At 34.0% G+C, this 72,089-nt stretch overlaps 3 protein-coding genes, 1 non-coding gene and 4 pseudogenes across 7 annotated transcripts; 3 read left to right on the forward strand and 5 right to left on the reverse strand.

Annotated features, from left to right (window-relative positions):
* Nucleotides 1-14,758: 14,758 nt before the first annotated feature.
* LOC120163028 lies at nucleotides 14,759-16,737 on the reverse strand (annotated as a pseudogene).
* Nucleotides 16,738-17,497: 760 nt separating this feature from the next.
* LOC120163183 (putative uncharacterized protein DDB_G0279765) lies at nucleotides 17,498-20,511 on the reverse strand. 4 transcript variants are annotated; one of them, XM_039173183.1, is made up of 3 exons: nucleotides 19,642-20,511; nucleotides 17,951-18,014; nucleotides 17,498-17,825 (listed from the first exon to the last, which is right to left on the reverse strand). In XM_039173183.1, the coding sequence occupies exons 1-3, from the start codon at nucleotides 20,482-20,484 to the stop codon at nucleotides 17,779-17,781; spliced, it is 954 nt and encodes a 317-aa protein (XP_039029114.1). In that variant the 5' UTR covers nucleotides 20,485-20,511; the 3' UTR covers nucleotides 17,498-17,778. The 4 variants fall into 4 exon arrangements, with proteins under 4 accessions (XP_039029114.1, XP_039029113.1, XP_039029112.1 ...); XM_039173182.1 differs by having other exon boundaries at nucleotides 17,500-17,840; XM_039173181.1 differs by having other exon boundaries at nucleotides 17,500-17,825; nucleotides 17,951-18,030.
* Nucleotides 20,512-22,047: 1,536 nt separating this feature from the next.
* Nucleotides 22,048-23,856, forward strand: LOC120163111 (protein IQ-DOMAIN 14-like). The gene is made up of 5 exons (XM_039173122.1): nucleotides 22,048-22,246; nucleotides 22,335-22,640; nucleotides 22,722-22,820; nucleotides 23,023-23,157; nucleotides 23,257-23,856. The coding sequence occupies exons 1-5, from the start codon at nucleotides 22,121-22,123 to the stop codon at nucleotides 23,854-23,856; spliced, it is 1,266 nt and encodes a 421-aa protein (XP_039029053.1). The 5' UTR covers nucleotides 22,048-22,120.
* Nucleotides 23,857-26,030: 2,174 nt separating this feature from the next.
* On the forward strand, nucleotides 26,031-27,319 carry LOC120163112 (annotated as a pseudogene).
* A 672-nt stretch (nucleotides 27,320-27,991) lies between these two features.
* Nucleotides 27,992-48,399, reverse strand: LOC120162953 (annotated as a pseudogene).
* Nucleotides 48,400-48,547: 148 nt separating this feature from the next.
* Nucleotides 48,548-48,620, reverse strand: TRNAA-CGC. The gene has a single exon. It is a non-coding gene; the product is annotated as a tRNA-Ala (tRNA).
* A 1,157-nt stretch (nucleotides 48,621-49,777) lies between these two features.
* LOC120163023 (cytochrome b5-like) lies at nucleotides 49,778-50,844 on the reverse strand. Its single transcript, XM_039173057.1, has 3 exons — nucleotides 50,647-50,844; nucleotides 50,132-50,198; nucleotides 49,778-50,058 (listed from the first exon to the last, which is right to left on the reverse strand). Exons 1-3 carry the CDS (start codon nucleotides 50,731-50,733, stop codon nucleotides 49,805-49,807), a joined length of 408 nt encoding a protein of 135 aa, XP_039028988.1. The 5' UTR covers nucleotides 50,734-50,844; the 3' UTR covers nucleotides 49,778-49,804.
* Nucleotides 50,845-71,660: 20,816 nt separating this feature from the next.
* The window catches only part of LOC120163079, a 1,512-nt pseudogene continuing 1,083 nt past the window's right edge, over nucleotides 71,661-72,089 (forward strand).

A 72,089-nucleotide genomic window follows, 5' to 3' on the forward strand; every position in this document is an offset into this window, starting at 1 on the left:
TTAAAGATACTCCTATTTTAGGACTTTGGTATTCTAGAGACTCTAGCTTTAGCTTGCATGCCTTCTTTGATGCGGATTATGGAAGATGCAAATTAGATAGGAAAAATACCTCCGATACTTGCAAATTCCTTGGAAATATGTTGATTTCTTGGTTTTCAAAGAAATAAAATTGTGTTGCATTATTAACCACTGAGGCAAAATACATTTCAGCCGGTAGTTGTTGTGAACAAGTTTTATGGATGAAACAACAACTTTTTTATTATGGAATTGAAGTAGGTACCATTCCTATCAAGTGTGACAATACTAGTGCTATTTGTCTCACTAAAAATCCCATACAACACTCTAGAACTAAGCACATTGAAATTAGACATCATTTCATTAGAGATCATGTCACTAAAGAAGATATAGTTCTAGAATATGTTGATACTTTGCACCAATTAGCGGATATCGTTACAAAACCTTTAGATAAAGAAAGATTTTGGACACTTAGGGGAGAATTAGGTTTGACCAACCTACCTTGACTTAGTGTTTAAAATAAGTTTAACACTTTTAATTAGTTTTGGAAAATGCTTATAAATATAACACTTTTAATTGCATTCTTTGCTAATAGTTAGGGGGAGTTTATGATTCTTTGTGAAAAAATAATTATATGTTCAAATTATGTTTAAGGATAGAATTGATTGTTTGAACATAGTTAATCTTCTTAATATGAGTTGCCAATACCACTAGAGCAAATTAATTTAGCATTTTGAGTGTTTAAATTACAGATTTTTTATTTTTCTGGCAGGAGGAATCGATTCCCCCTTTAGGGAATCGATACCCTCCACGGGGTCTGGTTTATTACACCCAAATAAACCATTTTCTCTCAAAACCCTTCCTCATCTTCTCTCACGTTGTTCACTCTTTATCATCCCTAAATATTATCTTCACCTAAAAACAACGATTTCTAGTCGAATTTCAATCATTTTTCATCTCCTAAACCTGTTGGAATCATCAAACTAGTGCAAAAATCATCACATTCTCACAAAATCTAAATTTCTCAAGGTAATATCTTTAAAACCCCTATTTTATTAGTTTTGAACTTATGACTAGTTTTGATTAGTTCTAAGATGAACATTACATCGGACATTGGTTATGTGATGATTTTTCAACCAATTTCGTCAAAAACACTTAATTTTTCAAAATTATCTTTAAATTTCAAAATAAAAAAATTTGTTGTTTAAATTGATGTTTTTGATTCAATTATGTTGTTTTCATAAAAACTATACATATTATGATTTTTAAACATTATTTTTCAAATAGTTTTTCAAAATATGGCCCTTTAGGATTCGGTTTAGAGAACCTTGAAATATTGAGGACTCGTTTGCATTTTGGGTTTGATTATAATGCATACATGTGTTTAAATTTGCAGGTTACATATTCTATTCCGATTCTTAAACCATGTCAAATCCTAAACGACCTAGGACATCGTCTAGTCACTCAAGCCAAAACCAACCTATTATTCCTCCACCTAATCCAAATGACCCAAATATGACCATTCTGAACTCTTGTTTCAACGTACCTAGTCATAGACAAGATCTATATGCAAAATCCGGGAAGAGCGTATCCTTTCGATCCAAGCTGTGGAAGATATGGACTTCCAATATCTTCATACTCTTAAATCCTAGAAGTTTGATAAACTCTTTAAACTCAAACCTTTGGTTTATCATCAATTAGTCCGCATTTTCTATTCCAATGTGATATGTGTCCAAAACGAGCGCCGATCCGAAACTATAGTTTTCAATCCTATATTTTAGGATAATTCATTTTTATTAACTACGGCACAATCGCTACCCATTTTGGACTAGATAACTCAGGTTTATATAATGAAAAAGAGACTGTGGATTCACCCTATAAGTCTAAGGATAATGAGAGTACCCTAAGAACTCATCATGATAGATTCCTTCATTATATGATCTCTTGGTGGTATAGACCATTCGGAGGTAGGTACTCCTCCCTTAGGAACATATATATATATGGTGGATATACTGTATCCAACATAATAAGAAGATTAATATGATACAAATCATCTTTAGTGAGTTACAATAAACACTGTTCCTTCCAAAAATATATAAACTTTGGTTTATGGTTGTCTCCTTAGTAATTTTTTTATCAAACTCGGTCTTAGGATCTCTCCTGATATTCTTATCTCTCTCCAAAACCAAATCAATCTTACTTGCTTAAAGAAAGCGGAATGGAAAAAGGATAAGGAAATGGGCCAATGGGTTTATCGTCCCAATAAGCAAACTCCAGAAGCTAGCTCTTTACGAGCTCTACCTCCTCCGGCACCGACAACTAACGACGATCCAGAGCTTCAACAGCTGATACAAGATATTGACGAGGTCGTATCCGACGATGATTCTCCGGTACCGGAACCAGTAAGAGGAACAAATGCCTCCATATTTTTGAACATTTATGGAGCCATTTGATCTAAGGTTTGCTTCCATGGAGTCTCAACTAACTGATTTTCAATAGGAGATGCGTGAACATATGAATGCTCTCACACTTGAAGTACGAGCACATTATCCAACTCCTCTCGATCCTCCTATGGACGACTAGACCTATCTTGCTTTAGTTTGCTTGAACTGAACCCCAAACTCAAAACTTTGAATTGTGAAACATTTTGATGTTCATGGATTGCTTTATTTTGGATGTTTGAATTTATTGGATGATTGGATATTTGAACTTACATGCTTATATATTTGTTTTGGTTTTAACTTTCATTCTGAGCTTAATATTTATTTTTGCATCATTTACATATTAGTTGCATTATGACCAATTTTTGCCATTTCACATTGTTTATGAATATTGGATTATGAAACTAATAGCTAAAATTTCTCTTAATTATGATCTTAGCAGCTTACGCTTTATCTTAATCTATCAATTGGCTTAATTTTTCAAAAAATTTGTTTAAAAAAGTTTTAGAGACTTTTTGATTTAACAAAAAGGGGGAGAAATATTATAGTAAGGGGGAGTAATTTTTCAAAAATGATTTTTCAGTTAAGAAAATCTTAAAATTACTAAAATGTTTTGTTATATCAAAAAGGGGGAGATTGTTGAAAACATTTTGATGTTTTGACATAACAAATTAAGTTAAATGAATTTTAAGATTTTACAAAAGATTTTCTAAGTATATTCGATATAATCATTCGAATATTAAAATATTACTCCAAGTCTTTCAAAGTTCATTTTAATCCTTACTAAAGTGTAAAATTGTGTTTTATACTTAAACTATTTTTTAAACAAATTTTACAAAGTATTTCGAGCCTTAATCGAGCCAAAAATATATATTTTTTAAAAGGGTTTCAAGAAAAATCAAAATGTCCAGAGGGTACTGATCCCTCCCCAAAGGGTACAGATATCCCTATGCATGTTTTGGTTTCGAGAGAAAACAAAATGTCCAGAGGGTACAGATTCCCCCCAGGGGGTACCGATTACCCCCAGTTTAACAGTCGAAATATTTGAATTTTACACTGCATGAACCGATTCCCTATGAGGGGGTACCGATTCCCCAAAGCTCCAAGCTATTTTATTAATTGATTTTCACACTACAACGGCTCTAACATCACCCAAATGGTTCCCAACGGATAGAATCATCTCAAGATGTATTTAAACAAGCTTAGAAGCCATTGATCAACAACAATTAACAAGAATTGAGAGAGAATTAAAGAGAAAGCATCAAACTCATTGTTTGAGCACTTCAAGCCTATTTTTCATTCAATATTCATTGTTCTTTCAAGAACACCATATGTGCTCTATTGTATTTATCCTTGAGTGTTCTTTCTTTGTTCTAGAATTGTGAAAACAATCTACCTTGTGAGGTTTTCCTTGTAAGTTTGCAAATTTGTGTATTTCTCTTTGAAAAAGAGTGTGCTCAAGAATTTGGGGTATAATTCTTGAGGGAGTTGTAAGGTTACTCTTTGTCCTCAAAAGAAATAACAAATTAGTGAATTTGTTGGAAAATCCTTAGTGTGGATAGCTAAGGTAGTAAACGTAGACTTTGGTTGAGAAAGTCTAACCACTCTAAATCGATGTGCAAATATTTTCAATTTTCTGCAAAAGCTTCCACCAAATTTTTATTGCCAATTCACCCCCTTTTGGCCAATTCTATCGATCGATTAACTCAACAAAAATGCATGCATTACTAGTTGCTTTGACTTCTCTCACCTCATTAGAACGCTACAAGTTTTCAACATATTAGTTATGGCAGAAAGTTGAGAGGCTATTGAACTTTTACCCTCAATTTCATATGCTCCCTACACTTTTCTACCAGTTCCCAGCCTTGTAGTTGGGAATTGATAGTCATTATTTCCTATCCTGTCGAGGATATCGAATGCTTCCTCGGGTGATTTATCAAGCAAAGTACCATTTTCTGAGACATCCAACATCATTTTAGTAGGTGTATTAATTCCATTGTAAAACATCATGACTTGAGTCCAGTCATGAAATCAGTGGTTTATACACTTGCGAAGCAGACTTTTATATCTATCCCAACACTCGTACATGGATTCATCATCGCCTTGGTGAAAACTTGCAATGTCATTACGTAGATGTGTGTTCATATTGGGTGGATTGTATCGAAGTAAGAAGCTTTTGTATAAATCCGCCCAAGATTCCATTAACCCCAAAGGAACTCTAGTAAACCAAGCTATCGCTCAGTCACGTAGGGAATATGGATAAAGTTTAAGCATTAGCACATCTTCATGCACTCTTTATTGCCGAAATGAATCACACACTTCGAGAAAAGCACAGATATGATGTCTAGCATCCTCATTAGGCGAGCCATCAAATTGACCAATGGAGTTTAGCATGTTAAACGTCATCTGTTTAAGCTCAAAATGGGTTGCTTGTATTTCAGGTGCCACGATTTCTGGATTGAGATCATCAAGAATATGGTTCAAGTGGTCTCATATTGCTTATGGGTCTTGCAACTTCTCTATGAAAATTATTTGCTGCTACATCAAGATCTGCCTGATCTCTCATATTGTTGTTGCCTTAGAATTGTAGTTGGTTCATATACTCTCTGGCTCGTTGGTTACGTCGCCTTCGTCTGAACGATTGTTTAATTTCAGGGTCAAATGGCTCTAATGGTTTACCAGCAGATCTCAGGGTCATGCAATGATAAAAACCTTCAAAAAAATAATAATTAAACGAATTAAACTATGTAAAAGGTGACAAGGAAAAAATTATTATGGAAAAAATTTAAAAATTTCGTCAGTTGCCAATCCTCGACAATGGCGCTAAAAACTTAATCGCTTGGAAATGTATATGCTAAGGCAAACAAATCTTTGCAAGTATACACAGTCGAATTAAGTAAAAAAGGGTAAGTGAGTTATCGTCTCCTTAGGGATTGGTAGGCAATTTTAAGTTTCACCACAACTAGAACTAGTTGTCACAAGCTAGTTCTTGAAGTCTTGTCAAACTAGAAAACTATTAGTAATAGATTAAACAATATAAAAAAAGGAAATATTATAAAGTATGGTTATAGAAAAGTTTGGTCGAGACAAAGTAAATATGCAAAACTATTAAATAAAATAAGGAAATAAAAAACAAAAGTTGATTCAAATATATTCAAAACAACCTCACATATTCAAACTTTTCACATAGCACTCATGTTAGCTTTTTCTATGACAAGAAATTATTCTAAGTATGGAATGAATAGTTATGATATGCTTAAGCTACCCGACAAGATTACTGAGTATTCTTAGACGGTTGTTATGGCAATACTACTTAGCGTTAACTACAACCCTTGATTTGTCAGACTGTTGTTGTAGCAATACCTCTCAGCATGAACTATAATCGTTGTCTATCCTACTCTAGCGTCTATCCCTTTTAGTCGATTGAAACCTTATCCTTATCTCTAAGGTAGGCAGGTTAGAACATCAGCATCCCGGATTCATTCCATTGTTCACGTAGATCTATATTAATTCTCTCGAATCTAAGAATCAATGTCTAGAAAAATAGCAATCTCTCGAAGCTCTTACAATATCAAGTCATGTTTCACCTAGACCCCAGGTGCTCTTACGTTGTCAAGGCAAAATATTTAAACAATGAACAAAATAGACATGAGCAAAATCATAATGTGTCATTCATAAAACATAAAATAATTATCTTGTTAAAACAAAAACTAACACCAAATAAAGCAGTTCATGGTGTTTCAAAAAGTCATCCAAAGTATCATCGTTTAATACAACCCCAACCAAAGTAAAGAAATCAAGAACAAAAGAAGAGCGACTCCCAAATAGGGGGATCTGTCGTGACATCCCTGACCAGCACCTCGACTGCCCTGGCGGCCAGCCTTTCTCGAGGCATGACCGCCGCTCTTCTATAGCCTGGCTATGGAGGACACCAAGGATAGTTGGGTTAGAGAATGGTGGAAAAGCACTACAGTTACTCACTCCACGCTTCAGTTAAAGCTCTTCTTGCTTTCTTGCCTCCCTCTTTTATTTTGCGACTGTAACTGGTATTTATTAAGGGAAATCTCCTAGGGTTTCGCATAATTAAAGATTCCCTAAATACACGAGTTTTCTTATCCAAGCTAAAAAAGGAAAGGCGGCTGGCTATTGTCAGAATATTTAGGGCTTGATTTCACGTGAGGGTAGTCGTACATCTGGTATGTGACATAAGCAATTCGTCAGATCCGCTTCAGACTTACAAGATAAACCTTGCCTTGGCGAGATAAATCTGCTCCTCAATGTCTTTGTCTTCTATGTTCCACTGTCCCTTGCGAAATACATTGTCACGACTGAAATGTTCCTCCTTAGTTAATTTCCTGCACACACACAATCCACACAAGGCCTTTCTCCTCAGCAGCATCAATCAAACCAAATAAATATTGCCTAGACAAAACTTATCCACCACATACAATTATAACCTAAATGCAACTAAATGCGAGTAATATGCTATGAACACTTTGTTTAGAAGACTAATAACTTAAGTAAAAAGACTAGAAATAATGTCTTTTATGGAGTTATCACTTATCAATTAAGTTGCTAAATTGAAGATAATCACGACAAGCAAAGAAATATAGCAACAAAAAGAATGTAAAGCTAATTATAGACGCCTTATTATACATATATATATATATATATATATATATATATGGGTTGTTGTTTAGTTTGTAATGTATTTGAGTAAGAAAAGTATTGAGTGAAATAAAAAATATGAGATAGTGAAGCTTAGTGAAGCTTTTGTTAGCGGGGTTGTGTTTGTAAACTAATCGAAGCTAGTGTTGTACTCATATTTTAATTCGTATTAATAATAGCGTGCGACTTATAAGTTATCGAGTGCCCATTCACTCTTCCAACAACTGGTATCTAGAGCCTCGTTCGAGTTTAATAAGTGGTAAAGATGGTCAGCATGATTCAACCATAAATCCCGAGATTGACAAAGACAAACTATGGCAATTGGAATATTAAAATGAAGGTGTTACTAGGTTCCGAATATTGTTGGGATATCGTAGAAGAATGTTACACCGAGCTCGAAAATACAACAAAAGAAGCAGTTATGTCAAATGAAGAGAAAATGATACTGAAGGAATTCCGGAAAGAAGATAAAAGAGTGTTGTTCTTTATTTTTCAATGAGTAAACGAATCTACATTTAAAAAAAATTCCAATGCATAAATCGCAAAATAAGCGTGGGAGATTTTACAAAAATTCTTTTCAAGGTACCGAAAAAGCAAAAAGGTACGTTTACAATCTCTTAGAGCTAAGTAAGAAATGTTAAAAATGAAAAACAAAGAAAATATCGATGATTATGTCAAGCGCGTAAAAACGGTCGTGAATAAAATGAAAATAAATGGTGAATCACTTGATGAAGTCAGGGTGATGGAAAAGATTTTGCAATCATTGACATGAAAATTTGACTAAATAGTTGTGGTAATCGAAGAATCAAAAGATTAATCTTAAATATTGATCAATGAACTTGTGGGTTCACACCAAGTCTACGAGCAAAAGATGAAGCAAAATGAAGATACTGAAAATTTAGAGGAAGCCTTGCGAACCAAGATGAATATCAATGAAGGCAAAGCCAACAACAGCTACACACGAGGCTGAGGAAGTCGTGGTGGTTATCGTGGAAGAAATAGAGGTAGACGAGGAGCACGAGGATGTTGCGGTCAAACATCAAGTTATGGACGAGGATTTAGAGGCCGAGGTAAAGGCAGATATCAATATGGAAATAAAACACAAGTACAATGTTATAATTGCAAAAAGTATGGTCACTATAGTTATAAGTGTAGATCAGCTCATAAACAAGAAAAAAGAAATAACGTAACAACATGTGAAGAAGAAATTTTTTAAAAATCTCATGTATTCCTCACTTACAAAGGAAATGAAGAATTCAAGAAAAATATTTGGTATCTCGATAATTATGCTAGCAACCATATGTGTGGTCGAAAAGAACTGTTCGTGAAGTTAGATGAAACAGTCCATGGTCGAGTAACATTTGATGAAAACTAGCACGCAAAAGTCAAAGGCGAAGATGAAATTATGATTACTCAGAGAAATGGTAAAAAGAAATGCATCTTCGATGTGTATTATGTACCGACTTTGAAAAGTAATATAATTAGCCTTGAACAACTTCTTGAAAAATTATACGAAGTGGAGATGAAGAATCGCTCTCTTTCCATAAACAATAAAGATGGAGGATTAACTGTCAAAGTTGATACGACTCGAAATCGTCTGTTTACAAATGATATCGAGTTGGGAGAAGTAAGGTGTATGAAGATTGCGATAAAAAATGATTCATGGTTGTGGAATTTACGATATGGACATCTTGGTTTTTTCCGGTTTAAAGTTATTATTGAAGGCAAATATGGTGAAAGGACTGTCAGATATCAACCCTCCAAATCAATTATGTGAGGCTTGCATTAAAGGAAAGCAACATAGACAAAACTTCGAAGTTGGCAGATCGTGGCGAGCCAAGAGGTCTTTGGAGATAGTACATACAAATATAGACGGTATTTTTGATATACCATCACTTGGCGGTAATAGGTACCACTTAACTTTTATTGATGATTTTAATAGAAAAATGTTGAATTTATATCTTGAAAGAAAACTCAGAAGCATTAGAAAAATTGAAAGAGTTTAAAGCAATGAAAAAAAAGCAAAACGACCAATATTTAAAGATACTTAGATCAGATAAAGGAGGCGAATAAAAATAAAATTTATTTGAAGACTTCTGTAGAGAGCATGGCGTCATCCATCAACTGATAGTCAGATACACGCTTCAACAAAATGGTGTAGCTGAAAGAAAGAATCGCATAATCCTTGACATGGTAAGAAGCATGATAAAAGGTAAGCATCTACCGAGAAATTTCTGAGCCGAAGCAGTACGATGTGCAGTTTACTTGTTGAATCGATGTCCAAAACATGTTAAGAACATATCGCCACATGAAGCATGGAATGTTTAAAAATCGGGAGTTGGACACCTCAAGATTTTCAGGTGCATTGCATGCGCCCACGTTCCTGAACAGACAAGAAGGATGCTTGATGATAGATGCGAGAAATGCATTTTCATTGGCAATTATGTAAGGAGTAAAGTGTACATACTATATAATCCTCTTACCAAGAAGGTAATAATTTCAAGGGATGTTGAGTTTGATGAATTATAATATTGGAGATGAAGTAAAGAAGAAAAGAAAGTTGAAGGATTATTTTTAATGAAGATATAGATGATGATGATCTTTCCAATCAAGATGAACAAAATGATGATAAGGTCCTCAACAAATTGGACCATCGGTATCAAGCAACAACAGTAGTGGTAGCAACATAATATAAAGTTCTAAAGTACCTCAAGAAGTTCGAAGATCTACAAGGAAGAGAAAAATAACAGAAAGGTACAATGATTATGAATTACAAAATATTTCACTTTTCTACTTACTTGTGAATGGTGATCAAATAACATACAAAGAAGCGGTTGAAGATGACAAGTGAAAGAATGCTATGGATGAAGAAATTGCATCAATAGAAAGAAATGATACATGGGAGCTAATAAGTCGACCAAAATGTCACAACCTAATTGGAGTTAAATGGGTTTACAAGACTAAAACCAACAAAGAAGGAAAGGTTGAGAAACACAAAGTGAGACTAGTTTCCAAAGGTTACAAACAAAGACAAGGAATAGACTATGATGAAATATTTGCTTTAGTGGCAAGGATTGAGACCATTCGATTTCTCACAGCAGTTGCAACCCAAAATAAATGGAAAATTTATTAGATGGATGTGAAGTCAGCATTTCTTAATGACTACCTAGAAGTAGAAGTTCATATTGAACAACCACCTGGGTATATTGAAAAATGGTATGAAGATAAAGTTTATCGATTAAAGAAGGCTTTGTACGGATTAAAGCAAGCTCCAAGAGCATGGAACACGAGAATAGATGAATATTTCTAGAAAAATGGGTTTATGAAGAATCCATACGAGCATGCCTTATATACGAAGAAAAATGAAGATGGTGATATCATGATCGTGTGATTATATGTGGACGACATGATTTTCACGAGAAACAATTCAATTATGTTTAATGATTTGAAGAAAGCTATTTGAAATGACCGTTATTGGTGAAATGTCATACTTTCTTAGAGTTGAGGTGAAGCAAAAACAAGATGGAATATTTATATCATAAAAAAATATACAGAGGAAATTTTAAGAAAATTTAGAATGGAAGATTGCAAGCCGGTAACCACTCCACCAGAACTAGGCATGAAATTAAGTGTGAATTCAACAAGAGATCCAGTGAATCTGACATTGTTTAAAAGCATCATTGGAAGTTTAAGGTATCTGACTATCACACGACCAGATATTACATATGTTGTTGGATTGGTAAGCAAATTCATGGATAAATCTGAAGCAAGATCATTGGATTATAGCAAAGAGAAATACGAGATATGCCAAAGGTACGACAAATCATGATTTATTCTACACGCATTCAAAAAATTCGAAATTAGTTGGTTATTCTGTTAGAGATTATGGGGGAGACTTAGATGATCGAAAAAGTACTTATGGGTATCTATTTCATATCGGCTTTGCAGTATTTTCATTGTCATCAAAGAAACAACAAACAATAGTTCTTTAAACATGTGAAGCTGAATACATAGTCGTTGCAGCGTGCACTTTCTAAGCAATGTGGTTAAATAATATTTTGAACAATCTAAACTTGACACAAAAAGAACCGACTACAATTTATGTCGAAAATAAGTCTACAAATTCTCTTGCAAAGAATCCAGTCTCTCATAGCCGAAACAAGTATATCGATACAAAGTATCACTTTATACGAGTGGAGGTAAAGAACAAAAACGTGGAGTTAATCTACTACAAAACTGAATATTAACTAGCAAACATTTTTACAAAGCCCTTGAAAGCAGACGAACTCTGCATACTCATAGAAAAGTTTGGTATGAAAAATTAAGTTTAAGTGGAGTGTTTGAATCAAACTAAGATTATTACATGTCGGCAAAGGATTTCTAGAAAAGGTTAAGATGGTAAAGGGCCATAACAATCACATGGCTAATTTCATGAAATAAGCAATGTGGCAGCAGCATATGAAATTCTTAATTGTTAAGAATTAAGAATGGATAATGGCACTAGCTAGGATATTCTAGCATGACGGTAAAACTTGATTTGGTGGCTGTATCTTAAACCAAAAACAAAGGCAACAACAAAAGTTAAAATAAAGGAGCTCAAAGTGGCAAATGGAAAATGAATTGAAGGCAACAAATTGAGTCGACAACAAAAAACCAATTGACTTGGTAGCACCTCATGTAAAGCTTATCAATTAAGTTGCTAAATTGAAGATAATCACGGCAAGCAAAGGAATAGCGGCAAGAAGAATGTAGAGCTAATTATAAACAACTTATTATACCTATATATATATATGGGTTGTTGTTTAGTTTGTAATGTATGTGAGTGAAAAAGGTATTGAGTGAAAGAAAAAATATGAGATAGTGAAGTTTAGCAAAACTTTTGTTAGCGGGGTTGTGTTTGTAAATTAGTCGAAGTTAGTGTTGTACTTATATTTTAGTTCTTATTAATAATAGCGTGTGAGTTATAATTTACCGAGTATCCATTCATGCTTCCGATAAACATATAATTTGATTGATATCATTTAAATAATTAAATAATTTGATTAATAAAATTAAAATTCCATGAATCAAATTAAGTTTCTCCATAATTAATGATAGATTTTTTTAAAATAAAATTTTGTTTGAATACAATAAAAGTGTAACAATTTTGCAAGTAAAGAAAATTTAGACCATCAATATTAGTTTTTTTTATCACAGCTTATAACTTATAAAATAAGCTACAAACAATTTTGTATTATTGACTTTTAAAATGATTTGTGAATAATTAATTTATTCTATTTATTAAATAAAGATGTGTAATTAAGATAATAAGCTTCAATTTATAAAATCCATATGTTATAAAAACATGGTTTAATGTAAAATAAGTGTTCAAAGTATACCAAAAGTTAATTTTTGATATTTAAAGAATTTTTCGTTAAAAATATATGCATGGTGTTTCCAACGTTACACTTTTAGATTCCTAGACTGTAATACCGTTAAATTCGACCGTTAAGTAGCATGTGTTACCCCTATATCTTTTTTAATTCCCTTCCTCTCTTCTCCCTCCCACCCACCCACCCCATGCCTCCCTCTCAATCCCCCCCCCCCCACCCCCAACACCCGCCCTCTCTCCCTCTTCCTCAAATTCCCTCCCTTCCCGTGACCATCACCCTCCATCCCAATATTTAAGATTATTAGGATTAGATTCCAACTGAGTCTTCAACACATTAAATTTAGAGATAGAGATTTAGGGGTTTGAGGCAAAGGCAAGGACAGTGACCAATCAATGGGTGAGCGATGACGGGGTGACTTTTCGACAACAGAGATGGTGGCAGAAGATGACCGACGACGACTGCATATGGATTTGAAATTAAGAATTTTAAAGTTTTAGGAATTTTTTTATAATACTAAAGAAATTTGAGTTTTTAAATAAATTATAATTTTTTTTATTTTAAAAATAATTTTTTAAAAATTTTACAAGTTTGACACTTATCAAATAACGGTATTGACGATTACAGTCCAGACCCTAAAAATATAATACCAAAAAAGTATAATATAAAAAATATTAAACACTTATTTTTAACAAAAAAAAATTTAAATGTTAAAAATTAACTTTAGATAGAGTTTGAATACTTATTTTTACATTAACTGTGAAAACATTATAGTGGTACTTAATGAGGCGGATATTACTCGAATGATCATGAGTAAGCCTATGAGGATCACTTTTCATTAAAGAAAATGGTACTTGTAATAGCAAATCACATGTTCCGATATAAGTGAAAGTTCATAATATTTCTATGTCTAGACTAAAAAGTGAAGGAAAAAGAACGGACAAGAGTTGCCATACACACAATTGAGAGCCCTTGAATCAGGATAAATGCAAAATTCTATGTTGAAGATAAAGTTATACAATTTTAGGGGTAAAGTTATAAAATTTTATAAGTGTAAAATTAAATTATTAATAAAAAATACATAAAAAATATTTAAACTATATGAGAGATTAAAATTTTCAAGAGTATGATTATCCTGCAGCTGTCAGCCTCCATTGATCCATCCCTTCTTTGAGCTTGATCCTTTGTCATCTTTGCGAGGCGAGAGAAACCATATTTATAGCTGTATACCAAAGAATCTTTGGGTGTTTCTTGGCTGCCATAGTTGACAAAATTAAGCTTGTAGTTTCCAAAATCTATGAATCTGTACTTTAATTTCAAGAAAATATACTTGACACAATATTAGTTCATCATAAGTAGTTGTTTTCGTTTTGAACCTTCCAAGAGCAGTTGCAAGCATGTCGTGATGGGTTCTTGTCAGAAGCTCAACATCATGGTGCTGACCTTTTCCCATGAAAACCTGCCCAGTTTTACACAAAATTTACCTCCTTGATTGAATATAATCAGCTTAAAAATTCAAAAACAAATGGATGATCATTCATGGTACTCCTAGAATCTGCAATAGCTGGCAACACATAATAATGCATGTGTAGAATCAGCAGTAAGGCAACTAAAACAAACGACATAATCATAGTGTTCATGAAGAAGAATGGTCTTTTCTTTGGGGTGGGGTGGGGGTGGGGGTGGGGGAGGGGGCGGCGGCAGCAGCAGAGGGGGGTGAGAGAAACTAAACCCTTGTTAATTTCTTTCTTCGGGTGACACATGCGATAGAAATTGGGGTAATATACAAAACATCTAGTTTCCAATATGATCATTTTTAGTTGGTTCAGGAGCAAAATACAGCAGCTTATGGAGAATTGGTTTGTAAAGTACATGTTAGCTTAACTAAATGGTCAATAAGAAGTTGACCTGAGGGTGCTGTCTTTGAACCTTCTAATGTCTATGGCCTGGTACTCTTTCTGGGTTTTGAATTGAGGATCAACAACGGGGATAGTTCAGTTGGGTGAGTCTCAGTTGGGGAACCTGCAACTCTGTATCACACACCAGAAAGGAAGCTCATATCTCCACTTTCAACCACAAGAAATGCATGAAAACTGAAAAGAACACGTATAGCAAACACATGGTTCCCACCAACAAAAGCTATTCTTATGTTAGGCAGAGCAGCAAGAAAAAGAACATGACATTAGCCAAATGAGTTGGTAATCTACTAGGTACATACATGATACGCAACTTTGTAATGCTTAATGGAATGAAAGCTCTTGAATCAAAAGGAAATGTGTTCTTTGCCATATGATATAATTGTTCAAGGAGAAATAAAATCAGTTCACTAGGTTTGCCTCTTTTAAAAAAAATTCTGAAGTAGAAGCTCTAACTTTCCAGCAATGAGTTCTGTGATTGGCCTAGTTGGTGTGATGCGAGATCACTTTTCCTCTACTTGCCATGTTGTAGTTCTGATCATCAAGGTGCAATCACAGTGGCTAATTAAACAATTATTGACATTCCGGAGAATCAAGAAAGCTCGGAGGAAGTTTCTGATTGGGTACTGTGAACAATTTACAGAAATCACCCTAAAGCTTCGTTTTTCGTTCCAGTTGTCAATCAGTAACCAGACTTTCTTCTTTCTTTCTGGTTGAGAACCCGTTAGCTGACTGTTATAAGAGCTTGTTGAGGGACATTCCGGTCTCAGGGGTTTTCTTCTTTTCTTCATACCAGTGCTTAATCCTGTCATCAAGCTTGTAACCAAGAAATGCAGGGAAAGTCAATAGCTCGGTAACATCTCGGGCCATGTCCTCTGTCAAATACTCCATCTTCCCCTCTAAAGAACTAGGATTATACAGCAATATTTGAGGGTGTTTCTTGCTCATGTAAAAGATATCTTCGTAAGAAAGACTGTAACTCAAGAAGAGGCCGATTACCTTTTGCATATTTTCGCAACTAGTTCTGGTGACAGCACCCAAAGCGGCTGCAAACTCTTTTTTCCTATATTCATAACCAATCTTCACCAAAAACCCAAATTTATGAGCCAGGTTATCTTCAAAGGAAAGGGCCACAAACAAGGGGCCCTTGTCAAGAACTTGAAAATGTCATTAGAATTAAGTCCACATTGCTCGAGAAACTCGATTCTAGGACGCAACTTCCTCTCTTTGCTGGCACTAATCACATTTGGAAACAAGAGAATAATCTTGAATATTTCCTGGTCACTGAGACCAACATATAATCTCTTGAAATCCACATGACCCTCCATATGCTCCAAACTATAACTCAAAATGGCGGGCAGTTTGCGCAACACTGTCCCAGTGGCATTTGTATCGCCTCCACTAAGCTTTTCAAGAAACTGAATTTTTGGAATCAACTGAGAATCCAAATCATAGTTGAGAACTGAAGGACGCCTAACTATTATTTCAATGCCATGATAAGGTTTCAAGAAATTTATGGTTCTTTCAAATTCTTCAACAGACTTGCAACAAATGGCTTTGTTCAAGTTGACATTGTTGAGAACATGAACTATCTTCTCCAGGGGAACTTCATGATGAATGAGTAGTTTAACCTTAGGATCGAAACCAAGCAAGAATCTCGCATCCATTGTAATAAAGAGACGTTCGAGTTGTGCTGGCTCGACCTTTCCTTCTAAATCATCACGCACAAAACTATTCACTGAATCAATTTCCTCAGCAATTAGTACAGTTGGACATTTAATGACCAACCGATAAAGACCAAACCCATTGATACCAACAGACTGTAAAGCAAGAACCCGAGCACGTATTCTGTCCAAAGACGTCGATCTCAAAGTCGGGTTCTTGTCCCAAAGTAATTTGGTTTCCTTTTCGTTTAGTCCAGTTTCTCTGAAGACCGAAAACAGCATACCTCACACAACTAACACAGTCAAATCTCGAGAGCAATAAGAGTTTTATCAGAATCTATTAAAAATACTCAGAAGAGTTGCGAGTACGAAAAGTGTTTGACAAATTGCCTCAAAGAGAGCGAACTACAAACCCTTTTCCCAGTGAAGAGAGATGGCCGTGTCTACGCAGTTACATTGGATGAGAAAACGATTAGCCGGTCGGGGACACTTGAATGGCCTGAGTTCAGTACCTGAGGTCTTATTAACACTTACCAGAGAGAACCACTGGCGGGAGCGAGCAGTTGGATTAGCGCACAAAGAAACAGGTAGAAAACAGAAAAGAGGAAAGACAAAAGGAATCTGTAGACATGGTAATCGCGGTCACCATATTTGGGATTGGATGAGCTCAATCTCACCAAACGTTGGGGCTTCTACCATAGAGAGTGCTTGAAAATAGATGGCAGGCCTTGGTCGTGACAGTGGTCCTGGTCCCCTGAAGATGGCTCTTGCCACCTGAAAGGATGGTCAGCGTGGTTCATGGCGAAATGTATATCAGAAGTAAGCCCTCGGCCGTGTTGAAAATAGAGTACCCATTTTATATCAATTTGGGGAAGGGATCACGGTTCTAACTCTAAGCATTCCTCGTTGGACGATTCGACATAAAAAAAATAACAATTTAACTTGTAATTTTATGAATCGTAAAAAAAATTTACATCAAATTTGAAGTATCAAACATGACTCAAATAACTCGAATTCTTTAATAATTAATAGATTAATTTTTAATTTCTAGTTAAGTGTTTTTAACTCTACAGAATATATATCATAAAATCAATTAGTATGACAACATTATAAACATTTATAATTAATTTTAAACAAACTCAGACAACTCAACACAACACAAATTCCATAAATTCGACTTGAAAAATTTAAAACAAAATTAAAGTTAACAAATAAGACACATTAACTAACTCAAAATTTTTTTAACTCGACTTAATCGAATCCTCACTTCAAACAAATGACATCTCCCATTCATATCAAGTTTGAAATTTAGTATTACTTTTTATATTTATATTAATATTTTAAATTAAACATAAATCGGTCTATCCCAAATTAAAAAAAAATACCATAATTGATCAAATTTTGCCCACAATCAGAACTTTTACAGAATGGTTCCGATCTCTCATGTTGTGCATCAGGTAATTCCATAGGTGATTCTGTTTACAGGGGGGGAAATGAGCTTCTGATTGAAACATCTAGCATGTCCATATTCTCAAATCTAAATATAAATTTTCATATTACTTTTTATCAAGTAAATTAATAAATAGGCTTAGCTATTTTGCCAGACAGGCTTGATGGATTTACAACGTCTTATATTTCCTCTGAGAGTCCTTCAGGCCATTCTTATCAAGCTTTGCTCCATTTTTCTTGTCTGTAGGAATAGCCTTCATAAGGATAACAGAAGAACCTCCCTTTGCTGATTTCCGAGGTAATCTGGAGAAAGGAAACCTGGATGAATTAAATTTACAGCACAGACAAGTCGAGTAAATTAAAATGATTGAGTAATGGAAGAAAATAAGAAAGGAAAAGAAACTGTGGTAATTTGATGGTCTGCTTGCCTCTTTCTAAGAACTTGGGTAAGATCATCAGCTGCCTCGTTGCGAACTTCTTCCCTTTTATCATCTGGAGGAATCCGTCCCTTGCATAGAAGATGAATATATAAACAAGTTAGAATCACTTGTTATTAACCTGTTGATGGTTAACACACTTTCTGAAAATGGGGGCATTCTCTCCACTACGTGAACATACACATATAAATGACCGACTCATATAAACCATATTCAACTCATATTTCAACTGAAGAACACATACATACATATATAAACAAAATTTCTAGTGAATAACTACAAGGATTAACTTTTTTATAAGAAAACAAAATTTACTTCCATCAAGGGAAAATTTGAAGATCAAACCAAATGTTTCCAAGGAACTCAAAACAATAACTCCACAAGGAACAAAAATTCAGGATAGTTAAAATTCATATAATATATGATTATCATTGCAGACTGAAAAAACTGATTACCGTTAGCCTCTAAATATCGGGATGCAAAATTGTAACTAGATTTACGTGTCAAAGCTACACATTTATCACGACTGGCATAAATAGCACAAGTTTTATACAAAACTGAAAGCATGGTAGAAATTCAAAGGACGCATCTCCATATGAAAGAAGCTTTTATAAGAAGCTCAATAACGAAATTGCTATTAGTGATTTCCAGAGTACAGAAAGCAATAAAAACAGGTATTATCTCTGTTGTCATTTCTCAAAACCAAAATTAAATCATTTGCACCTTAGAAAATCTTAACCTTGCAGTCACTTTGCACCATAAGTTTTATTAGTACCTACCTATATATTGAGCTATTTTTTTATTTAATCACCAATCATCAAGTTAGAACATCCCCATAAAATTAAATAAACAAAAGCTTGAAGATCACTATACAAATAATATTATCAGTTTCAAGAACATCTGCTGAAACATAAAACTGAATACTACTATGTTAGTCAAACTCTTCATTTGCAAAGTACTCATGTCTAATTCCTATCTTGACATAGCTTCGTTCTATGACTTTCCAAAAATCCTCCAAATATAAGTTAAATCTCAGAAAAAGTAAATATACCCGTATCAAACACATACATGTATCCAACACTGGCACACCAGTCTAAGTTACATGGGAATTCTATCCCCTCTTCAGCAGAAAAGAAAAAAAATGCATCAAGAATAGCTGAAGTTAACAGCATGAAGAATAGCCTACCACTGTGGAAAGAATTAGAAAACAAGTATCTATTATATCGAGCCCATATTTTTCAATGTTATAAGGTAACATGTTAAGATAAATAGAAAGTCAAAACTAATATCTTCAGTGTTTTGAACAGCTTAAAACAACACCATACTTAGACAGCTTCAATCAAACCCAGAAAGTGTAGCAGAATTGTATTCACTTGTGTGCAACATTATCATCATTCCCATCTAAGTAAAGTCAATAATTTACATAAACAACAACCTTTCACACTTCCAAAGCCATCAAAAAGTGCAAAAACAACATAGAACATTGAGCCACACATGCAATACTGAACTCTTCAATGAAAAACTGAAAACAAAATGGTAATTCACTACGAATGACTGAACTTCTAAAAGCTCTCAGCATGCATATCAATACACAAAACTGAATCCCAGTTAACAAAATAACAGTGATTGATTTAAAAGAATTATTAGAAAGAGCATTGAGGACATGTAACCTTAAATCTTACATGATTTGTAGGCGACCCACATTGTGTTCCACTGGTTTCTTTCAATGCCCCCAGCTCCAAACTCAAAATCTTCCGTTTCTTGTTACAAACACCATTGTCGTCAGATGGAGGAGATGGTTTCCTCTTCTTTCTACCAATGGTGCGTGATTTTCCTTTCTTGTCTTTAACTTTCCAGATATTTTTCCTCCTGAAGATAAGCTTGTCAACTTTCCACAACTCGCAGCTCGTGTCTATTACCGTCACTTCACTTCTCGAGTACCCTACCAGCTCCCCTTCTCCTTTGTCTTCAGCTTCTTCTTCTTCTTCCAAGTTATTATGTTCGCTCCCTTGTTCCGATTCCCTCTTCGCTTCTTCCCTTGTACTCAACGACCTCGTTGAAACGATGATGTCCTTGTCTTTTCTTACGTTATCGGAACTGTTTTTCTGTTCCTCGGTAGAATCAACGTCGGGAGTGTTGGAAATGCAAATTCTAGGGTTTGTTTGTTTCCTGGAAGATTTTTTCTTGGAAAATCTGGTGGTTGGGGCTTGTTCGCCCATGTTAAAGAGCTCCGACAGGACATTGGTCATTATACCAAACCATTGTCTATCTCCGGAGGGCTCGGCGGATGTCACCTCCGGAGGAGGTGGTGGTTTGGGATTATGGAGTTGTTTATCGTTGGAGTGAGTTGACTCGGCATTTGAATCCGGAGAATCGGAGGCATTGACGAGCGGAGAACCGGGAGGGTTGGGATTTGCGAGGAAATGGTCGAGGTCAAGGTTGTCGGCGGCGGGGAACCCCTTGCTAGAACGAAGCCGGTCCAGCCAGTTCGAACCGGACTTAGCGGTCGGGAGAGAACAGAGCATTAGGTAACGCAAGATTGAGCTGGTTTGGTTTCACCAAACAAACCATCTGTACTATATCCTTCACAACACGAGCATAAGAAAGGCCTGGGCTGATTATGTACTGGATTATTAGGTCCATTTTATAGCCCAATTTAAAGGGTCTTCTTTTTTCAAATATCACCAGCATAAATCTTTATACTCAAACGACCTTCATGTGAACCGATTCTAGAGTGCGGATTACACTTCTTTGTATTAGACAATCTTCAACAGGATCGTCGTCGTCATCTATAATTTACTCGGTATCAATGTGTATTGATGAGATAAATTGATTCATTGACACGTTAAAGTCGCATGGTAATAGATGATGACTTGTGAAAAATAGATGATGACTTGTGAAAAATAATGATTGCAAAGATGTCGGGTAAACAATAGACTATTGAATGGAATTAACAAAAATTCGATGAATGATGTCAGTGAATAGGAGATCGGTAACTGAAATTGTTGTGATAAAGGAACAGTTTCATTCAATATCGAAACGCATACAGCATACATCGGGTCAGTGGTACTGGTATATAAAACCCTTGCATTGAACTCGACGAGACCGGAACATGCTGCACCAACGGGCTTATGACAACGGTTGCGTAGACTATGGTAGTCCGGACAGTGCTGATGAGAACGAATCATTCCTCTTCTCTGATTCTCTCTTATCCGATTAATTAGAAGTTTAGAACATTGGGTCATAGGAAAGTATAGGGAGGGATCTTCAAGTGTTGTGTACATTTCTTTTCTTCACAGATAAGCCATTGCTTTGAGTTAGATTCTCTGGGAAGTAGTACAACCAAAGTGCTCAACTCTGCCACATTTTTCTTTTTCTTTTTCTTTTTCTTCCGTTTAACAATCTAGTCCTATCCCTTTACTTAAAAGACTCGGAAAAATAACAAAATGGTATGAAAAAGAAAAGTAAAACTATGATGCACATATTTTGCTTTACCATGTTGAAGCTGGTCAGCTAAGATCTTACAGTTTCCCTGTACCGACAAGTGCCTGGCAGTGGCAGCTATCGTGAAATTAGTGTGACTGTATCTGTATGGCAGGCAGGACCACCAATCTGCGAATCCAAGGAAAAGCAAATGTTCCACACATTGCCACAGCCCTATATTTTCTGCACTCACCAAAATTGAATCCCAATGCAGTCCTAATTAATAACATTCAACTCAGTGTTTTGACTAGTCTATCCAATCACATCTCCAAGCTCCTTTATCTCCGTCTATCTAAAAAGTTACACAATTAGTAGTAATTTCGATTACAACAGAGAATCTTGCATGAGTTTATTGACGATAACCTTTTAGATTGCAACTAGAATAGTTATGCAATTTATATGATTTGTTATGAATAACATAATATTTTTGGTTCCAACCTAAAACATTTCATAGTTTACTTTAAAGATACCGGTTAAAACCGATTGCAATCTTTTTTAGCCTTGTACTAACCGGTTGTATTTTAGAATTCCCTGACCTCTTGCATTTAAAGATATCAACTACTACATATGGAGACTGGAGAGGCTCCCATGACGTGTACAAATCACCGTTAGTCTTTTGTTATATATTATATAGCTGCTTTAGCTTAAGCTTTGCTTTTTGTGCCAAATCCATCTTTCATGGGGAAGATTGGAGGAAACTCTTGGTTGGCTGCAGTGAAGAAGGCTTTTAGGTCACCTAACAAGGAAAATAAGAAGAGGAGCTCTAGGAGGAGAGAAGATAACGAACAAGAGGAGGAAGAGAAGGTTCATTTCTCTACATTTTTGCATTGATTCTGTTTTGCGTCAACTTTAAATCTTCTTTTTTCTCCTTTTTCTGGGTTATTTTGAACAGAAAAGAGGAAAACGAAGATGGGCTTTTAAGAAGCCTTCACATAATGAAACAATAATACATCACGGTGAAGCAAAGACTTTGACTACTACTACAAGTAGTGCTAAAGAGGCCACCATTCCCGAAGGTGGTGAAGCTGAGAAAAGGCATGCCATTGCGGTGGCCATTGCCACTACAACTGCTGCTCAAGCAGCAGTAGCCACAGCCCAAGCAGCTGTTCAAGTCGTTCGCCTCACTAGGCCTTCTGTTTTCGTCACACGACGACACCTTTCTGCCATTGTTATACAGACAGCTTTCAGAGGACATCTGGTAACTAAATGTTTGTTTTTCTGGCTGTAACCAAGTAAATATAGTTCATGTTTGGGATAACGTCCCCTAGTGTTTTTGCAGGCAAGGAGAGCTCTCCGGGCACTAAAGGGGCTGGTGAAGCTTCAAGCGTTGGTGCGAGGCCATAATGTTCGAAAGCGAACGAATATTAATTACACTGAGGTGCATGGAAGCTATGGTTAGAGTTCAAGCCCGCATGTGTAATCAACGTAAGAAGCTTTCTGCGCATGAAGCAAGCTCGGAATCTGTATTTAGTGACCCCAACAGCACCATTGTAAATACTACTTTTTCTTAAAGATGACTTAAGTTTCAAATGGAAACTGTGTTTTTTGTTTATTAAATGGCCTGGTAAGTTGATGTGCAGTGTAGGGAAGAGATCTGCAATGTGGATGATTGGATACACCCGAAAACACTGCAGGAGTTTCGAGGAATTCTGCAGAAAACAAAGGAATCTACCTCGAAACGTGAAAAGGATCTTTCTCATGCCTTCTCTCACCAGGTTAAATGATGTTTCCATCTCTGAACTATGTTGTTTGCTAGATTTGCAAACATAACTGATGAAACCATAATATATATGCATCTGTTTCATGAAAAAAAGATTTGGAGAACTGAAAGTGAGGAAGAAGAGGGAAAAACCAAAGGGAAAGATCGGTGGCCGACTGGTCGGATGTCGTGTGACCACATAGATCACATAAAAACTGTTGAAATCGATACCGGTAGACCTTACTCCGACCAACAACAGAGGCCTAGTTCATTTTGCGTCGCCTCCTCTGTCCACAAAGCCAACAATAGTCTCCCCATTCGCTCAATCATCCCATCAAAACCAAAGCCTCTCCAAAAGTACTCGGGTAGCCCTCACTACCTCAAAGAAGAGAAGAGGCACCCACCACCACCACCTCATGCACCAAACTCTTGCACCCATGGAATTCCAAACTATATGGCAGCTACAGTATCTGCTACGGCTCGGTTTCGGTCTCAAAGTGCACCGAAGCAGAGGCCTCCAGAGAAGGAGAAAGTGAGATGTGTCAAGGAACGCCTGTCGTTTGCAGACCCCGACCAATGTGGTGTTAGAAGGTGCAATGATCATGTTCAGGATTATAACTCAGAGCACAAATCGAGCTTATCTTCTTATCCAGATAGTCTTGGGGAAGAAATCTTTCCACCTTCAACGAATGATATTAAGAAGTGGTTGAGGTAAACCAAACGAAAGCCTCACTGTTTTAAGTTGGAACAGAACTAAGGCAATGCTGCTTGTAAACTTCATTCCAATCATAAAAGCTAGGCCTAGAACTGAATGTATATGATGGGAATCAATTGTGACAGCGTCTTTACAAGTATGTTATTTGACAATTGATAATTAAAGCATCTATTATCACCAAATTTATTTGGTCAGTGTTGTAACATCATAACGATAATTATCGGCAAACAAATAAACACGATCGAAAAGGAAAAACAAAGAATACCAAGATTTACGTGAAAAACCCAAAAGGAAAAAACCACCAGCAGATGAGAAGAATTTTATTAATATGAAGGAATAAAATACAAGAGGATTTTGGTGGAAGAAAAGAATTTGATATCTAATCCTCACCCTTAGTATCTATTTATAGGGATATTTATTTGATTCTAAGGGGGTGTTTGGTTCAAGGATTGTGGGATTCCCATGGGATGAGAATCCAACATTCCCATATTTGGTTGGCCGGGAATCTCATTCCCGGTAATGTTTTATTACCAATAGTAGATTTTTTGGGGTATATTACCGAGAATGTCATTACCTCCCTTCCCTTAGGTATTGTAACATTACCGGCGTTTTGGATTAAAATGGTTTTAAATTTTTATTTTTTTTTCAAAAATATCCTTCTTCTGTCATTGAATAATAAAAATTCTACGAAGGTTAAATTACAAATTTATCCTTAAATTATTTTAGATTTACAAAAAAAAAGTCTATAATTAAAATTTTATATGAAGTTCAGTGGTTAAAAAAAATTTACCCTTTCATTAAACCTTTTTTATATTTTTTATTTTGTAAAACAAATTATATAAATATTATGAATTTAATTTTTTAAAGAAAATATATAAATTTTTTACAATTTGTAATATTATACAAATATATAATGAGGACAATTTGGTCAAATATACATTCCAATAATCTTTTATTCATTTAACCAAACACGGTAATCTTACATTCCGTGAACCAAACGCACCCTAAAGGAAAACTAAATAAATTAGAAATCTACTTTAATAAAGTTTTATACTTTTAATCAAACTAAGTTTCTTACTTTCTTAATATTTATATATTAATTAATTTGTGTCACTTTAAACTCGAGTCAAACTCTAATAAAATACTACATTCGATATGACACACAAACTCAACAAAAAAAAAATCAAACATATAAAACAAACTATCAAAATGTCAAGAGTCATCAAACAGAAACATTTTGGAACAACTAACTGGTAAGATATAACACAGCAACCCATCAACTTAACCACAGACTGAATTCACTTAAACTTCAAAACGCGATTGGCCGACCGCTATTGCATCCATTACAGAAAAACCGAACAAACGAAGGAAACCAAATCATATCAACTGGCTGAGTATTCCATAAAACTTCAGCTACGGATATTTGTTTACCATGAGAGGTCCGAGAGGAGAAACGAAGGAACCGATGTCATCGTTAGGAAACATTATACTGATATACTCTGTTGTTTTAAACTTTCCACTTTCCAGAGCAGAGATTTGCCTATCCAGGGGCTCATGAAGACTTCTCAGCTTGAAACAAAGGGGGGAAATGCAAAATATAAGCTCACAACATAACTGAAGGCACCAAACCAATCCAAAAACTATCCATTTTTTATGAGTATTCTCTACAAAACACTTACTTTTCTTATGGTAGTTCATCTATTTCACATCACAAGAGGAAATTGTAACTCATTGGAATAAGTCTAAACGGGAATATCAAGAATTAGGATCATTTCACATAAATAATGCATTTGGTGTTAACATTCTTTTTCATACCATTGAATCAAGTATTAGCGGCCTCCACAGTTGAACATCACCACTGAGCAGATTCAATATTTTTTATTTTAATCTTTACAGCATTGTCCATTATATATATATTTTTGCATTTTGGTTAACTGGATATTTGATGGGTTTTGCATGCACTGTTTTGTGCATATACCATTTGTATTCAAGTTAAACTCTTTTGGATTCTTGGCGTTCCTGATCATTTTTACCACAGTTTCACAATCATGTCATTCGTTTTCTTACTTTCACAAGTTAAAACAGCTGCGAACTGTTGATTTTCTAAGTATTTTTTGTTTGTTGGGAAAAAATGTACTATCTATTTTCGGTGAATATGGATATGATAATGGATCATGTTTCTTGAGAAAAAAGAGTTGACTATGGCCATAATGGAGAACCAAAACCAGGGCAAGCTGGCTGAAAGTGCCTTGTGAGTGACACTTTCTTTAAACATCCTTCCTCCTATTCTTTACTCACGCATACCAATTGCTATCCAGTTTTTTTCATTGAGCTGAATGTTTAGATCTATGCCATTCACCCATTATTTACAGCATTATACCAATTGTTATATGCCCTCTTTCGTACTTAACAGTTTCTCTTGTGTTTTTCTTGCATTTTACCTGTAACTGGTAGGGAAAGTTTGTGTATTTAATTGGCCTCCTATTGTTGGCTAATCTTTGAGAGTGATTTCTTCACCAAAAACATTTTTCTTTGGTAATTAAGTTTTTAAAGTTGTATGTGCAATTCAGTGCTAGATTTTTTTTCCAGCCAATAATTCAGTACTAGTTTAGTGCTCAACTTGTAGGCTTTTTCATGTTTGCAAAACAACTTATGCATTCCTATTAACACTTGGTCATCTATATTTTAAAGATGAGATGAATGATTGTTTACCATTGGTTTGCCTACAATTTAACAACTGAAGAACAGTGACCACCATGGTGGAAGAACTAGGGTTAGATCTGTTTATTTAAGTCTTTGTGAGTAATACAGTCGGTTAATCAGTACTGTAAATTATTATATCTGTTCACATTTTATAAAAAAAAAATTGATTCAGGTATCAAGCACAGCTGCAGCAGAACATAATGTATCTAGCAAAAATGGCTGACGCACAGGCACATAGATCAACATCTTCCCAGGTTGTCTTGGAGATTTCTTTGGTTTAATAGTTTTTGATAAAGCAATATGCAGTTCATTTATTTGATCTCATTTGTGAAAGATTGCAGATGCGTACGCAATCCACAATGCATCAAGAGCAACATGTCTAGTCCGCACAAGCTGCAATAGCCAAGCAGCATCCAGGTTTCTTATCTCCAAAGTTGCCTTCCCATTTGAATGATGATCAGCAGCAGGAGCAACCAGAGCAGCCAATATATCTCCAACAGCAGCAACTGAACCAGCCACAAGTGGGGTTAAGATCTGCTGCTTATCATGGGGTGCAACCGTGCAAGTTGGGATTGGTAACAATCTCATGAACATACAAGGAAACAAACAAGATAGCTCGGAAGATGGTGCGGGTGAAGGCTTCAGAAACTTTGCATATGGGAAACGCTAGGTAGAGTGAAAGCATGACCAATGCCGATAACCTGGTGTTCATCTAGTGTTGAGCTTTTCTGGTACTTCTCCGCCTCTAATGATCTGTTTTTCTTTTCGGTACCATGAAAAATGTGGAGACAATGGTAGGTGCATACATGTGGAGGCTAACTTGGTTCTTTTGTCATCTCTTTGGTTTAGTTGCTTTTGTGCTCGAATCTCACGGCACTATATTTGCTATCAGTGATTCAAATGATGCTATCTTACATGTAAGACAGAAGGAAATCTTCAGCATAATTAAAGAACAACTCAGAATTGAGGTAAACCAATTCGCTATTTTCTAGAAGATAATGCTGCATGGTACAAGACAACTATGTTCGACAAGCTTAAGTTAAAAAAAACACCCATTGACAGATTATCTTCAGCTACCTGCTGTTTCCCAACAAAACTTGAGTTAGACTTTCAAGGACCGGGAGCTTAGCTTTCAGCACTTGTCACATTTCATTCGTCAAAATTTGCTCCATTAATTTCAGTGGGATCCAAACTCTATTCTTGAAAATGGAAATCCCTTATAATCTTCAAGTTGAATGTCATCCATTTTTCAAATTAGCTTCTTTTGATTCTTTGAAGAGAACAAAAAGAAAAACAAGTAAAAGAGATTATGATAATAATCACTGGAGTGCTGTGTTTGCATGCAAATGCCCCAGAAATCATCGAAACATAACAAAAAAAGACAACATCTTCATATAAAAAATGAACAACTATTGTCAAGGTCAAACAGAAACACCACTCCAGGTTCAAGCTGCATGTAAAGCTAACTTTATGATAGTCAAGATCTGTCTTTAGAACCATACTGTCATTCACCAAGAAATAGAAAATGTCAATCAGGTGCAATACGCCACCTCATCGTTGAACCAAACAGCCGGCAAAACGAAAAAAAACATATTCAGTGAAGAACTGGAGGTGCGGAAAATTGAACCCACCGTGGTCGGGAAAGTTGATTGTTACTCCATTTTTGTATAAAACAAAAACGTATTTTTTAAAGTTTGGAGCTAGTCTTTGCATGGTGGTTATGATTATTGAGGATGTGAGAAATTGAACTCTAAGGAAACTGGTGGATTGGTAAACCTCACATTTTCTGGGCGGATGAAAAGGTTGTTCCTAAGAAATAAGAATCATGATGACAGTAACTACAAGGTAGGGTTTTAAAATCACGGTATCTTACACGTAAGGAAGAAGTGATCTTCAGCATAATTAAAGGATAACTCAGGATTGAGGTGAATTCACTGAGTCACTCGCTATTTCTACAAGATAATGCTGCCATGGTACAAGACAGTTAAGTTCGATAAGCTTAAGGAACAAAAACACCCATTGATAAATTATCTTCATCTGCCTGCTGTTTCCAGCACTTGTCACATTTGATCTGTCAAAATTTGCTCCATTAATTTCAGTGGGATCTTGAGATTTTCCGATCTGCAGTCCCAACAGCTGTGAATGATCAGCAGCATTTTTAGAGATGACAACACTCTGTATGCTCCATCATGTTGTTGGTTAGAAAATTACGTGTTGTTGGTTAGAAAATTACGTGTTGTTGGTTAGAAAATTACATGTTGTTGGTTAGAGAACGAAATGATTCTTAAGGTATTCCATTGTAGCAATAGGCTAAGGGTGTAGTTGTATGCTCCATTCATCTTCTAAGTTAACTCTTAACTTCACAAGAATAAATCATTCAAATTATGACATGGCAAGTTACATGACAATTCAGTGTATGTTTTACTGTGGTTGTCCAATTGACAAACTGTGATAAAATGAATCTCTTTGATTCAAAAAATATATATTTTAAAACACATCTAGCAACCTCAGAGATTAAGAGGAGGGTTATTCTCTTTAAATGTCGTAGCTTCAAGTAAATGCGTCTATAAGGTGTGTGCTAGCATTATCAATAGTTAAGAAATATAATAAATATATAATATTTTGTAACCTGTTTTTATCCGGGTCAAAAAAATATTATTAAATATTATTATTATTATTAAAACAAAATTACAATGTTTGCGGGCCTACAAAATAAAGACCCAATTACATCCAACTCAGTTACAACCCGATCCGGACCCGATTGCAGCAACTCATACTCATGTCATTTCTAGTTCTCACGTGAAGCACCACGCCTAAGCAACTTACACCAACATATTAGTGCAATTACATGCAGCACTCATTATTCCACTACTTATATTTAATAAGTTAGTGGGTATAGCATTAAAAGGAAAATGGGGAGCAAATGAAAGTGGGGTGGGGAATTATTATTTAATAATTGAATTTATATCTATAAAAGGGGAAGGATACGGGGGTGAGCGAGGAGGAAGGAATGGGAAAAAAAGAAAGGAAGGGGTTGTTTCTTGGTTAAAATACCAAGCAAAAATTTAATGCTTCATATAAGGAATATTGGTGAAGCTGACCCTCTTGGTTTGTATTATTTTAATTTGGTCATTAATGAAGTTTTCATTATTTTCATTTCGAGTTTATTAGTTATTGATAATTTCAATTGCGTCCTCACTTGCTTATATGAATAATTATGCTTATATTTGAGATCTAGCTATCTTATTTTAATTTATTCATGTTTTAGTATTGTACAATTTTTATCAATTCATTTTAGTTTTTTTTATTATTTGATTTTGATCATTTTATAATTACGGTGTGTATTTTATTTAAATCTAGAATATTGTTTTGTGAGTTATTTTCATTGTTAATGTATGTATTGTTTGATATTTAATTATTATCCTGGTTTGTTGTTTATTTTGTAGTTTAGAATTAAAAGTTATTATTAATATCCTTTAGCCTTCTTAATCACCATGTATGTGTAATTAATTTTATTTGTAATCTTATTTAAGGTTTCCATACTATCATTGGCGTTTTTTTTACATATATACGCATATTCGAATATATATATGACTTATATTATATAGATATATACATATTAATGTTTTATAGTTTGTATATAGTAATGTATTTTATACATTTTATTGCATATATGTGTTTGTTATATACACTTATTAACATTTATATATTTTTCTACGTATCGAGTAGTTATATACGTATATAATATATTCTCATTTTTATGATTATGTATATATTTATTTACCATATTTTGATCTTCATATACTCAAGTATGTATTATTTATAACTGATATTTTTAACAATCACATAATATTTATTTTACTTAATAATATGTTTAATATCACTTATCCGAATATATTCAAGAAAATGTATTTGCAAAACGGGCGTGGAAAGTATCACTTGATCAAAATGGTACAATTCGATATGACGTTTAATGAAATGGTAATATTCAATAAATGAATCATATTTTAACTTTATATTTAATTCATGATTTCCATCATTACGACAACGTGTAAGCGGCACAGTACCAATTTTGGGCGTTGTGGGGGTGTTAATCCTTCTCCACGCGTAACCGACTCCCGAACCCGTTTTAATTGAATCTTTGTAAATGCATACCCGCTTTTGTCTTAAAATATTTTTCTTAAATTTGTTTTTAAAAGACGTTTTTAGGTGTTCGACCTACCTAACCCAAAGGTTGATGGTGACTCTATCCAATTTAATTCAAAATCACCCATTTTCCAAAATTAAAAGTTGTAACTGTTTTTTTTTTTAAAAACAATTGTTCCACCTAAAAAATGGTTATGATAGCTTGGCGACTCCACTAGGGGATTTTTCTTAGAGAGTCAGGCTGTAAGTCGTTTACACATTGTCGTTGTGGTGGAAATTATGAGTTCAAGTCTTTAGTTAACTTATGATCATTTTATTGAAGTTTTTATTTGCTTCATTATTTTTATTGTCATACTGTCATTTGAATTTTTGTTTTCATGATCTGTTCAAGTTTTTGTCGAGAGGTTTCTTTTTTCTTTTGAGTCAAAGGGTTGAATGTTCCTCTTCACACACATCATGTGCATTTGCATGACATGAGCTCTAGACCCAAGCTTTGATCCAAATTAGTCGGGGTGAATGCTTTACTCTTGTAAGAATTTATTCTTCGTATGAGTTTTAGCAAATAACCCATGGGATACATACTTTATACCTTCGTAGGGATTTATTCCTCGTATGGGTATAAGGTAGTGAATCCCCTCGAATTGAACTTGTTCCGTTCGAAATCTGTAATGGGTGAGGATCGAAGGTTTGGCAACCCAAGGGGGCACTGACATCAAGGACAATTCGAGTACCTTTTTACTCATAGAGTCGAAACCATGCTTATAGTGAACCGTAGAATGGTCACCCTAGGTATAACTATATCGAACCTCTGTCCGTCAGTAGGTACCCATATTAAGTGTACACAAAGGAGGAGCGTTCTGAACCTTTCCTTTTTTGCTTTAAATTCTGTTGAATAACAGTATGTGAACTAGATACCATGGAGTTAGGATTAATTTCTTGAAAAATCATTTTGGGTAGATAGCATGTCCTGTAGGATTGTTATCTAATAAAAGTATGTTCAGGTAGATATCATGACGGGGTAGGTGTTATATTCATCTTTGAATAACATTTTTATCTGTATCGATTATCTTACATGTACTAACTAATTTCTTTTCTTTTGTTTATGTACACTAACTTATTTCTTTTGATTGTATCATTTTTTTGGCATTGCATTGCATCAACATAACATAATGCAAAAGTGTTGATTCGCAAGGGGATACTAAAGTGGAAATTTTGTACAAGAAGAGATAAAAAAATTCAATCAAGTAGTCGCATACACAAACATGAGCCGAGGGTTAAGAGAAGTCCAGAATACCATAATGATACTTGTTCGAATATCGTACAACATGAGATTGGATAGTTGATCCTTTGATCCAAGAAGTAATACAACAGTAGATTCTTATCTACAATCATGTCATAACTAGCCTTCAAGGAGTGACGTACTGACTTCAGTACCGCCGAAGCATTAATGGAGTTAGTTTACAGAGCATTGAGGGGCATCAGTTCCAAATATGAAGATCCAAGACAAAGCAGTGAGCTCGAAGATCGTGCAATATTCGAGGCTGAAATGACGATCTACTGATCCAAAGAGTAATTCAACAATAGATTTTTATCTATGATCATTTCATCGTTAACCATCAAGGAGTAATACACTTCATCACCATCGGGGCATTAACAGAGTAGGTTACAAAGCGCTTGAGGGGCATCATTTTGAAGGAAAAAGATTCAAGATGAAGAGGTGATCCACTTCAAACTCAACATTTAAGCGAAAGCATGTCTGTAAAATGGATTGTGTTCTAATTTGAAAGCTTTTATTTCTGGTGAAAATTATTCTACGATGTCCATCGTTAGGATGAACATTTTTGCATCTTTTCATTTGCATCTTTTCATTTGCATCTTTACATTTTGCATCTGCATTTCATTTTTAAGCATTTTCATAAAAAAACATGGAGCTAATTCATGAAGGATTTTATAAAGTGGTCATAACCACGTGACACCACATAGAAGCAAAAAGCTGAAATCAGTAAAGTGGAAACTTGTTCAGCTGGTTGTAAGATTGATCCTTCCAAGATGATCTGAACAAATAGTCCCCATATCCTGAGGGCTACAATATTGATCTCCTGTACAACGACCACATAGGAGGCTATAGACATTTCGCTGAAAATTATAAGGCACTAAAGCATAAGATCCAGAACCTGATGGATTCAGGGGCATAAACGATTGAAAAATGATGGTGGCATGGCATTTACCACATTGCAATGAGAGCATTGTTTGAACACGTTTTTGTTCTATCTTTTACACTTGCTTAATCTTTTAAGTGACTGAACTTATGCTACCTTCTAGGGTTGAATAATTGAGTAAATTTTAATCTTTAGTTCTTTGAATATCAAATAAATTAAAGATTCTTTTAACTCTTCAAGAATTATAGATTTTTGACATATGACAAAATCAGACATTTCTTATCCTGTCTAAAACCAAAAAATCCCTCGATTCTTTACCCATAATAATTCATGGATATACAAAGAGTCAAACTAATACCTTTGAGTCAATAAAGTCACACCATCGTCTTTTTAGACGTAAAACCAACATTTTTACCAATAAAACCTAAGGCATTGAGTACAATATGTTCACTTGAACATGAACCTTCATACCAAAAGATACAACTTAGGGGGCATCTCGCATCAATTTTCTAAAGTTGAGCCTAAACAATTGAGACATGCTGGGAGCAAGAAGCAGAAAGGAGAATGAATTCGAAATAACTCTATCATGCATTAATTACATTTTTTCACGTGAATAGATTTAATTATGAAAATCTATCCCCCTGGAGATACCACTTCTGCGAGGACTTTTGTGTATGAGATGATGAACAACTTTGTTTCATTTATCCATATATGAGCCTATATTATTTTTTTCTTCTGATTCAACCCTAACCAAGGATCACATTCCACACTGGGGGGCAAGGTGGAAGAAATCTGCTTACATGAGTGAAGAAATCAATCCAGAGGAGATACCAAAAGGTGAATCAAGTGCCAAGTGTGAAGATACAATCAGAACAAAAAGAGAAAACATAAATAATAAATTTGGGAATATAAGAAGACAGAAATGAGGTCAAAATAGGTACTTCGCTCTTACCAAAAACAAGAGGGGATCTCATAAGCCTTCTACGAGAATATAAAGATGTGTTTCCCTGGTCTTATCAGGACATGCCGAGATTGGATACTGACATTGTGGTGCATAAGCTGCCAATAAAACCAGAGTATAAGCCTGTTCAGCAAAAACTTCGAAGGATGAGACCATACATGCTATTAAAAATTAAGGAAGAAGTAAAGAAACAATTTTATGCTGGATTTTTACAGGTATCCAAATACCCTGAATGGGTAGCAAACATAGTGCCAGTCACAAAGAAAGATGGTAAAGTTCGGATGTGTGTAGATTATCGGTATCTCAACCGAACAAGTCCCAAAGATAATTTTCCACTTCCACATATTGAACATTGATTGACAATACATCTGGTCATGCTCTTTTCTCCTTCATGGATGGTTTTTCAGAGTACAATCAAATCAAAATGAACCCTGAAGATATGGAAAAGACAATATTTGTGACGATCTGGGGCATGTTTTATTACAAGGTGATGCCCTTTGGACTCAAGAATGTCGGGGCAACATATCTGTTGGGATTTTCAGAAGCTCGAATCGACAACCAGAATAATTTACAAAGAGGGGTCGGAACGGTTTTTGTGTTTAGGGAGTAAGGAGATTGAAAGATAGAGAATTGCACAGCGATTTATAGTGGTTCGACTTCTCAACCAAGTCTACATCCACTACCTTAGCTCCTCACTAAGGATTTTCCAACAAATTCACTAATTTGTTCTTTCTTTTTCAAGGACAAAGTGATAACCTTTAGAACTCACTAGTTTTTCATGGGCTAAACTAGAACTTTTCCCCTAGCTTTTCACGGGCTAAGCTAGAACCTAAACCCCTTAACAATGAAAGGAAATATAAACAAGAAAACATCTCTAAGGTAGGTGTTTACAAGAATTAAGCTCACAAGAACAAAATATTTACAAGAAAAAAATGAAATAAGATTGAAAAGCTCTTCTCTTGTGTTCGATTGCTTGGATAGTTGTTCTCTTGCTTCTTCAAGTGTCCTTAGCTTGTATTTATAGCTTGAAATGAGTTTGAAGTGTTATATAGACGTTGGGGATATTTTGGAGCCGTTTGGGGATGATTTTTTTGCTCCAAAAGGTTGCCCATAACAGGGTGTATAGGTACACTATCAAGGTGTATCAATACCCCTTCATAAAATTCAAATTTTATAACCGTTGGAATATGTGAACAATGAGTGTATCGGTACACTATAGCAGGGTATCGATACCCCTGTAGCATTCTGGAATTTTTGAGCATCGGTATTGTTCATTACTTTTCACACAGTATCGGTATTGTTCATACATTATCGATACTATTCATAAAAACATTTTTGTGCTCAATTCCAAATTAAATGGACTTTGAATTATTTTTGTAAACTTTGAAAACTTTGAATAAATTCAATTCAAGTCCAAAAATATTTTTCCATAAATTGTTATATCGAAACATAATTCAACGATCTCACCCTTTTTGATATAACAAAACATTTGAATTTTTTTTGGCAAAACCTCCCCTTAATAAAATGTTTAATGAAAAACATACCAATTGTTAACAAAATGATATCAATTGTTAAAAAGATACCAATTGTTACCAATTGTTGGAAAATATATGAAAATGTTAAGCTCCCCTTTTTTATTAAGAAATTTAATTTTTCAAATCAAACTTCTCCCCCTTTTTGTTATATCAAAAATATTTCAATCTTTGAAGTTCTAAAATAACATTGGAGAGTAAGTGATAAATTTGACATTTAAAATTTATTTGAAAAATCAAAAGCTCCCCTTCAATAAATTCATTTTAAACAAAATTTAGCTTTAAGAACTTGACACTTAAACAAAATTGAATTTCAACAAAGAATAACAAACATGTTAGTAGTACATGAAATTCAATGTATCCAAGTCTAAAATACTTTATGCAATACAAATAGTTGAAATTAAGTACATATGCATAAAGTTTTATAAAAATGTTATGCATTTGAAAAAAAATTGATATCAATTGTTAGAGAGATATCATTTTCATTTAAACCATATGCATAAACATTTAAATTTAGGTCAAAAATTTAAAATTAATAAAATCAAAGTATTTGAAAAGTTGATATCATTTGTTAGAGAGATATCATTTGCATTTAAAACCAATTTGACCAAAATGTTTAGACTAAAAATTTTGAAAAATCATTAAAACTTTAAAATGTTCATCATAAACATCTTTTCAACATACATGAGATTAAAACAATAATGCATAATCATTTAAAACCAAAAACTCATGCATGCTTAAAATCAAATGAGCAACCAAATAACCAAAATTAAAAACATTAACCTTAGAGGTTACCTATTCCTTTTCATGTATGGCTAGAGTATCTTGAATATCATTACTTTGATTACCATTGCTCCCACACACCTACAAGAGACATTTAAGTAGATTTTGGTATCCAAATTGCTTTGGATCCTTGAATGTTAGTTTTAATGTCCCTTGTTCCTTTCAGAACCAATACTTGCCTAATTTTAAAATGTTTTCCTTTCTTCAAAGGACAAGTATGTTCCTTATGACCATGATAATGGCAATGTGAGCATTTTACCATTTTTAAACATAATAAGTTGTTTTTAGAAATTAATTCTTTTTCTTTTGTTAAGCTTTCAAGCTGAACTCCTAACTCAAAATTTTTCTTTTCTAAATCATTTATTTTGATTTTTGAAAGCTCTAAATCATTTTTCAAAATTTCATTTTGATTTTCAAGATCAACTATTGCTTTCAAAATCGATTTATTTTCAATTTTGAGTTTTGAAATTAATTTCGTATATTTGGAATTCATGGTCTCAAATCCCAAATACAACCTATTATAAGCATCTTGTATCTCGTCAAAAGTAAATGTATTAAATTTATTTGAGTTAGAAGATACCTCGAAATCTTCATGAGTAGCCATTAGGCATAGGTTGAGTACTTCATCATCATTGGAGTCATCTTCATCACTCCAAGCTGCCACATATGCCTTCTTCTTGGAAGATCCCTTCTTTCTTAGAAGGGGACAATCATACTTGACATGTTCCATTCTTTGACAATTAAAGCACATCGGGGGACTCTTCTTCTTGGTTGATTCATGCTTTACTTCCTTGGAAGTCATGAATCTCTTTAACTCTTTTAAGAGCTTGACCATCTCATCTTCTTATTCATCATTGTCTTCATCCACCTCATCACTTGAATCTTGATAGCTTTCATTGGTGGATTTGAAGGCAATGCCTACCTCCTTCTTCTTCTTGTTTTTATTCTCTTCATATTGTTCTTCTTCCTTCAACATCATCTCATGAGTGAGAAAGGAACCAATTAGCTAGTCGAGAATGAGAGACTTTATGTCTCTAGCTTCGATAATGGCGGTCTTCTTCGATTGCCACAAACTTGGAAGATAGTAGATCATCTTCCTTACAAGCTTATCATTAGGGATTATTTCTCCGAATCCCTTGAGACTGTTGACAATCATGGTAAATCTATCCGTCATAGCTTTGATGTCTTCATCGGGTTTCATCTTGAAGTTCTCATAGCTATGGTTGAGAAGACTTTTCTTTAATTCCCTCACTTCGTCGGTTCCTTCATGAGTGACTTGGAGCTTGTCCCAAATCTCTTTGGCACTAGAACAAGATGAGATTCTACCATATTCATTTGGGCCTAAAGCACACAAGAGAATATGTATAGCCTTAGAATTAAGCTGAAACCTTTTCTGCTCTTCTTTGCTCCAATCGTCGTACTTGCCAGGTGGAGAAGAGTAACAGTTCATGATTGAGTTCCAAGCTCCTAGATCATAGACTTGAATAAAGTACATCATCTTATTCTTCCAATGAATATAATTTGCTCCATAGAAGAAGAGTGAATTGTTGAGTGGTCGCGAATCCATAATAGATATATCTTCAAGGCAATAAGCACCGGAAGTTGAAGCCATTTCTTTATCGGTTGCATCGGGAATTGGTAGAGCTTATTCAAGGATCGTCTCAAGGATGTTAAGCCTTCTAACGAGTTAGGCTCTGATACCAATTGTTGGGATTTTCAAAAGCTCAACTCGACAACAGAACAATTTGCAAAGAGGGGTTAGAACAGTTTTTGTATTTAGGGAGTAAGGAGATTGAAAGATAGAGAATTGCACAGTGATTTATAGTGGTTCAACTTCTCAATCAAGTCTACATGCACTACCTTAGCTCCTCACCAAGGATTTTCCAACAAATTCACTAATTTGTTCTTTCTTTTTCAAGGACAAAGAGATAACCTTTAGAACTCATTAGTTTTTCACGGGCTAAACTAGAACCTTTCCCCTAGCTTTTCACGGGCTAAGCTAGAACCAAAACCCCTTAACAATGAAAGGAAATGTAAACAAGAAAACCTCTCTAAGGTAGGTGTTTACAAGAATTAAGGTAACAAGAACAAAATATTTACAAGAGAAAGATGAAATAAGATTGAAAAGCTCTTCTCTTGTGTTTGATTGCTTGGATAGTTGTTCTCTTGCTTATTCAAGTGTCATTAGCTTGTATTTATAGCTTGAAATGAGTTTGAAGTCTTATATAGCCGTTGGGGATGTTTTGGAGCCGTTTGGAGATGATTTTTCTGCTCCAAAAGGCTGTCCATAACAGGGTGTATCGGTACACTATCAAGGTGTATCGATACTCCTTCGTAAAATTCAAATTTTATAACCGTTGGGCTGTGTGAACAGTGAGTGTATCGGTACACTGTAACATGGTATTGATACCCTTGTAGCATTTTGGAATTTTTTAGCATCGATACTATTCATTACTGTTCACACAGTATTGGTACTATTCATACATTATCGATACTATTCATACATACAATACTATTCATAAAAACATTTTTGTGCTCAATTCTAAATTAAATGGACTTTGAATTATTTTTTTAAACTTTGAATAAATTCAATTCAAGTCCAAAAATATTTTGCCATAAATTGTTATATCGAAACATAATTCAACAATATCAAAGGGTCATGGTTACTTTGTTCTATGACTTGATGCATAAAGAAATAGAAGTATACGTGGATGATATGATTTCCAATTCACAAACCGAAGAAGAACATGTGAAGGTCCTAAGGAAGCTATTTTTAAGATTGAGAAAATACTAGCTCAAACTTAATCCAACCAAGTGCACTTTCGGAGCTACTTCAGGAAAATTATTGGGATTTTTAGTCAGTGAAAATGGGATAGAGATTGATCATGATAAAGTCAAAGCAATCTTGGAATTACCAACCCCTAGAACGTAAAAAGAAGTACGAGGATTTTTTAGGAGGTTAAATTATATTGCCAGATTCATCTCTCAGTTAACTGAGAAGTGTGATCCAGTCTTACGATTATTGAGAAAGAAAAACCCAAGAGAATGGGATGATAATTACCAAGAATATTTTGATAAAATTAAGAGTTACTTGACTAATGCTCCGGTTTTAATGCCACCAATCCCAAACAAACCATTGATCTTATACTTGACTATCTTTGAGAAGTCAATGGGATGTGTACTGGCCCAGCATGGTGAAACAGGAAGAAGAGAACGAGCTATTTTCTATCTCAGTAAGAAATTCACTGATTTTGAGAGTAGGTATTCCTCGATTGAAAAGTTGTGTTGTGCTTTGGTATGAACTACTAAGAGACTAAGACAATATTTGTTGTACTACACAACCTGGTTAATATCAAGATTAGATCAATTAAAATAACTAATGGAATCAACTGCTTTAACCGAAAGAATGGCAAGATGAAAAAATGTTGTTGTCCGAGTTTGACATATTCTATATAAATTAGAAAGCAGTAAAAGGAGGTATTATTGTTGATTTCCTGTCAAGCAGAGCATTAGAAGACTATGAGCCAGTAAAATTTGATTTTCCAAATGAGGACTTAATAAGTATATTTGTAGTAGAAGAAGATGCTCCGAATAATGAAGCCTGAAAAATGAACTTTGATGGTGCCTCGAATGCTATGGGATATGGAATTGGGGAAATACTAGTTTCACTAGAAGGAGGTCATTATCCTTTTACTAGTAGGCTCGCATTTGAATGCACAAACAACATGGCAGAATATGAAGCATGTATCCTGGGTATTCAAGCAGCAACTGAGCGTAAAATTAAAATCTTGGAAGTATTTGGTGATTCTACTTTGGTTATTTATCAACTTCGAGGGGAATGGATGACTCGAGACTCCAAATTGATAGAATACAAGGACTTGGTGATGAATTTGATCAAGGAGTTTGAAGAAATTTCTTTCATTTATCTTTCTCGTGAAGAAAATCAAATGGATGATGCTCTGGCTACGTTAGCAGCCATGTTTAAGGCTGATGATCAGTCTCGAATGATGCCTATTCGAATAAGTATAAGAGAAATGCAAGTTCATTGCTGTAACATTGAGGAAGAAGAGGGAAACAATCTCCCATGATATTACGATATTTTACAGTATGTGAAGTATCAAGCTTATCTAGCTGAGGCAACTGAGAATGACAAACGAACTTTAAGAAGATTGGCAATGAAGTATGTTCTCGATGGAGACATTTTGTACAAAAAAACAAAGATTAGGTTCTTTTGAGATGTGTGGATAAAATTGAGGCCAAGAAAGTACTTGAAGAAGTCCATGAAGGGGTTTGTGGAACACATGCAAACAGATTCACAATGTTTAGACAGATCATGAGGTTTGGTTATTACTGGTCTACTATGGAAGGAGATTGCATCAGATTTGCTCGAAGATGTCATAAATGCCAGATCTATGATAACCAAATACATGTTCCTCCTTCACCACTCCATATAATGAATGCACATTGGCCATTTTCAATGTGGGGTATCGATCTCATTGGAGCAATTTCACCGAAGGCTTCATTAACATCATTTTATCTTAGTGGCCATCGATTACTTCACCAAGTGGGTTAAAGCTGCCTCTTATGCTAATGTCACAAAAAGAGCAATTTGTAGATTCTTAAGAAAGGAAATCATTTACAGATATGGAATACCAGAAAGGATCATTACAGATAATCTGTTGAATCTGAACAATGATTTAATGAATGAAGTCTGCATAAAGTTGAAGATCAAACATCATAATTCGGCTCCTTATCACCCGAAAATGAATAGTACAGTAGAGCCAGCGAATAAAAACATCAAGAAGATCATCACAAAAGCAACTGAAATATATAGAGACTGGTATGAGAAATTACCTTTTATGTTGCTTGCTTATCGCATATCCGTTCGTACATCTACTGGGGCAATACCAATTTCTTTGGTATATGGGATGAAAGCAGTTTTACCTGTTGAAGTAGAAATTCATTCTTTGAGAATATTGATGGAATTGAAACTTGATGAAGCTAATTGGATACAAAGTAGATTTGATCAATTGAATTTGATTGAATAAAAAAAACTGAGAGCTATTTATCATGGCCAAATGTACCAGAGAAGAATGATGTGAGCTCATGACAAGAAGGTCAGACCTCGAGAATTTCATTAAGGTGATTTAGTGCTGAAAAAGATCATCCCTATGCAAAAAGACTTTCAAGAGAAGTGGATGCTAAACTGAAAAGATCCTTATGTTGTAAAAAAAGGCCTTTTCAGGAGGAGCTTTGGTTTTGACTAAAATGGATGGAGAAGATTTGCCTAATCCTGTGAATTCTGACTCAGTCAAGCGATATTACACTTGAAGAAGAACAAAAAGAAGAAGTAAAGAAAAAGGGATGAGAATAAACTCAAATGATACATCAAACTTCAAACCATGAGATTGATCAAGCGCAATCATTCCAGAACCACTTCACTCGAAGATCATGGAGCAGATTCAAGTCGAGCAATACAAGATTGAAAGCATCAGAAGAAATTGATCCTTGGTTCAATACCCTGAAACACTTGTTTGAGCCTATTTATCCCTTTATTTCATAACCATGAACCATGCCTACATTACGTACCTTAAAAAGTCTCTTCTAATCATACATAAAATTCTAGACAGAATAGACTATCTTCAAATTTCATTCCGCCCATCAGGATTAATCTTTATTTGCAAAAGGTTTTCTAAAATCTTTAATGCATGATAGAGAAAAATAATAAAGGAGGGTTCAAGATGTAAATTTTAATGACGTTTTGAAATCAAAGGAAGATTCGAGTTGAACACCTAAAAATGCGACTCGAATATAAAAATGGTGCAACTGAGGCAATCGTACAAATTCCTTGACAATATCCAAGTATAACCATGAGAGTTGGGAGTCAGAGAACACTTCCAGTAGAGGAGCGTACAAGCTACCCCATCAAATCAGTGAGCATCAAAGAAACAAGAATGCCAAACCATTAACCAAAAACAACCTGAGACATTTTACCCTTTCCTTACTTAACCATTTCCCAAAGATAGTTTTGATCTTGACACTTGTCAAAATAACTATAATTTATTAAAGGATTAACAGTGGAATTAATTCTTTGATATTCAATGAACTCATGTTTTATGATTTGTCAATGATGAAACATAGAAAGGGGCAATATTTTCAAAATCTTTGATTAAATATTTTTCAAAACTCTTCTAATTGGTATTTTCAGATCTTGAAAATAAAAGAAGAAGAAAAACACTTCAAACAAGATAGTCTCTCTAGAATGTATCTTGGTATTTGACATGTGGCTCTCAAACAAAAAGCTCATGATAAGAATCAATGATGAAACAATAGATGAGGAACAACGATGGCATCTTTGAAGATTCAACATCAAATGTTGGAGCATCTTTGAAGATTCAACATCAAATGTTGGAGCATCTTTGGAGATTCAACATCAAATATTGGGGCATCTTTGGGGATTCAACATTCTAATACGAATTATCAGATATTCAGAAGGCATTTCTTCCATCAGTAAGAAAAAGCAGACTCTTGATCATCTTTGAGATTGTTTCTTTTGAAATAAACTATTGTCTCGTTAGAGATAATTTTCTTAAAAAACAAAATTTTGTCTATTTTAAGACAATTTCTTTGGAACAAAAATCTTTGAGTTTGTTTCTTTGGAAACAAAATTTTGTCTCTTTTGAGACAACTTATTTTGAAGCATCATCTCTGAGTAGGTTTCTTTTGAAACCAAAATCCTTAGATGGCCAAGATTCATCATAGAATGAACAGTGTCATCCTCGATCAGATCTCTTCATCACGTAGGAACTGTATCAACCCAGATAACCAGCCGTCCTCATCACGTAGGAACCGTGTTATCACCCTAAGATGGCATGTCGTCCTCATCACATAGGAACCATGTCATCACCCGACTAGATCTTTTCATTATGTAGGAGCTATGTCAACCCAGATAACATGTCGTCCTCATCACGTAGGAACCGTGTCATCACCCGACCAGATCTCTTCATTATGTAGGAACTGTGTCAACCCAGATAACTAGAACTCTTCATCACGTATGAGTCGTGTTATCACCCTTCCTAAAGATGGCCAAGAACTCTTCATCACGTATGCGCAGTGTCATTCCCTGACTAGATCTCCTTATTATGTAGAAGTCTTGTCACCCTTAGACGACTCGAACTCTTCATCACGTATGAGTAGTGTCGTCTCCCAAATCAAACAACAAATCTCAAAACCAAAAAAAGAGAACCGAACAAAAACTGGTTGTCTTTTTCATCTTTTCCCTATTCTTGTTAACACAAGAATGTAAAGAGGGGCAACTGCAGACACCGTTTTTGTCCGAGTCAAAAAAATATTATTAAATATAATAATAATAATAATTATTATTATTAAAACAAAATTATAATGTTTGCAGGTCCACAAAATAAAGACCCAGTTACATCCAACTCGGTTACAACCCGACCCAGACCCGGTTGTAGCAACCCATACTCGTGCCATTTCTAGTTTCCACGTGAAGCACCACGCCTGAGCAACTTACACCAACATATTAGTGCAATTACATGCAACACTCATTATTCCACTACCTATATTTAATAAGGTAGTGGGTATAGCATTAAAAGGAAAATGGGGAGCAAATGAAAGTGGGGTGGGGGAATTATTATTTAATAATTGTAATTTATATCTATAAAAGGGGAAGGATATGGGGTGAGCGAGGAGGAAGGAAGGGAAAAAAAAGAAAGGAGGGGGTTCTTATGCAGGTTTCTTGGTTAAAAAAAGCAAAAATTTAATGCTTCATATATGGAATATTGGTGAAGCAGACCCTCTTGGTTTGTATTATTTTAATTTGGTCTTAATGAAGTTTTCATTATTTTCATTTCGAGTCTATTAGTTATTGATAATTTCAATTGCGTCCTCACTTGCTTATATGAATAATTATGCTTATATTTGAGGTCTAGCTATCTTATTTTAATTTATTCATGTTTTAGTATTGTACGTTTTTTTATCAATTCATTTTAGTTTTTTTATTATTTGATTTTGATCATTTTATAATTACGGTGTGTATTTTATTTAAATCTAGAATATTGTTTTGTGAGTTATTTTCATTGTTAATGTATATATTGTTTGATATTTAATTATTATCCTGGTTTTCTGTTTATTTTGTAGTATAGAATTAAAAGTTATTATTAATATCCTTTAGCCTTCTTAATCACCATGTATGTGTAATTAATTTTATTTGTAATCTTGTTTAAGGTTTCCATATTATTTGAATTTTTGTAAATGCAGACCAGCTTTTTTCTTAAAAATAATTTTTCTTAAAATTGTTTTTAAAAGACGTTTTTAGGTATTCGACCTACCTAACCCAAAGGTTGATGGTGACTCTATCCAATTTAATTCAAAATCACCCATTTTCCAAAATTAAAAGTTGTAACTGTTTTTTTTAAAACAATAAACAATTGTTCCACCTAAAAAAATGGTTATGACACAGTGCACACTATTTCAAAAAAAAAAAAGTATTTTGAGTACCCAAAGGCCAAGTCGAGTACTAAGGCAAAAGCCAATCTAAGAGAATTAAAAGCTTGCTATAGTGAAAACACAATCACTCAGGGATTTTGCACTTAAGGTGATATTTTTTACACGGTCTTAGTTAAGTGAGCTTAAGAAACTTGAACAAATTCTCGTATCTTAGAGGATGGGTGACAACTTAGACATGAAGACAATCTCGTAATCCGACAAGGCACTAAGCAATTAAATTTATCATGACAATATTAAAATTTATGTATTCATACATTGTTTGAGGTCAATCAGTGGCTCAAATTTGGAAATGTGTTAACTTTCGAAAAGAGTTATATGTCATACTTTTAGAATTCGAAACCCCTTATGATTGAATTTTGATCTGGTTAGGTTCATGAAACGTATAGATTTTGGGGATGGTGCTTTCACATTTCAAGCAGATTGCTTAGAAAAAAAATTTGAAATGGTCATTTCAGATTATGGAATTGAGATTTCGTCTTACTTCACTGATTTACAGAGGCTTGCTTATTTGGATGCGGCAGTGATTGCTGGATTGAAGCCATTGAAATTGTTGCATCGGGTTCAGTTTATACTGTCTGTGGCTATTGGTCACTGTGACACATAGGTCTGTGTTGCATCATTTGAGTCTGGACAAATGAAAATCATTTCTAATGAGCTTGGGTTTATTCACTTTGCTAGAGAATGATGAGTAAACCAACATAGTCCAGTTTTAGGTTCATCAGACAGTTGACGATAAGATCGGAAGATGAAGAAGTCGAAGTGCACATCATCAATTGGGGGAGACTAAGGCATTTTTCGGTGAAACAGAGGCCGAAATCACATTCAGGGGGTCAAAAAGGTGTAGGTTGTAAAATTTGGGCTTCATCGGCCGACGGTGCGACGACCAACGACTATAAACGCGACGGCTGGCGAGCCCGTCCGTTAAAATTTTAATGGTAAATGTACTAAAATGAAACAAAAACTAAACGTTAGATATGATTTTAAAAAAATTTAAAAATTTAAGTATTAAAACCAACCAAAATTAATAACATAAGTACTAAACATGTAATTTACTCTATTATGTTTTAGGGTAACACTGCATTTCATCATCCAACTACTACCTAATATTTATTTTGATCATTAAATTAGAAAGAGAAGGAGGGAAAATAAGTCTAGAACCAAGATCTAAGAGAATATAAGAAATATAGATGAATAATTTGACCACCCAATCAAATATATTCTCCTTTTATTCTCATAATTTGATTGACCGTGACTAAATAGTTTTTCCTTTTATCCTCAATTCTCATAATTTGATTGACTGTGACAAAGTAATTTTTTTTACTAATATAATATAATATAATACATAATCACTTTTTATATGTACACATATCTAATCAATATTACAATCTAAATACACGTGAACTTTTATAAATTAATATTCGATAAATTAATAATCTGTCTCAATTTGAGTCCCATGTTTAAATAAATAATTTCAGTATATTAATAAGATAATTTTTCAGAAGATCCTTATATAAATTTATGATCCTTGGAGTATTATAAATTAATAATTATATAAAATTAAAAATATAACTGTATTTAAATTAATAATTCTATAAAATTACAAATATAACTATGACAATAAAATATGTTAAGAGGTATTTTTCAACATTATATCAATAAAAAACAAACAAACCTTAATCAAATGAAAAACAGGTAAAAGTGAAAATGATATGATAATAATCACTGGAATGCTTTGTTTGCATGCAAAAGCACCAGCACGCACACAAGACAAAAAAAACACCATAATCTTATAAAAAATGAACAACTATTGTCAAGGTCGAAAAGAAACACAATCACCACTCGAGTTTCAAGCTGCATGTAAAGCTAACTTCAAGATCTTTAGAACCATACCGTCCTAACAAAACATCCAAAAATCTAATAATAGTAAAAGCATAATTTCCTGCCTCAAGACATGCATCTACTTGATCTTCTTCTTTGGCCTCAACTGCCATTCACCAAGAAAAAGAAAATGTCAGTCAGGTGCATAGCAAGACCACAAACTCAAATGAGGTTTACAAAAATGTCCTTTAGAGTAGCTGCTCGTGCGAACGGAACAATGGGATGGGCATAGATGGTTTACCTGGTTGCTGTGTCCACACTTCTTTTTCCTGCAGTTTACAGCACGGGGGTGCAGACGAGCATAACACCTATAGCAAAGATACCCCGTTCTTCGGTAAATTTTCACTATGGATGTGACAATCAGACAAGATTTCCGTACAAAAAGCATGCCATTTGATAATGTAATATTTCTATGTGGCAATAAGATATTCTTCACCCTCATCAAAACCAAGATTTTTCAAAAATTAATTAGATATCTAAAATTATATATTTATATGTTAAATTAAATTAGAATTTAAAAATATTTATTACATTTTTTCTAACTTAAATTTATGCATTATAGAACAAACTATTAAAACTATATTAAGTTATTTACCCTTTCAATTCCGTATTCTATTGTATATGGTATTGAATGAAGAATCTCTTTGCTTTCAATGAATTAAACATATGTACTAGTTTAAATTATTTAATTCCATCCCAAGAGAGGAAACTAAAAAGAAATTATTGAAGTTATAAAAGGAGATTAAGATAGCAAATATAGTATGTAGCACTATGCAGGCATGGGAATAATAACAAATCAGGTCAGTTTGCAAGAAATTTTAATAAAAAGATCATTTCCTAAATAAATGGATCTTGTTATTATCGCTAAAACTAAACGTCAAAATGAACCACTGGAGCAACAATTCATTTCAAATGAACTTCGTAAACTAAGATTACTAAACAATTAACATTATGGGCAACATGATAATGCAGACATACTTGCGGCAGATCATCTTGTCCTGATTGTATTTCCTAGCCAATGCCATCAAAGAAGGCTAGATAATGCCACCACGAAGCCTCAGAACCAGATGCAAGGTTGACTCTACACAAAAATGGAGAGAACAAAAATTAGGGGGAGAGCATAGTTCAAGCTTTCAAGTCAACATCCCAATTTCCACCCTAATTTCAGTACTTCAAAGAACAAAAATGGAGATAACATGAGACCATTTTCTTCTCATCACAGAGACCCAACAAAATTATCTAAATAATGTTAAATAAAGTTAAAGCTATACAAAACCTAACATATTTAGTTCTAATGAGTGCAATAAATTCATATTCGGCTACTTCTATCACTTTATCAATAGGTAAACATTACCTAAACATATCCACGCCTTCGATTCACAGTTCAATGCGGAACATAATAAATCAAAATACTTTTAACATCTTCTGTCTGTGTCAATTTTTTTCGAGAATCAAATTAGAGGCCATAACAACCAATATTTACCTTTCTGAATATTGTAGTCAGCAAGAGTACGGCCATCCTCAAGCTGCTTTCCGGCGAAGATCAACCTCTGCTGGTCTGGAGGGATACCTGATAAAAATTTAACCGGAAAATATAAGCCGTCAAATCCACGAATAAAATCGAAAACAAATTACATTCCTAAAGTGGGTAGGGAGAAAAATTAGAAGAAAAGGAGATCAGCAATACCTTCTTTATCCTGAATTTTAGCCTTCACATTGTCAATGGTATCACTGGATTCAACCTCTAGGATTATGGTCTTCCCCGTCAGGGTTTTCACGAAGATCTGCATTTTCACAACTTCGCGTCTCTCTTTATTTCAGCCAAGCCTTCCAGTTTAAGTTATTATATACGTGGGTTTATTGCAGATTAGGGCTTTTGGGTGTATGTTTGTTTATAGGGTTATTATAGTCTCTCCTCCACATCGTGTTGTAAAAGCCACCTCACCGTTAGACCAAACAGAAGGCAAAACGAAAAAAAAAAGGAATACTTTAAAAGGTACTGGAGATGCGGGGAATCGAACCCCGTGCCTCTCGCATGCGAAGCGAGCGCTCTACCATATGAGCTACATCCCCGGGTTGGTTTTCCCCTGTTACATTATATTTATATAAAATAAAACTTATTTTTTTGGTCTGGAGCTAGGCTTTGCATGGTTGTTATGATAATTGAGGATATGAGAAATTGAACTCTCATGAAACTGGTGGATTGGTCAACCTCACATTTCCTGGGCGGATAAAAGGGTTGTTCCTAAGGATCATGATGACAGTAACTAGAAGGTAGCGTTTGATGGGTTTCTGTCGAAGGTATAACCAAAGAAGTATGATCTTTGTAGTTTATTGTTTTATCACTGAAACCATGCTTAATCTGTTCGGAGTTTATTGTTACTAAGTTGAATGGATATGCAAAGGCTTTTAGTCGTAAAGTGGGGGCTTCGTAGGTTAAGTTTGTGCTAGATTGTAATGTGTTTGTCTGCAGTTGCAGTTTCCTTCTGTTTTTGGCCATAAAAAAGGAAAACCTTTTTAGTTGCAGTTTTCTTCTTTGAATTTTTAAATCTTTTATTCTGAAGTTTGCACCCGATATGATGTCATTTCTAATGTAGAATTTAGCATTTCATACTCAGTGCTACAGGACCAAGGATGCATTCTCAGGTATTTTAATGGAAATGATATTATTATTTGCTCCCTTCATGAAAAAGAATGTACCTTATGGACTATTTTAAAAGATTATTGTCTCAAAACAACTCTTTCACATAAACCACCACTGAGAAGTGAGAAACACAGAGCAACGTTCATATTGAAACCAGACATAAATACAAATCATTATCTTAAATTCTCAACCGTAAAACATATTTGTGTTATTGGTTCTTGTTAGTTGGATTATTTAGTTTGATGTTTATGGATTCAATACAAGTTTACAGTTGGATTGTTTGTTCTAGTTTATGTTAAAGCATTGGATGTGTTGTCTTACTTTGTGGGGGCTTGGTCCTTGATCTGGTCTCTCATTTGGATTTGCAGAAATACGGCAGACCAATCCAAGGTTCCATAAATTATTACATTCTGTTACTAATTCACTATAGTATGAAAATCTGCATTATTATTTATCACTGAACAATCCTACGTTTGAAAGATTCATACCTTTTTGAATTTTATTTGGACGTCCCAATCCATAATCTTGGACAAATGAATTGATGAACCAGTATGATGTTGAAGACAGTAAAGGCAAATAAAACATCACTTTTTTTAAAGTAAAAACTTCCTTCCTAGTCTTTCTTGGTGTAGAGACCAAGTGTAAGAGCCAAGCCGAGAATGAAGAGGGGCAGTAGAAATCGTAGCATCTTAACCAGTGATTCAGAGGCCTTAGCGTTGGCGTTGTTTGGCGTTTCTTGCGGCGGAATGTAGGTGCGCTTGGTCGGGACAGTTTTAGAATCAGTCACACCGATGTAGTATTTTTCCATCATTTCTCTAGCTTCATCACTGTGCCCAATATCTTCAAAATCATTTGTCCCATCCTTCCCTGTTACACCGCCATCATCATCATCTTCCTACTAAATTTATCAAATACAATCATATATAAAAGATTTACGTACCCGTCGCTGAAAGCAAGACTTCGCCGCCTCCGGGATGCTCATCCATGAATGGAGTTACGTCATACACCTATTACAGGGAAACCTCAACTATTTACTGCTTTAGCAAACAACTCCATACATTTAGTTGTTCTCCCATTTTTGAAGAAGATGCATATTTGTTAACATGATTCTTTTTTCATCCAAACCCAGGGGTTGTTTAATAATGCTACAAAACTGGAATTGTTCATCTAATGTAGCCGATTACAGAGTAGCAATTTAACCATCAACGGATCCCGAAATATTTTTGTAGGATGGACACACATGCATTAACAACACAATTTTGGTACGAATATACACAAATAAAATTCAGGGTGGATACAATCAACAAAATAAATAACTATCAGAAAAAAAATCAGATTTTAGGATTAACATGTGTTGCCATTGTTCACGTGCTACTAACTACTCAAATCAGTTGTCAACGTATCTATAACTAATACGCAGTGAAATGAGTAATCAAATGAAGAGAAAGGTCTGACCTTCCCAGAAATAATGAGCCAGCAATCTTTGATCTTGTTGTGATTTGCAACCTCTTCAAAACTGTGTGTCTTTGCACCTGAAACCATTTTTCTCACCACTGCAAATCAACCAAACCACTAAAATTTTAAAACCCCACCAACAATTTCAACCTAAAAAAAATCTTACAATTCAAAGCTATTACGGGATACCCAGAAAAGAAAAGGCTATGAACCCAAACTCCCAGCAAAATTTGAAAGAAGAAGAAGCAGCCTTCATATATATATATATATAGTTGAAAAGAAAATTGTTGAGGGATGAAACAAAGTGAGGGGTTGGAAATGGTTGTATTAGCTTTCGTCTTTGTCTTTTTCTCAAATTGTTCATAAATGCCAATATTTTTGACCAGTTTGATTCCAACCCAATACTTTTATTAAATCAACTAAAATATTTACAATATAAATAATTAAAATTCTACCCAGATTGGAGAAAAGAAATAATGACCAACAAATTTGAGTTAAACAATTCTTGTTTTTTATGGGATTTATTCTTAACATATGATTTATGCGTGCATCGAATACATTCTAAAATCTGTATATGGTAAAGAAGATCAAGGTTCATTGAGCTGCATTTAATTAATTATCTTTTTCCATATAATTTCATGCTGGATTGAAAAAAATGTATCCAGTAGTTTTATACAGTTGCGCAACTTCTTTCTCTACATTTTCTTATTAGTTTATTTATTAATTCATTTGTTTTACACCCTGTCAAGGTCAATCTGCGTTTTGTTCTTCTTTGACATATTCTCTTACCACTTAATACACTGAAGACTTGCCAGATCATTCGTTTATCACTCTATTAATTGATATTCCCCCTAAAATCTCTTTAAAACTCATAAACCCAATTTTAAACTTAAAACTCGTGAAACCCAAAATCAAATCGATCTACAATCTCCACCGTTATATCAATGTGAAATTAAGATATATGACTCATCTTCACCTTTCCACTATTGAGATTTGAAATATTATGCCGTATTGGTAGGAAATCATTAGGAATTTGAAAAAGAGTTTTTTTAAAAAATGAAAAACTTTTAGGGTCTTTTCATAATTTTAAAAGAAAGATGTCCAGTCAAAATGTTAGTAAGTATTTAATAATAATGTGACCAAAACAAAAGCAGTTTGACAATTCGATGATTAAATTGATTTTTCTTAAAATCGTGACCAAAATAAAGGTGAAATTAAAATGGAGTGATGAAATTTATAGTTTACGCTTTAAATAACTCCAACTTGATTCTATGAATACAATAAACAACATGCATAGGCAGGAAAATGTTCCAATTCCATATTGATTGCTATATTTTAAAAGATCCAATTTAAAAATTCGTCCAAAAACTCACCAACCATGACTTCAATGTTGCCCGCGGTTACCAAAATTTCCCGTCCTTCCATATTTTATAGTAAACTTTGAGTACGTACCATGTCAGCGGTAAAAGAATTGTTGTTGTACCTAGAAGTCTTGGGTTTCAACACTGAATGTCAAGGGTAAGCGTTCAATATTAAATTATTGAGAGTTATCTTTAAACATATATTGTCTTGTACTTACTCCATATTAATAAAAGAATATTTAGTAAACTTCAAGGATTATTATTACTATTTATTATAAATTCCAACTATATATTTTGATATTCTTGAATGAAGTAAATTAGGTTAGAATAATCATCTTCACATCTATAATATTTGATCCAGATTAATAGATCGATGAATCAGATACCGCTAGTTAATTAAAAGAATAATTATATAGAATGAGACTTTAATCTAAAACTTTTACCAGGGCTGCTTCGTTGACTACTTGACTTTGAGGATTAAAACTATAATTAAATAGTCCAACACGGCGAGCTAATTAAGTTGTTGGAAATGTTACACACATTGTCTATTTAGTATTTTAGTCAACGTATCCATCTCTTCTTCATTCCATCTATTTCTTTTTATTAATTTAATTTATTAGACTTGTTGAATATACTAATTATTTATAATATATCGATTATTTCGATAATTAAAATACTATAATTTAAAAATATTAAACCATAATTGAAGTCTGAATACAAATAATAATAAAATGTCGATTCTTGTTTAATTACTAGTTGAATGAAAATGTGTGTTGAATACTAAAGCATCTAGTACATACATGTTTTTAATTTGATTTGTATATAATTTAATTTTACTTGAATGTAAAATGTAATTCGAGTTTTATTAAATATTTTTATGATATTCTTTTTTTATGCAAATAGAAGCAATTTGTTTTATTAAAAAATATTATTTGATATTACAATATACATATAATTAGGACATATCCATATAACCATTAACACAAGAGATTAGAAACTTGAGATCATATAAGGACCATATAAAGAAAATTTTAAAAACTCGAATAAGAGATAGATACAGACAGATTTGATTGTATCAGTAAACGAACCACAACAAGGGATTAAACTATTGAAAGATCTTTGACAATCGGAAATTATAATTGAGCGACGTGACAAAACTATCTCTGAACACAAACCACGTATCTAACTCCATTCCGAGAATCTAAAGCATGGAAGATCAAATATGATGATAAATAAGTGTCATCTTGATCAGTCGATGCATCGTCAAATCCAACATTGAAAAAATTAAACGGAAAAAATCAGTTAAACAACCGAAAACGTGTCAAAAAACAGACGAAAGTGTATCATAAAGACATGTGAAAACGCGTCATAGAAACAATTTTATTAAAAAAATTAAAAAAAGATACAATATCAGAAAATTAAAAAAAAACAGAAAGTATAGACGATCGATTATCAGCATCAAGAATAACGTTGTCGCCGGTTAAATAAAGAAGAACAACGTTTCCTTCTACCGCTAAGACCACCAAATGGGTCGTTCCCTTGCATGAACCCTTAAGTATCGGAAAAACCATGCATGCTGAAGCCATTGCAAAGGATTTTGGAGCTGCTTTTATCGATGTGATGATCATATCATGAAGCAATGACAAACATGTAGACTGAGTTCATGGCTTTATGGGATGATTTACCACTGACCATTAGTATTATTACACCGATTCGGACCTTCTCGAGCTCTGCAAGAAAGCAACATGTATATCTTACTCACCATATTAATTATTAAGCCTATGTTTTTTAAATTATATTTTTCATTTGGGATGTTACATGTTGGACCACATTTTGAACTGCTTTAGTTTTCTGAACTTTACTTTCCTGATCTGAAAGATGCCATAACAAGATGGGTGTAATCATTTTGAGGTTGTGGGGGTTGAGCCTGGGGTTGTCTCAGGAATGACGGGCTAATATACGGTGTTACCAGATACATTAAAAGATATTTAACAAATTCGGTTTAGTGCTACCGGAAATGTTGAGTAATAATAATGTAGTAGATGTAAATCATGAAGAAATATTAAAAAATTTGGCAACCGACAAACTTAGCTTGTCGGTTTGTGTCGATCCAAATAAAAAATGTATCGATCCATATCAATATAACAGGTAAAAATATGACAAAACCGATTTAATTATGACAAAACCGGTAAAGCGCTATCGAATATGTTGAAAGTATCGATTAGATTGAAATAAGTATCGACACTTTAGGAATTTAAAAGAAAAGCAGTAATAGCGCCTATAAAGTGTCGATACATTTTTATACTTTATAAAAATGTATCGATCCATAACAATATAACAGGTAAAAATATGATAAAACCGGTATCGAAAAGACAAAACCGGTAATGCGCTATCGGATCTGTTGAAAGTGTTGATACATTAATATAAGTATCGAAACTTTGGGAATTTAAAAGAGAAGCAGTAATAGCGCCAATAAAGTGTCGATACTTTATAAAAATGTATCGATCCATAACGATATAACATATATAAATATGACAAAACTGGTATAAATATGACATAACCGGTAAAGTGCTACCGGATCTGTTGAAAGTGTCGATACTTTAATATAAGTATAGACACTTTGGGAATTTAAAAGAGAAGCAGTAATAGCGCCTATAAAATGTTGATACTTTATAAAAATGTATCGAGCCATAATGATATAACATGTAAAAATATGAAAAAATCGGTCTCGAAATGACAAAACCGGTAAAGCATTACCGGATATATTGAAAGTGTCTATACTTTAATAAGTACGTGTAATAAATTATCGATACTTTCAAAGAAATATGTAATTATCATATCGAAAGTATCGACACCTAACATAAAAGTATCGACACTTTGGTAGTTGTATCGATTAAATATTAATAACATATCCGGTGAAAATATAAAGTGCATAGCTAAATATCCTCTGAAAAATAGATAGAACACGGACAAGTTTTTGAATTCGAAGCGTAATTGTTGCTGCATTTCAGAAGACGTTTCTAAAGAGAAGTTTGTTTGTTTGTTGCTGCAGTCGAATCGAAAAGTACGTTATCGAAACCCTAGTTTTTTATTATTACAGTAATTAGAAATAGGGTTTTTATGTGTTGTTTGAGGTTTTCTAAGAAAAGAAGCATTTGAGACCGATTATAGATAGAAAGTGATATTATAGGTAAAATATAAATATCGATACTTTTATTAAATATTATAGGTAGAAAATGATAACATAAGTTGTATAAATGTCCTGATACTTGGAGTATTGAGTGTTCCTATTCGTTTGAAGAAAATAGGGATTAGGGTTTTTGGGTTTGGTTTGGGGATTTCAAATCGAAGCCAAGAAGGATCTGAGACCGATTATATAATATTATAGGTAGAAAATAAATATGGACACCTGTTTATAATATTATAGGTAGAAAATGATATTGTATGTTATATTGTGGTGACACTTGTTGTAGTGGTCATTCTAATTCTTTTGAAGGAAACCGTTTTACTACAAGAGTAGTTATCGATATTTGTATATTGAAAAAAGTGTATGTAACCAGTATTTGATTTGATTTGCGTAAACTGATATATGAAGGAAAAATGAAGTCAAAATATATTAGAATTGTTAGTGGCGAAGATGACTTTGAAATTGAGGCCGAGAGTCGAAATCAACCAAAGGGTGGATATATGTACTTCTAGTAAGTATCAATGTCTTTTTTGTTATTATTGTTGAAATGGTAATTGGATTAAAGTATTTAAAAATTTAAATTAATTAAAAATTTTAAATGTTGACAGTATGATCGAACGCCAAAAGATGAAGGAAGCTGGCAAACACATCGGTTCGGTATGTAAATTGAAATTGACATTGAGTATATTTAGCGTTAATGTATTGATTAAGAAACGTTTATGCTTAATATTAGGTGAGAAATGATTGATGGAGAAATGGAATTCGATGAGTGATGCTGAGAAGGAACCTTATATCACACAGTCAAAGATGGATAGTGAAGAATACAAAGAATAGAGGAAAACACATGAAAAAGAATGTATTCATTAAACTTGTAAATATGTTGATACAAAATATTATAAGAACAATAACATTATATATTGTTAAAAAAATATAGGAAGTGTCGACAAGGTGCAACATTAAAATGGTGAATTCATTAATTGAACACCTTAAGGAGAAGGATCAGTTGAATGTGCTGGAAGAAATGTGGTTTGGATCATTGGTAGGAGTAAGGGATCAACCTATTCGGAGGGAATTGTGTCGATCCTTGATGGAGCAATTTGATGTCCAATAATGTATTGCTAAATATGGTTATTATTCATTTCCTTTGGGGTCGCATGTGCTGCAGCCGTCTTGGGGATAGGAAATGAAGGCAAAAGTGTTGTAGAAGTCTCTAAGAGTAATAACTGGAAAGCACTTGCCTCCAAATATGGTTTGAAGCAGAATGTGACATATGCTGAACTTGAAGAGGAAATCAAAAGTGGATCTTACGGGGGGATGACCTGAAGGCCTGAGTTCTATTGTACCTTGTTGGGATCTTTCTTTGTCCAACGGGTGATACGTCAACGAACAAGGACTATATGAAGATGATTTGCGATGAAGGCTTGAAGGGTGAATTCAATTGGGCTAAAAATGTCCATTCGAGATTGATTGAATCAATAATCACCTTTAAAAAGGGCAGCCAGAGAGACCTCAAAGGGTGCATAACAATCTTAGAGGTAAATGAGTTAAAGAACGTTTTTGTTTTTTTATATAAAATGATAGTATAGTTATTATATAAAATGATAAATTTTATTATAAATGAAGGTTGCACTGTTCGATTTTTGGACGGGATGTGATAATGTGCCGGCTTATGAAAGAACCGGAGTGGCACGCACCCGTGCATGGGGGAAGGAAGAGATGGTTAGAGTGATGGCGAAGTTGAAGTTGGATAGACCGAGGAAGCAAGAAAGGGTAATAAATGTAATTAAATAATATTAAGAATATAATCAATGTCTTAATATTGTAATTTAATTTTGAAGGTTATTGGCAAGGAGGTAGAGGAGATAGAGGAGAAGGAAGAAGAGATGGTTGTAGGGGGATGATGGTTAAGGGGATGACGGTGAGGGAAAACAGAGTAATTCGACATTTTGATGTCTATTGGCTGATATAAAAAAATTCCTTTTGGATATTCTGCAAAGACAATCAAGAGTCGAAAAGTAACTTGAGAGGCATAAGGGAGAAGTGGAAGGAAAAAATAGATGGAGTGGTGAAAGAAGTTGAGGTGTTAAAGGGTGAACTTAAGATGATGACGGGTGAAAAAATTGATGGAGTTGTCAAGGAGGTTGTGGAATTGAGGAGTGAACTTACGAGGGTGAAGGGGGTGGTTGAGAAAAACTTGGATGAAGGGGGAAAATGAAGGGTGAAATAAAAGAGATGTAGAGCTATGTAGAGCCAAAATACAATGAACTGAAAAAATATTAAGAAGAAACGATGGAGGAAATGAGGAGCAAGGATGTCGATGTGATCTATACACCGGAGAGTGTTATAGATGCAGATTTGGATTCAGAATGTCCTGCACCCAAGAAAAAGAAGAAGGTAAGCTGAACAAAAGAAAACTTAATTTGTTTTTTATTATATTGTTGTGACAAAAGTTGTATGCAAAATTGTAGGTTTAAAAAGCGAAATTTCCAAGCGGAATTGGTGAGCTCGAAGCTGCAATGTGTGATTATTTATGGAATAGTGAGTTAGAATCATCGTAAGTGAAATATATTGCTTTGTGAGTATATTTAAATATTTATGACAAGATATTAATCCTAATGATTCATACAGATATTCTGTAATCGCAATGGGAAATCAATACGCTAGTGTATCGGACATTGCAACGTTTAAGCCTACATAATGGGTTGACGGTGCAGTAAGTAGAAAGTACAAAATGTTAAAACATATTGAATATGTTCTGATTGTGTAATTAATTTTGCTAGGTTATTGATTTGCTCAGCTGGACATTATGTTATGATTCAAAAAAGTCACTCGGGAGGATTGACTACCTTTCATACCACTTAGCGGTGAGTTAAATTAATAAATGTTGAAAATTAGTGTTATATATGGTAAATTAATAATGATTGGCACGTAATTGCAGCAACAAACGTTGGAGGCTAACAACAAAGCAACTGTTGAGGGTATTGCCAGTTTTGGGGTCCCATATTGGATAACTATGTGAAATTCACCGACTGTGAGAAGGTAAGACACCATATGAATTTCTAATGATGTTTTCAGATATATAATAATGTTGAATGTTTTTCAAATTGGGTGTGAAATTTGTTGTAGATCCTGATCACAATAAACTACCATAATTCACATTGGTATCTGTTGGTGTTGGATATGGTAGAACATGTTGCAACGGTATATGATAGAATATTTACATATGAAGCAGCTAAACAGAGAGTGAATGCTGCTAAGAGATTGGTATGTATGAAAGGAAATTATGTAAATTATAATGCATAATTTGTTTAGATCATAAGTTGATATTTTTTAATGCAGATAAAAATATTAGATAATTATAATAAGAAACGCATTTGGGTAGAAGCATGTGGCTCTCTAGGAAAGGTCCCCTTGAAAAATTTTAGATTTGTGGAGCATAAGATGAATGAGCAATTGAATGGGTATGAGATGTTATCATAAATAGAAAGATTAATTTATGCAGGTTTCATAATTGACATGTGTGGTATTCAAATTTTGTAACATATATGATTGTGGCATTTATGTGATGATGCGGATGGAATCGATCGGTTTTAGAGGGGCAACTGGTGATTTTGTAAGTGGAATTAAAAATTAGTTTGCGGTTAAATTGTTAAAAGTCATAAATTGAATGTTGTGGTTTATAATACTTAATGTACTGACAATTTGAATATAGGTTGTTGGACAATGGGATTATATGCGAATATTAAACGACCTCGTAAGCCACAATCAAAATAAACTAAGAGAGTAGATGGCAAAAGCTGCCATGAGACACAAGAATAACAAAAGGAAGCGATGATGTAAATGTAGGGTTAATTTTGTATAAGATTTATAATTTTGTATACGGTTTTATGTGAGAATAGGTCTACATAATGTATCAACACTTTTTAAATGATGTGTGTCGATACTTTTTGTCCAGAATGAATGCCCAAACTAGGTGCAAGAATAAAATGTCGATACATTTATAAAAAGTATCGATTCGAAAAACATCGAAACCCATAATTATAATGTAATAGGTAATTTTTCAATGTAACCGATATAAATATACTGGTTTTATGAGAGAATAGGTCTATATAATGTATCGACAATTTTTAAATTTATGTCGATACTTTTTGTCTAGAATAAATGCCCAAACTAGGTGCACGTATAAAGTGTCGATACATTTATAAACAATATCGATCCCAAAAACATCGAAACCCATAATTATAATGTAATAGGTAATTTTTCAATGTAACCGGTATAAATATACCAGTTTTATGAGATAATAGGTCTATATAATGTATCAACACTTTTTAAATTTGTATCGATACTTTTTGTCCAGAATGAATGCCCAACTAGGTCACGGATAAAGTGTCGATACATTTATAAAAAGTATCAATCCCAAAAACATTAAAACCCATAATTATAATGTAATAGGTAATTTTTCAATGTAACCGATATAAATATACCGATTTTATGAGAGAATAGGTCTACATAATGTATCGACACTTTTTAAATTTGTGTCAATACTTTTTGTCCAAAATGAATGCCCAAACTAGGTGTACGCATAAAGTGTTGATACATTAATAAAAAGTATCGATCCCAAAAACATTGAAACCCATAATTATAATGTAATAGATAATTTTTCAATGTAACCGGTATAAATATATCGGTTTTATGAGATAATATGTCTACATAATGTATCGATAGTTTTTAAATTTGTGTCGATACTTTTTTAAATTTCCCGTGTTTGTTTTTCCTTAATTATTTATAGATTATAATCGATACAACCTCCAAATCGAAAAACCCTAAACCTAAAGACATAAGAGAACTCTTCAACTCCGACGAATACTAGCGTTCTCATAACAGTTATGATCAGATATTCAGGTAAAATTATCGATGTTTTTCCATAAATTAGGGTTTGATTGGTTTCCAAATTGGACTCTTTTTTCCCCTTAATGTAGTTGTGTTTTTTCATTAATGTGTTTTTGTTCCAATGTAACAACATCCACACCCAAAATGGCTCCAAAACTTAAGCGTCAAAGGCGCGGTCTTTCTCAAAGTTATTCTCAACGACAACCTCCTTCTCAACCAATCACTTTTTCTGTTCAAATTAGGTCGTTCGAAACTCTGAACTTTAGATCCGATAAGGAGAAAGATAGATGGCAGAGGAGTTTCAAAGTAAGGAAGATTCGTCCCGAACGTGTCATTGACCTGGGTTTCTTGTTAGATGATAAATATCGTTTTAGTTTTAAATTTGTATTTACATCTTAGGGTTGGCTTGAATTCCTTGGTGTAGAACCAAAATATTACCCCAACCTAGTTAGAGTATTCTACAACAATTCTTCATTCCAGCGTGAGCCTAATAAGAGTAATATAATAGGAATTAATACCCATGTCATGGGGAAGGATATATATATATATCTTCGAATACTATTGCGAAGGGTATAGGTGTAGAGAATAAAGGAGATTCAGATGAAAATGATTTATATACTACAATACAACGGGTTGCCAGAAATAACCTAGATCACCTAGATGTAGAGTCGAGAGTTTTTCACAAAATGCTCACTTGGTTTATTCGGCCTACTGGGGGAAAACATTCAACGATTCGAGACAACAATTATAGGTGGATATCAAAGTATAGATCCAAAACGGCTTCAAACATTGCTAAACTGATATATAATTTAATTGTATATATGGAGCATCAATTTCAACTTCACTACCATATGGATGTGTCATCACCCATCTGTTGAATAAGAAAGAAGTTGATTTTTCGCTTGACGCCCCTGTTCGATTAACCCGCAAGATTGATATATTATTTATTACTAGAGCGGGATATGATTTTGTTGAAAAGGTCGGTTGGAAGCGTGTCAAGGATGTCGGATTAGATGAAGAGATGGAGGAAATGAACCCCATTGGCCATGAAGACGACCAACCAATGGGAGGCACAATGATGTAAGAAGCTCCAGAAGCTCCAGAAGCTCTAGGTGGAGATGATGTCACAATTAAGACAGTTATGGAATACATGGTCAATTTTTTGGAGCATATTGATTCCCTTGTGAGCGAAATGTGAGCCGATATTACATCATTGCGCGATGAAGCCTCCATCTTGCGTGACGAATTACGTCAACGAAATTAAACGAGTTAGGTAATTGATTATTTATGTTTCTAAATATTTACACGTTGTAAAATGTATTTTATTTTCTTTTAATAGATGTGGACAACCAAGCAGTTAATGAAGATGACGATGAAGATGATGATGATCCAAACAAGTATATCGTGTCTGCAACGCCGCCTGCAAGAAAACTTGTAATTTTTTATGTCATTAGTGTCCTTGCCTACTTGCCAAGACATCCAAAAGGTTTTAATTATGGTCTTTTGTATCCATTATTTTAACATATAAGCGTACAACTTTAATCTCATTTTCTTCATGTTGTAGATGTTATCCTTAGAGCAGGATTATATGAATTTATGCATTTTTGTGTAGACAATTTTGTTGTTGCCATTTGGTCTTCCAAGATGAGGTTAGAACTATTCAGCAATTGAATTACTATAGCCAAAATCATTAATATACAATTAAATGTTAACATTCAAACTTGATTACAATCTCAGGCATAACATTGACCGTGTACTTCAGAAACTACCTTTGCTGCCTGACCATTTTCTATTCATTTAGGTAAGATGAAGGTCATTACACTTTGCTGACTTTTATTTGTCTATGATTCCTACATATTTATGTTCGACTGTTTGTGAACAGGATCAAGCAAAGTGCAAAAAAGACGATAATGTTACCTACTGTAAAGATTTTAATGATGTTTGGAATACATTTCCTATTTTAACGACTAATACACTTTGTCGATGATTCAGCGGAAAAAATGATTTATAATCCGGTAAGTTACATTTAACGCATGTTACTTGAACAGTATGAATCAATTATGTAATTTTCATGTCAATTTAACACTGCATTTCAAGTTTATTTCATACGTAATTGGAGTTTAAATTTAAATTTCAATTTGAGTTTGAATTTCAATATAAATTTCGGCTTCACTATAAATATTATCCCCAACCTTTGTTCCATCCAAACAACAACTTACTTAATGGAAGCATCGGGAGTGTTTCAAATTTCATTTCTAAGGTAACAACTTACCTTTTTTAAAACTTAGACAATATGTATGTTATCATTGATTATTCCTAATTTCCATTTTTTTTCCAACTTTAAATGCGAGGGAAATCCTGACATTGTAATATTTGGTTAACAAGTAGGAAGATTGGATATTCGAAGAATGCCTTTCGAATACTATCCATTTCAGCCAGCTCACTGAGGTAGGTTAACCTTAAACTGAAATCATCTTAGCCAAACATACTTGATGTAGAAGCAGCTGTAGATTTAAAATCTCAACGGTGATGCATTTGGTTCTCAAACAGTTAAAGCGTCAGAAATGTTTCGGACGTATGATCTGGGTGGTATACGGGAAATGCAACAAATGGCAACTAAAAATCCCGATAATTGAGGGCTACAGCTTGTAATAATAACAAAAATAATTGAAGGGTACATATGTATAAACTATCGATACTTTACTAAATTAACAATGTAAATGGTAAAATTCTACCGGTGCAATGGTAATAGGCGTACATGACAAGCGTCTCAACTTGTCATTTACGACTATTTTCATTATACTGGAAAACTTTTATTCGTTTACATTGTTAATTGTATCTGTACTTATGCTTTACGTGTGTATCTTCCATTATTTTAACATTATTATTAAAGATCTAGAGTCTAATTCTCGAGAATTTTTGGATGCATTTTGTTGTATTACCCGTGTACCACCCAAATCATAAGTCCGAAATGCTTCCGATGCTTTAAATGTTTGAGAACTAAATGGATCATCTTCGAGATTTTAAATATGCATCTATTTCTACATCAGCTATGTTTCTCTTAGACTGTTTTGGTTTACGGTTATCCTATCTTCATGAGCTGAATGAAATGGATAATATTCGGAAGACATTCTTCGCATATCCAGTATTCCTGCTTGTTACTCAAAATTATGACGATCGGGATTTCCCTCGCATTTCATTTATGTTGATTGCTCCGAATCGTTATTGGTTGATTGGTCGGGCTTTTATATCCATATTTGTTTCTCTGTATACAAATACATTTGAGGATTGTTGAAATATCAATACTAGTTATTAATGTATTTTACATCTGCATGCAAATGTATCGAAACACATTATTAAAGAATCGTTTTCTATAATCTCCACAACAAAGTTTCCATACTTAGAAATATCGGTAACTTACAAACATGCATCGACACATAAAGTTTCCAAAAAAGTGTCGATATATTTATTATAAGTATCGATACTCAAAACATCGAAACCGATTATTATAAAGTAATAGGTAAAATATACCGTTTTAATGAGAGAATAGGTTAACAAACATGTCGATGCATTTATTAAAAGTATTAATCCCAAAAACATAGAAACCGATAATTATAATGTAATAGGTAAATTTACAATGTAACCAGTATAAATATACCGATTTTATGAGAAAATAGGTATACATAATGTATTGACACTTTTTACATTTGTGTTGATACTTTTTGTCCGAGCCTTTGTTTGCTCAACGAGATACACACATAAAGTGTCAATACATTTATTAAAAGTATCGATCCCAAAAACATAAAAACTGATAATTATAATGTAATAGGTAAATTTACAAGGTAACCGGTATAAATATACCGATTTTATAAGAAAATAGGTATACATAAAGTATCGACACTATTTACATTTGTGTCGATACTTTTTGTTGGAGCCTTTGTTTGCTCAACAAGGTGCACACATAAAGTGTTGATACATTTATTAAAGTATCGACCCCAAAACATCGAAATCGATAATTATAATGCAATAGGTAAAGTTACAATGTAATTGGTAAAGTTACAATGTAATCGGTATAAATATACTGATTTTATAAGAAAATAGGTATACATAATGTATCGACACTTTTTACATTTGTGTCGATACTTTTTGTCGGAACCTTTGTTTGCTCAACGAGGTGCACGCATAAAGTGTCGATACATTTATTAAAAGTATCGATCTCCAAAACATCGAAACCGATAATTATAATGTAATAGGTAAATTTACAATGTAACCGGTACAAATATACCAATTTTATGAGAAAATAAGTATACATAATGTATCGACACTTTTTACATCTATGTCAATACTTTTTGTCCAAGCCTTTGTTTGCTCAACGAGGTGCACGCATAAAATATCGATACATTTATTAAAAGTATCGATCCCATAAACATCGAAACCGATAATTATAATGTAATAGGTAAATTTATAATGTAAACGGTATAAATATACCGGTTTTATGAGAAAATAGATATACATAATGTATCGACACTTTTTACATTTGTGTCGATATTTTTTCTCTAGAATGAATGTTCAACGAGGTTCACGCATAAAGTGTCGATACATTTAAAATTGTATCGATCCTAAAAACATCGAAACCCATAATTATAATGTAATAGGTAATTTTGCAATGTAACCGGTATAAATATACCTGTTTAATTAGAAAACAGGTCAACATAATGTATCGACACTTTTTAAATATGTGTCGATATTTTTTGTCCAGAATGAATGACAACGAGGTGCACGTATAAAGTGTCGATACATTTAAATTTGTATCGATCCCAAAAACATCGAAACCCATAATTATAATATAATACGTAAATTTATAATATAACCGGTATAAATATACCAGTTTTATGAGAGAATATGTCTACATAATGTATCGACACTTTTAAAATTTATGTCAATAATTTTTTTAAATTACGCATTTTTTTCCTTTATTATTTATATGTATTTTATATGTTTGTTGTATAAGCCCCAAATCGAAAAACCCTAAAAGCAGAAGAGAACTCTTCCACTCCGACGAAGACCAGCTTTTATAACCGATCATATCTTCATGTAAATTTATCGATATTGTGGTATTTAAATTAGATTTTGATTGATTTCCAGGTTGGACACTTTTTTCCTTCATGTGTTTGATAGGTATGTTGTCGATACCCTAATTTTTTAGAATGTTAGTCTTCGGAAATAGGGGTTAGGTTTTAAAGTTTGCTGTTTTCGAATTGTTATAGGTTGAAAGTTCAATCTTTGTTCATGAAGATGATGACCTTCAAATGGAGCCCCAGCGTATCAACATTGAAGAAAATCGAAAGAGACCAGTAAATATCAATGTATTCATGTAATTGTTCTTGAAATGATAATTGGATTAAAGTATTTAATAACTTTTAATTGATTAAAAATTTCAAATCTCTACAGTTTGACTGAATGCCAAAAGATAAAGGAAGCTCATAATAATTTTGACTGCATAGCCAATAAAACCCCTTTACAGGGTCCAAATGGTAGGCTAGGAATTGTAAGATAAGCTTTCTTTGAGGGTTTAGGGACTGAATCCTTCCAACGTAAGGAGTTCATGATTTAACATTACATATAATAGTTGTATTCAGTTGTTGAAGAATTTTTCTTAATTTTATATAAGGATAGATGTAATGATATCCGTTCAAGTTTCGGGACCAATTAGTTAGATGCATACAGTACCCTATATCCTCTAGGCAGAGTACAAGAAATGTAGCACTTAAAGATTTACCAAGAGCGGTAGCTTTTGCTCTGCATGAAGACCGAACCTAGAATCAACTTTGCAATTATGCCTATCATGCTGAAGAGAACCTGCTGAATGATAGGATTTGTACACAACTGCAAGCATTTTATGGGAAATACTGAGATCTCTGTTGCATAATTTTAGTAGATTAGTTAGGTTTAGGGTTTAAAATGCTTGCAATTGTGTGCAAATCCTATCATTTAGCAGGTTCTCTTCAGCATGATAGGCAAAATTGCAAAGTTAATTCTAGGTTCGGTATTCATTCAAAGCAAAAGCTACCACTTTTGGTAAATCTTTAAGTGCCATATTTTTTGTGATCTACCTCGAGGATATAGAGTACTGTATGCATCTAACTAATTGGTCTAGAAACGTGAACGTATATCATTACAACTATCCTTATATAAAATTAAGAAAAATTCTTCAACAACTGAATACAACTATTATATGTAATGTTCAATCATGCACTCCTTACGTTGAAGGGATTCAGTTCCTAAACCCTCAAAGAAAGCTTGCCTTACCAATTCCTAGCTTACCATTTGGACCCCCAGGTTTTATTGTATATTCAGTTAACATGATTAACCTGGATAATCCCAGTTACAGAACTGATTCTGGCCATGATTTGCTGGAGACTCTATTCTACAGTAGGAGTCATGTTCTTACTTACAATATATAGAGATCGTTGTCATCATGTACGGGACTGAATGAACATTCCATTCTGTCTTCGAAAAAATCAGTTGATGTAGGTTGTATGCTTGTATTCAAACTGAGCTTGACTTGAGGACATGTTATTTTATTATGCCCCTCACCATTACAGAACCCACATCGTATAATTTTCTTCTCGACCTTGTTCTTTGGCACTTCATTTTGCTTGCGTTGTTTTCGTAGAGGGTCACGAATGTTGTTTACTACACTGCTTCAGTTGATTGAATCATTCAAACCAAACGAGTTTTCAAATTCTTCTGTTAGTATTTTCATCTCATCTCTTACGGTTTTGAAAGACGCGTCTGTCTTTGATGCAATGTAGCATAACCTACTTGACATTGCACGTAGAGCAGCGAACCTTGCCATTTGCATTACTTCTGGAGGCACATTTAAGTCAAAAAAACTGGGTGCAGAAGCCTTCGCATCCTTAGTCCAACTACTTTGAATCAAAGACCCGGGAAAATATTTGTAATCCAAGTGCTTCAAAACGTGAAGTTGATAGCGACATGGAAGTCCGATGGTCTCGAATTTTTTGCAGGAGTAATTTAGGGTTTCCGTACGAGAATCAAAACTAATTTCAAATGTCCTATTTTTTTCTTTGTACTTTTTCAACATATAATTTTGACATTCATCTGATAAGAACTGAATATCTTCCTAAATATGGTACAATGTCTCCCGTTGAAGTTCATCTTGGAACGCACGAAAATATTCGCACGTATAAATCTATGTAGCATGGCCTTCAAGGTCGACCAGTTTTTTGATCTGGAAGGGCTTCGTCTGGAACTTAAGTAATATGCTTTCAACTCGTTCATATGCATTCTACTAATTTCATCTTCAATTGCACGAACAACATCTAAATATGTCTTCTTGTGTTTTAGTGCAATCGCGAGTGAAGCATTCATAGACTCGCACTTTTGTGTTAAGTGAATATTGGCAAAGAAATGACCAGTTAGATATGCTTGTACCCATAAAGTGCCGAGTATTTCCCTTCTCAATCATTCATGGATTCTTTTCGACGTTGAATTCTGAAACAACTGAATGCCATTGATTATCAAATTCGTCGGTTGTCCACCAGGAAGACATGCATTTTGAGAATGCTGCTATAATTTTTGGGTCACCAATCTAGCTTGTGCATTGCGAGAAAGATGCCAAGAACATAATATGTGCTTAGCATAAGGGATAACATATTTAATAGCTCTCTGCATTGCCCTATCCCCATCGGTGACAGCTGAAATAGGCGATTTATTCATCATGGCTTCTAAAAAATTCTGTAGCACCCACTCGAAAGATTGGGACGTCTCGTCAGCGATTATGGCAGTGGCAAACAAAATTGTGCTATGGTGATGATTCACACCGACAATAGGCATAATTGGTCGACCATACAAATTATCTTTGTATGTTGTGTCAAACGCAATTACATCACCGAAGCATGTGTAATCTGATCTCGATGTAGAATCCGACAAAATAAGATTATGCAATGCCACTGATTCATCTACCGAGTATGTCATAAAAAACTCGGGATCATCATGTTTCTTATAATCAAAGTAAGCAATAAGCACATTCACATCCCCATCGACGATTTCCTTTGTTTTACCTCTTTGAAGTGCATTGTAGTTGGTCGACCATACAAATTATCTTTGTATGTTGTGTCGAACGCAATTACATCACCGAAGCATGTGTAATCTGATCTCGATGTAGAATCCGACAAAATAAGATTATGCAATGCCCCTGATTCGTCTTTCGAGTATGTCATAAAAAACCCGGGCTCATCATGTTTCTTATAATCAAAGTAAGCAATAAGCGCATTCACATCCCCATCGACGATTTTGTTTGCTGCGTTAAATAGTTCATTACTTGTGACGTGCCAACGCCGACCTCTTTCAATGTTGTTGCCTCATCGATATCAGCCTTACTTACAACTCTATTAGAACACATAAATAGTGTCATAGCAGGTGTGCACAATGTATAATTATGTTTCTGATAAGACTTACTTATAACCCAGTGATTGTTTGTATTTGTTGCTGTAACTACAACTCTAGCCTTGTATCTTGTTCTTGTGACTGACGTATGAGCACGTTGACGATCAACAGTATTGACTTTTGATACTCGAAACCCTTCTTTGGAACAACAAAATTCTTATGTCTTCACATTCCCTTCCACATCAAGCCGTGTTGTTTCCTTACGTGCACTAAACCCATGTTCCCGTGCGAATCCCTTATAAAAGTATCAAGCTTGATCATGTGAAGAGAAGAGCTGACCAACCAATCTGTCAGATTCATCAACATTATGTACTTCATGGCATTCCTCGATTGGCTTAACATTGTCTGCATCAGTATGATCCATGGCAAAAAATTTGTTGTGCAAGTTCAGTGATCCCAACAGGAGTTGATGGAGATGTAAGTAAAGGTTCATTGAACAACATATTTTAGTCGTGCTTTCAATAGGATGTGGTATTGGTAGTGGTAGTTGAAGGGTGGGTACAACATTAAATTCGCAGGACATATTTAAGTATGTACAATAACTACCTAAATATGTGTCGATACATTTTCTAAAAGTATCGACCCCAAAAACATCGAAACCAATAATTATAATGTATAGGGAATTCACAATGTAACCGATATAAATATACCAGTTAATTAAAAAACAGGTCAACATAATGTATCGACACTTGTGGAATTTGTGTCGATACTTATTGTCCAGAATGAATGCTCAAACGAGGTGCATGCATAAAGTGTCGATACATTTATTAAAAGTATTGATCCCAAAAACATCGAAACCGATAATTACAATGTAATAGGTAAATTTACAATGTACTCGATAGAAATATATCGGTTTTATGAGAAAATAGGTCAACATAATGTATCGACACTTTTTAAATTTGTGTCGATACATTTTGTCCAGAATGAATGCCAAACGGGGAGCACGCATAAAGTGTCGATACATTTATTAAAAATCGATCCCAAAAACATCGAAACCGATAATTACAATGTAATAGATAAATTTACAATGTACCTTATTGAAATATACCGGTTTTATGAGAAAATAGGTCTACATAATGTATCGACACTTTTTAAGTTTGTGTCGATACTTTTTTCCAGAATGAATGCCCAACGAGATGCACGCATAAATTGTCGATACATTTAAAATTGTATCGATCCCAAAAATATCAAACCGATAATTATAATATAATAGGTAAATTTACAATGTTACTGGTATAAATATACAGGTTTAGTTAGAAAATAGGTTAATATAAGTGCTACCTATTACATTATATAAGCGCTACCTAATATGTTATTGTACTTGATAATATTTCTAGTTAAATACCTATTTTATTATATAAGTTATATAAGCGATACCTAATATGTTATTGTACTTGATAATATTTTCGATTAAATGATATAATATAACTAATCTAAATTTTAACCGGTCACTTATTTAACCAATTACACTGTTTTTAGCCCTTTTTTAATCGTTGCACAGCCGAAGCTCCCCGTTGAGCCTCCCACGTTTTAATGTGAAAGCGATAATTAATGCTGAGTGCATGTTTAACTCATCATTGTAAAGTGCTTTTCAGACTCTTCTTTTTGTTCATATGATTTCTGCAGGTTGCAAGTGCTAGGGGAATAATATAATGTTGAAACCATCTTTAAGTCATCATCGTTAGGATCTTTACAGTCATCCGTCGTCAAAAAATTAATAATGACTAACTAATAATCATAAGATAATATTAGATCATTATTAAAAAATAAAAAATATCACATCAATAGTCCTATTAAATTTTTAAAACGATAGTGATGATTTTGAAAAATAAAATAGTTGAATGATCAAAACGAAATCAATTTTTCCGGTTTGCAACAGGCAGGGATGACTTATGAACTTATAAAAGAGCCTGGATTGGAGTAAAACGTACTACCTGCTTGGTACCATTTTAAAGCAGTTTGGGTCCACTCTCATGATCAAAATATTGCTACCTGTAAGCTTTATAGAAATGCAGGTTTCTGACCAAAGAAGAGTTCTTTTTTTCTCTTTCATATTAGCATAAATTGTGCAAATAAATGCATAGGTAATTGGTTAAAACAATTTGGCATATCATTTTGAGTTATGGAAAATAAAAAATATCACATCAATAGTCCTATTAAATTTTTAAAACGATAGTGATGATTTTGAAAAATAAAATAGTTGAATGATCAAAACGAAATCAATTTTTCCGGTTTGCAACAGGCAGGGATGACTTATGAACTTATAAAAGAGCCTGGATTGGAGTAAAACGTACTACCTGCTTGGTACCATTTTAAAGCAGTTTGGGTCCACTCTCATGATCAAAATATTGCTACCTGTAAGCTTTATAGAAATGCAGGTTTCTGACCAAAGAGAGTTCTTTTTTCTCTTTCATATTAGCATAAATTGTGCAATAAATGCATAGGTAATTGGTTAAACAATTTGGCTATCTTTGATGAGTTAAAAGAGCCTGGATTGGAGTAAAACGTACTACCTGCTTGGTACCATTTTAAAGCAGTTTGGGTCCACTCTCATGATCAAAATATTGCTACCTGTAAGCTTTATAGAAATGCAGGTTTCTGACCAAAGAAGAGTTCTTTTTTTCTCTTTCATATTAGCATAAATTGTGCAAATAAATGCATAGGTAATTGGTTAAACAATTTGGCATATCATTTGATGAGTTATGGGGCAACTTCATTTTGTTTTTTGATTATTTAAGCTCTGGAAAACAAGAAGATAATGTACAGCAGTTTGTGTTGAATAAACAAGCAAGAACATTGAAATTTCCGGTTTACTTGTTCAAAGCCTAAGATACAGACAAGTCCTTAACGGCTGAACTTTGAACCAGCTACATTGTTCTCTGTTCAACAACTTCACCGCAAAATCAAAGCTCGATCTCGGGTCAAAAACTTTAAAAAAGAATGCCAAAAACAATATTATTATTAAAGTTGATGATCCTTAAGAGAGTCACAAGTCCAAAACTCACTGCTCCTCGTGCCTTTGACCCTAAATTGCCGGCTCAAGCCGACTAGCTACCAAAGCAGCCCCCATAAATGGCATCTTCATTTCTCTTTTTATAACCATCTCCATCCTCAACAATCCCATCCCAGATGCTGAACATGATCCTCCTGCTCTTTCTCATTCCGGGTTTCTTTTTTGTTCTCCGGTTCTTGTCCAAAACATCCTTTTTACACATCCTTCTCAATCATTTCCAGTCTTTGGAAGATAGGCTTCATGTTTACCAATCCTACAGAGTTCCTCAGTTCGATCATCTTTTCCAGGAAAACGAGCTCTATTGCAAGGTTTCAACGTATCTCAACTCTCTCCCTTCCTTGGAAGACTCGGATTTCACTAACCTTTTCACCGGTTCCAAGTCCAACGATATTGTTCTTCGACTCGACATCGACCAGACGATTCGGGATGTTTCCTCGGAGCCAGAGTCACGTGGACCATCGAGAAACCTGAAAAGAATGGGACCAGGGTATTGGTATTGAGGCTCAGAAAGAACGATAAG

Source organism: Hibiscus syriacus, unplaced genomic scaffold (assembly GCF_006381635.1).
Source record: "Hibiscus syriacus cultivar Baekdansim isolate YM2019G1 unplaced genomic scaffold, ASM638163v2 tig00111427_pilon, whole genome shotgun sequence".
Taxonomy (NCBI): Eukaryota; Viridiplantae; Streptophyta; class Magnoliopsida; order Malvales; family Malvaceae; genus Hibiscus; species Hibiscus syriacus.

Excerpts from the sequence above, each read along its gene's own strand:
- LOC120163183 (XM_039173180.1), bottom strand. The coding sequence starts at position 20,484 with ATGCTCTGTTCTCTCCCGACCGCTAAGTCCGGTTCGAACTGGCTGGAC. Across the intron at positions 18,031-19,641 it reads GTGGGTCGCCTACAAATCAT|GGACGGATTCCTCCAGATGA; the intron begins GTAAGATTTAAG and ends CTTCTATGCAAG. Across the intron at positions 17,841-17,950 it reads ACCCAAGTTCTTAGAAAGAG|GTTTCCTTTCTCCAGATTAC; the intron begins GCAAGCAGACCA and ends TAATTCATCCAG.
- LOC120163023 (XM_039173057.1), bottom strand. The coding sequence starts at position 50,733 with ATGGTTTCAGGTGCAAAGACACACAGTTTTGAAGAGGTTGCAAATCAC. Across the intron at positions 50,199-50,646 it reads GGCTCATTATTTCTGGGAAG|GTGTATGACGTAACTCCATT; the intron begins GTCAGACCTTTC and ends TCCCTGTAATAG. Across the intron at positions 50,059-50,131 it reads AGTCTTGCTTTCAGCGACGG|GGAAGGATGGGACAAATGAT; the intron begins GTACGTAAATCT and ends GCGGTGTAACAG.
- LOC120163111 (XM_039173122.1), top strand. The coding sequence starts at position 22,121 with ATGGGGAAGATTGGAGGAAACTCTTGGTTGGCTGCAGTGAAGAAGGCT. Across the intron at positions 22,821-23,022 it reads CGAATATTAATTACACTGAG|TGTAGGGAAGAGATCTGCAA; the intron begins GTGCATGGAAGC and ends GTTGATGTGCAG. Across the intron at positions 23,158-23,256 it reads CTCATGCCTTCTCTCACCAG|ATTTGGAGAACTGAAAGTGA; the intron begins GTTAAATGATGT and ends CATGAAAAAAAG.